The following is a 57,109-nucleotide window of genomic DNA, read 5'->3' on the forward strand; positions in this document are numbered from 1 at the left end:
AATGGAAAAGGTGCAAAAGAGAGCGACTAAGATTATTACTAGGCTGTGGCACCTTCCTTATGAGGAAAGGCTATGGCGTTTGGGCCTCTTCAGCCTAGAAAAGAGATTCCTGAGGGGGGACATGATTGAGACATACAAAATTATGCATGGGAAGGATAAAGTGGATAGAGAGATGCTCTTTACACTCTCACATAACACCAGAACCAGGGGACATCCACTAAAATTGAATATTGGGAGGGTTAGTACAGACAAAAGAAAATATTTGTTTACTCAGCGTGTGGATGGTCTGTGGAACTCCTTGCCACAGGATATGGTGACGGCATAGTTTCTGGAGGAAAAATCCATTACGGGTTACAAGCCATGATGTGTATGTGCAACCTCCTGATTTTAGAAATGGGCTACATCAGAATGCCAATGCAAGGGAGGGCACCAGGATGAGGTCTCTTGTTATCTGGTGTGCTCCCTGGGGCATTTGGTGGGCTGCTGTGAGATACAGGAAGCTGGACTAGATGGGCCTATGGCCTGATCCAGTGGGGCTGTTCTTATGTTCTTATCATGTTCCCACCGTTAAGTTTGGACTTCAAAATTTTTCTGACTCTCCTGATGTTATATTAATATTTAATAAAAACATATGCACTGTGAAAATATAATATAGAAGCATTATCGGAAACAGAGGCCAATATAATCCAATACATCAACTTTAGTCATGAGGCCATTTTATAAAAACTTGGTAAACTTGTTAATTCCTTGGAATTTTCATCTGACTGAGTGAATTGGAGCAAAACCTCCCCCTATCATATGTGTTCAGTTTTTGATGACAACACCATCAATATGTAACACCATCATGTAAGGATTATGTGCAATACTTGAAACTGTTCATTTATTTTTGGTTTTCAGATATCTTTAGAATAGTAATTCCTGTTCGGCAAGCACAGCAAACCTTGCCCAGATAAAGGGACATGAGATGTCTGGGGGCAATGGTGTGTCTGTGTGGGTGAGTTTGTATGTGTAGTGGAAAACACTGTGATCTAAAACTTTTGAAAGGCAGGATATGAATCTTTTAACTAACGCAACTTTTAACTAAAGAAAAGGTGGTAGAGATTCTTCTGATTATCTCCACCTAGGGCTGGCGTCAAGTGTCAGCAAGGCTGGATACCAGTAGAGGACTCATGTTGATTAGAGGACCCTAGAGTTGGGCTGGCTCCTGAGCCCTTGGCACTAGTGCTGGCAGAAGTACCAGTGCTGGCAGAATTGTTTTCAAAGTGGAACAAACACATTCCCACCTCCCCCTCCCATTTCTCTCCCTTCCCACTCCCAATGAGCCCTCTCTCATCCCTTCCCACCTCCCTTGCTGGCTTACCTGCTCTGGCAGATGGCCAGAGATCCAGTGATGCATGTGGGAAGGCTCCGGTCTTTCCGGAACATTCTGCCAGTGTGGCAGCCCAATAGGATTAGGCTGTAAATTTTGTACAGAGCATTGTTTGCGCAAAATTTGCCACAGTTCTCTGTTCTTTAACATAATTTGTGTCCTCCTGCCCGCACACATTTAATAACACATGTTGCATAATAACTATGCAACACATGTTGCATAGATAAAACACAGCAAAAATGCAATCTTGATACGATTGAGCACTTGGCTGTATCAGGATTCTTTATGCACAGTACTTACCAACAGGTTGGAGTGCATGTGATAATACAAACGATTACGTAGAGTGATTATACAGAAATAATCTTGATTCTGTTGTACGTGTGATCACATTAATACTGCTTCTTTGTAGAGAGTGACTGTACAATAAAACCCAGTTACTTTAGTCTTCAGGACTGTGAGAGGATTATCTTTAAAGACAGGGCAGAATGATGGACCTGCTTTTAGCCTAAGGTTTCATATCAAGAAGGATTTCAGCACATTTGTGGCTGTCTCTCACCACATAATCTTCAGGAGATTTCAGGCAACAGAGAAAAGCAATAACAACCTTAATTATACTGGGATTAAATAATTCAGCTAATCTTTCCATTCTCCAATTTACCTTTCTTTCAGACACCAATTCTCTTTTCACAGACTGTGATTCACATCCGTTACTCCAGCTATTTCAAAATACCTGTTACTTGGTACATAAGGTTTGCAGGATCAGGGCCGGCAGCACATTTTGGGCCTCGTTGAGCATGTGTTCAAGCTCACATCACTGGCAAAGCTCACAGCCTTGCCCACCATGTGCCACCTTTCCACTGAGGTGTTTGCTTCCCCCCCTCCATTGCCCAGTAAATGTCCTGTGGCTAACCAGGCAAGGATGGAGAGAGCATCACCCACAGCAATCCAGGCTCCTTCCTGACTCCAGCCAGTTTTTAAATTCTCAGATGTCCCATCCTTGATGCATTGGAAGGAGCCAGGTTATCTGGGAATTTTAAAATTATGAAAGCCCGGGAAAGAGGATGGATTGCTGCAGTCTGCTCCCTTCCCCATTGCTGGGGTGGGGGGAGAAGCAGCTGCCTTCACAGAAGAAGTAGTCAACCACCACAGTGGGGAGAGTTTTCCTTCGTGCTATCACTGAAGCTGAAGTACGAAAGAGAATTTCCCTTCCATCTTCTTCCAGAGCCAGGCAGCCAAGAAAAGAAAAGAGAATGCAACTTTGGCACAAAAGAGAACTCTTCTTTTCCAGTTTTTGGGTAAAAGAAGGGGGGGGGAAATGACACCCATGTGCCCACACATGTAAAGGGGACTTGAAGGCCCCCACCAAGCTGCTGCAGGCCTTGAGGAGGATTTACTCCCAAGTAAACACACATAAGATTGAGCTGTATGGTGTGTTTAAAATGTTTTCTCTCTTCAGTTTGGCAGGAATGGGACACTGGGAGACGTGCAACCACACCAAATGCAGCAGCCCTGAGTCTCCTCCATCATTCTCTCCTATGAATACGTTGTAAAACAGTACCGAAAAACGTAACATGACATCACTGTACTTCAGGTTTCCCTTGTGCCACTTCCCCAGTTGCCACTTGTAGGGGCAGGTAAAGCACGATGATGTCATGTCACGTGTTTTGTTGTACGAAACATTAATAGGGAAGCAAGAGGAGGAAGGAAGGGGGCTGTTCGCAGTAGTAGCAACCACACCATTCTCATAAGATTTAGTCTTGGTCCCAGTGAATGCAGTGGGACTTACTCCTGCATTAACATGCATAAGATTAGGGCTGCAGTCCTATCCACACTTTCCTAGGAGTAAGCCCCGTTGACTATAATGGGACTTACTTCTGAGTAGACATGCATAGGCTTGAGCTCTGAGTTGCATATTTTCTTTTAATTCTACTTCTCTTCATGTTATCGAACTGCTGAAGCGCATCGCCTGACCTGTACACATCAACACAGCTCATGATGACTCCTGGTCTCTGTTCTTCCCCACTACCACCACCACCACCACCACTGACACCTTGCTTGAACATCTCCGCTCCCCAGCACTTGCTGGTTTTACATGCTGGAGCTGAACTGAGGATTCTGCTTGCCAGCCTTGCATCATCTTTGCTGATGAGTCACTGTTACTGTTGCCTTTTTTTTGTCACTGTCTCACAGTTTACAGCGTATCTAATGAAAGGCTGGGTTACGTGATGGCAGAGAGGATTCTGAAAAAGTGGCTGGTTTATAAGAGTCCATAGATATCCATCAGCCCAATCCTGTCCGACCTCCCTCCACGCCGATGCAGTGGTGCCAGTGCTGGCTACACTGCATCCTATGGGGGAAGCTGTGGTGCTGGTGGGTTCCTCAAGGTAAGGAGACATTCATCTCCTTGCTCTGGAGTAAGACCCAGCAGCCACAATGGGGCAACTCGAACCTGGGCTAAATAGCTGGTGCAAGTCCACATTGCCTCATGTCGGCTTATCTGGCCCACGAAGGTGGGTATGATATGGTGTGCATTGCTGCCACAGATCCTGCCCCCTCCTAGGTCTGATCTGTCTGTCCCTGCCCCTGTCGCTGCCGTCCTCCATCCTATTACATCTCTTCCCGGCCCTTCCCCTTCCCCTGTGCTGCTCGGAGCAACCTTTATCTGCTCCAGTGCGCTCTCCATCTGGATCTGGCACTGGTGGGATGTCACAGCCTTCCCACTGGCCCCACTACTTTTGTGATGGCGTGCACCGGTGGAGCACTCATTCCACCAGTGCAGAGGCACAACAGGATTGTGCTGTGCAAGACCCAGTGTGTACATGTTTGCAGTACGTGTGTTTCAAGGCAGCTGAAGCACAAGTCAGCTTTCACATGGCTTATTATGACATGTCTGTGCTCCCGTTTAAATGGGCCATTTAAAAGCACAACTCATGTTTGTTTGGGAAATTGAAGTTACCTGGGGGAACCTCCTTCTCCAAACAAAAATGGCTGTCACTGGAGTGAACCGGCTGCAGAAGTGTTGTTTGCTGTTGTGGAAAGGGTAGCTTGCTGCTTCGCCCTGCATGTGTTTGTGTGAGACGTGCTCCAGCATATGTTTGCATGTGCTGTGCTGCAGCACATGTGCATCTTGTGACTGCGCGTGTGTTTGTGTTTGACATGCCCACTTTTATGCTTGTGCAATACATGCCACAGCATGCGTGGCATGTGTGGTATATGTGTTTGTGTAAGATGTGTGTCTGACATGTAGCCTTGCATGTGGCAAGCTGTAGCACATATTTGCTTGTCGCATGTTGTAGTGCTTGTATTATTACAATGTATGTAATATGATGTGCACATTTCTACGTAGCGTGTTGTGCATGCATATGCATGTGGCACGCTGCGGTGTGCTGTATCACATGTTTGAATGCCATAGCATTTGTGTGTATGTGACATGTTGCAATGCACTACTGGTTATTGCCGCAGGTATTTTTGAGTTGTGCTGTGCATTTATGGGTGATGTGTTGTGGCAGTGTTTGTGTATGCCATGGGTGTTTGCATGTAACGTGTGCATCTGCCATCTTGCAGTGCATTTGTGTGCTCTGACTTTTGTGTGTGGCAGCATTTCCATAAGCCATGCTGCTGTGAACTACATATATGTGTGGTTGGTCTGTGGCACATGTGCTTGTGGGTGGTGCCCTTCAGCTCGCATTCACCTGTGGTGTGCTGCTGTGCGCCATGGCATGAGCATGCATGTAATATGCGGCAGCGTATGCTGTTTGTGTACTGTGATGTATATTTGTGTATGACGTGTTGCAGAAGACATTTGCACATAAAGTGTGTGTATGGCATGTTGCAGTGTATGCTTAAGTGCTGTAGTGTTCATTGTGTGTGACAAATTGTGTGCATTTGCTCATTGTGGTGCATTTCTGCATGAGGAATACCAGTCCACATTTACACGATGCAACATAAGCAACACAAATGTGTGTGAGCGAGAGAGAGAGAGAGAGAGAGAGAGAGAGAGAGAGAGAGAAGAATGGCTATTACTTCACTTGGTGTGCGGCCTCTGGCTTATCACATTTGATCTCTTCTACCCTTCGGTCTGTGATACCAGTGAACCACATTCCAGGGTTTTGCAAGCCATTCTGTCTCAACTTTAGCCTCCCTGCTGCAGCTGGGCAAGAATGACCTACATTGTACATCTTCTAGTACACTTTTCGAACTACCGGATAAACTGCAATAAAATAAGAATACTCTTGGGCAACAACGATAGTCTGTGTTACAGACTAGATGCAAAGATTACTGAGACAACAAATGTTTCAGTAATCTTTCAACACCGTAAGATGTAGATAGCAAGTATTATAGAAACATGGCAAAGTTAAAAACCTGCCCCCCCCCCCCCCGCAGGTAGTTCAGTAAATATTCCTTTTCAAAGAGCAAAGAAATTTTCAAAAAAAAAAACCCTTGTCCAAAGAGAAGAATTAAAGTGCTTACCAATTCACTCACACACACCCCTCTCAGAAAAACCCTGAAATTGCAAGCTCAGGTGCCCACCTTAACTTCCATGCAATGTAGGTAGTACACATGTTATACAGTCTCACATATTGCGCTGGCTTACAACTTCAACTTCATGGTCCCACACTTTCCCTTGGTCTTTCAGCCTCTGTCCTCTTTAGGTGGAAAAATACTACAGCTCAGAGCAGTACAGAAGCATTGGCACGCTGACCTTTTGTTTTCCCTATAGGTTTTCATGTATTTTATTTCCCACATTTTTATACTACCCTTCCTCCAAGGAGCTTGGTCCTCTGAACAACCCTGTGAAGTAGGTGAGGCTGAGAGATAGTGACTGGCCCAAGGTCACCCCGCAAGCTTCATGGCTGAGCTAGGGTCTGAAGACCTGTATCTTCCAGGTCGATGCCTGATTCCTGAACCACTATGCTATCCTGGCTATCCTGGTTGGCAACCTTCAGTCTCGAAAGACTATGGTATAAGCCTACAGCAACCGGTATTCCCAGGCGGTCTCCCATCCAAGTACTAACCAGGCCTGACCCTGCTTAGCTTCTAAGATCAGACAAGATCAGGCATGTGCAGGGTAACAGTTGGAAGAATGAGGTATGTTAGTAGTGAGAGGGGAACAGGGTTGATAAATGAAGCATGTAAAGGGACACAAAACTGGGAGCAGAAAAACATTGGGGCACATGTGAGATGCACAAACGGAGGAGGAGGTGGGAGCCTCCCTGCAATTATGACTGAACATGAGTAGGATTGGCTTTTTCAACCGTCTCAAATGGATTAGTTAAGTCTTCAGAATTGGCCAGCAAAACAAAGTCTACAGGTCGGATGTTCTCTGACTGACTTTCTACTTGTGCCTCAGTCCAAATGAAGTTTGGACTTCAGTCTCAGTTCAAATGAAGTATTTCTTTACTCAGCGTGTGGTTGGTCTGTGGAACTCCTTGCCACAGGATGTGGTGATGGCGTCTGGCCTGGACGCCTTTAAAAGGGGATTGGACAAGTTTCTGGAGGAAAAATCCATTACGGGTTACAAGCCATAATAATAATATAATAATAATAAACTTTATTTCTATCCCGCCCTTCTCCCTAAAGGGACCCAGGGCGGCTTACAACATATTAAAAACAGATTAAAACATAATTTAACAAACAGATAAAAACATATTAAAAACACATTAACAGAAACCATAAAAACAGTAGTCAGATAAAAGTCAGAATAAAAAAGAGCATAAAACAGCAGTTCATAGAGGAATCAGGCCTGTAAAAAAACATCTAAAAGATGTATAAAAGATTTTAAAAAGGCCATGAAGTCAGAAGGCTCCTTTAAACAGCAGGGTCTTCAGGCCTCGCCAAAAAGTCTCAAGAGAGGGAGCCATTCTCAAGTCAAGGGGAAGGGAGTTCCATAACGCTGGTGCCACTACTGAGAAGGCCCTGTTTCTTGCCGCCGCCCCACGTACCTCCTTAGGCAGCGGCACTTGTAAAAAGGTGTATGTGCAACTTCCTGATTTTAGAAATGGGCTATGTCAGAATGCCAGATGCAAGGGAGGGCACCAGGATGAGATCTCTTGTTATCTGGTGTGCTCCCTGGGGCATTTGGTGGGCGGCTGTGAGATACAGGAAGCTGGACTAGATGGGCCTATGGCCTGATCCAGTGGGGCTGTTCTTATGTTCTTATGAAGGGCTAAGCACCCCATCCTCATGCACCTTTGTTCCAATCCTCATGTCCCTTCCAAATTGTTATTTTAAGGATAAAAAGGAAGCTCCAGTTCCATTTCTGGCTTCACAGATGATTTGACCCTGAGAGATAATTGCATTATGTTCTCCTCCCATGTTCAGCTTTCCTCCCCATTAATTGAAAGCCCTAGCTCATCTCCGAGGCCACTTCTGAAAAGGAATTCAGAATGACACATTTCCACCTCTATATTACATTAATTCCTTGGGTTGTTTACAGGCCTTTCAATAACCTACTACACAGCTGGATGAAAGGCAGTATTATTACTGCCTCTAATGAGGTTGTGGTTTTCTGTTTTGCTTTTTTTCCTGGTTGTTTTCCTGGTAGTTTAATCAGATAGTGTTGTGTTGGCTACATAGATCCTCTCAGTTTTGAATGGAATTTCAGTCAGTCAGTGGCAATCATACAATCAAGGCACTAAATGAGCATTTGGATCCCTAGCACTTAAAAAACAAACAAACCCTAATTCAATTTAAATTATCAGAAGTAACAAATTTCTACTTAGGCTTTTTCCTTTTTCCTATTGATTCACAATGGCCTGCCTCATATATTCATAGACTCCTTCCTTATAAAATGCCCTCGAGGCCTCCAAGCTTATTTTTCCTGGCTTGGATTCCCCTCCTCCACCAATAATCCTTCTCATCTAACTTCAGAGCCAAGGCATTGCATACTCACTGCACTCATGTGGGACCACAGGGAAGTAAGCAGCCCCTACATGTCTGTGCATAAGTGTGAGGATGATGTGTGTATTGTCCCACTGAGGGGTAGAGAGAAGTTTACTACACATTAAATGTAGACATGTGGTAAAATTTATCACCCTTCCCCATCACAATTTCTGTCACTCTCTTTAGTTTCCGGCAACTAATATAGCTAGACAAACATTCTTTTGCCTATTTGAAGCTATGGCTCCATTTTCTTGTTGCCTACCTTTACCTGGTGGTGCCAACCTCCTTACCTGCTAGCCTTCACTCCTCCCGCTCCTTAGATTGGAAAAAGAAGAGGGGGCCAGAGAAAACAGGGGAGAGAAGAAAGTGTTGAGCTAGAGCATCTGTAGTATAGAGCTCTCTATGGTGCTAGATAACAGGAATACCTCCAATACTCCATCACTCTCCTCTCCTCCACACTACCTCTTCCACTCCACCTCCTCTTCCAATTAAGGGAGGAGGAGCAGTGAAAGTAAGTGGGAAGATAGAGGCGGATGCCCCCAGACAATTTGCTGTCTGAGGCAACTGAACACTGACAGAAAGTTTTGTGTGTGTGTATACACAAATGTAATTTGTCTGCTAGTGTGCTGAAATACTATGCATTTTGAATGGCTTTCTGCATTTCTACACTTTAGAGCACCCACATCTAGTGCCACCTGCTGTTCTTGTCTGTCACTTATCTGGTGAGCTCAGTGCGTTTGTTTAAAACGCACAGATCACAGGCTGTTCACTGACATTGATCAGAATGAGGAAGCAGATCCATGAATGAAGATGAACAGAAAATATATGTGATGTTTAGCCAGTTATTTAAAAAAAATATGTATTGGTCTAAGCAGCAGTGTGGATCTTGATTGGCGTGAGGCATCACCAAGAAGCAAAATGTGTAATCTTTGATAATTTGCCAGACCTGCAAATAATTAACCAAAACCAAATTCTTCATCTCAGGAAACCAAAGAATGCATTGTGTTAGTCAAGTGCATTTGCATTGTTTTACATGCTCTGTAAATTGAATCATACTATCATCAAATGAATGACTCATCATTTTGGCCACAACACGAGCAAGCTCAGGGATGGCAAAATTGGGGAAGATTCAGTGGCACGGGGGCATAGAGCTGCCATTGCACGCACCACTAGCAGACTTACTAGAAAGCCTTTGTAAGACAATCTAATCTATTTTGATTCATCTCCACAATCTGATTCATATTTGTAATGCATTTTTTTTAACCCCTGGGCAAGTGGGTTGTCAGTTGAGCAACATCACTGGATACAAAACCCTCTCTACTCTCAAGAATGCCGTTTCCAGGTGCAGGGGTGGAATTGAGGCAGAACCACCCCATTGTAGTCCATGGAAAAGAACCCCAGTTGCCCTGCTCATTTACACCTGAGGAGGCTCTCCTTACACCCTAGAACAGTGGTTTTCAAACTCTCAGGGAGAGTTTGAACCGCAGTAAGACTTGGTGGGGGCGGGGAGGAGGCAGATAACGGGGCTGCAGGGACTGGGATGCACTCACCAGTCCCTGCAGCAGCCGTCCTGGGGTGCAGGGAGTCCTGCGCGAGCGTCTGCAGGGTTCCCCAGGTCATCAAAAGTGAAAGTGGAGTGATCGCGCTCCAAGAGGAAAAGACTTGAGCACCTGTATTTTTTCTGCTGTGAAGAAGCGGGGGGGGGGGGTGTAATTTTGGAAAAATCAGCTAGATGGGAAAGGCTTAAGATGTCCCTCACTCTGATGTCCATCTACTTTAAGCCATTTCTGCCCAACACAACAGGGACCAAATGTATTCACCTGTGGACCAGGCAAAAATGGGTTAAATTTCACTCTCTGTGGCTGCACAGAGTAAAGGAGAAAGGGGGAACTCTTTAAAAAAAGAATCCAAGGGCTGCGCATAACATACAATTCTGCCTTCAGTCTCAGCTTTGGATGACTCTAGTGGGAGAGGGAACGTTCATAGGTCAGCCACAGAGCATGCCTTTGCACTTTCCCAAACCATCAAAACAGTCGCGAGAAGAACGAGTGTGCAGGAGTAGCATGTGGCATTGAACACAGTATGACATCCAATGATACTTCTGCCCTAACTGGTCCTTTATGAAGAAGAAGGCCTTTGCCTCTCAGGATACCAGAGAACATCTATCCACACCCACACACTTTAGTGCTGCAGGAGAAATGTTTGGTTTCTTCATTATTGTGTCTTATACAGGACTCTTTGTCTGCAGTGTAAACCTTTGCCAAACGCCAAAAAGATACCTGCAGGGGCTTACCTGTGCTGCAAACTGGAAGGTAGAGTCTTATGAACAAAACAGAAGATTGAACTGAGGAGTCCATCTGAGTGATGGTGAAACGGAGGGGTCCATCTGAGTCAGTGAGCAGGTGAAAAATAAGGGGGCACACAAGTTGGAGACAACCATCTGGCATCCCATGTATGTTGCACAGATGCTGCCACTGGACTTTCCGTTATTACTGATCATGACCACCTCTTTTCCTGCTAGTTTTGAAATTCCAGGTAGACTACACAAAAAGTAAGCTTTAGTGGTCCATTATACATAGTTGTAGGGCTGTATTCGTTTTGGTGGATCTTAACTGTGCAAACATGGTTGACAGACTTTGCACATGCCTGCTTAGAACAAATGATGCCATATCCCATAGTTACAGGGTACTGATTCAGTACCAGTGTCATACAAGAGCAATTCAGTCTTTACACACATTTTTTTGGTAGCTTTTTTCTAATGCTGGTTATATACATTTGTGTAGGGCAGAGCAATTTTCTTGTATTCTTCTTGTGTGTGTCACACTTGCAAAGTCTGTTGCTGGACTGGATAGGTGGGAACAGGGAAAGGGAGGATGCTGCTTTTCCTGTTTCACATTCATTCCCCTGGAACTATCAATGGAGCAGATCTTCAACTGGTGGAAAAAGGCATAGCTTTGCTCATTCCAAAGTGCTATTCATTTAAAAAAGATCAATGGAGCATTATTGTTGTGGGTCTGTTTTTTAGAACACATGTAACATGTACACAAGGGGAGGGAAAATCAAATGATCAATCTGACAAACTCAAATTGCGTCCTCAGGGACTGTGCCATGGCCAATGGCACAGCTCAGTGGTTTAGCACAGATGGAAGGGGGAGGGGGTGATGTTGAAGGTGCAACAACAACTTTGTTGTGAGGATAATATAATTGCAGGGAGGGGCGGATCAAAAATAAAAAGCAGTTCAAAGTCACTTGCAGCCCAGTCCTATCCTTTTCCCCGCCATAGTATGCAACCATACCAAAACTGACTGTGCTGCATCTATTGGGGGGGGCAATCAGGAGGCTTGGGAGAGGCCCTTACCTCTCTCTAAGCTCCTTGATTGCCACTGGGTTTCCTCAGACTTGTGCCAGATCTTTAGCTGGTGCAAGTCTGAGGAGACAAAGGGGCTGTGTCGGGTGGCTCCGGAGGGATAGCATCTGGCACGAGTCACTTTCGCTGGCTGACACCCTCTCCCTTCTCTGACATGTCCTTGCCCTGCCCCCTGATCTGCCCCAAGCCTCCCACCCCCACATTGTTCTTCCCACCCTGCTTGTTCTTTGCCACCACCACCGTGCATGGGGTCTTCGCCACCATCTGCAGCAGTAGTAGATGCACATGTGGATCAGAGCATGTGGATCAGATTGAGCCATTAGCACAAATAAGCCGTTCCAAGGTCGGAAAAAAAGGAAAGATTGTAGTGAATTTTCATGGAAGGGAACATTCTGTACACCTTTGGCATGATGGCACCAGTCTTCTAAAGGGCCATTAAATGAATCTTGGTATTTATTTAAATATTTGGAGGGATGTGGGAAACAGGAACTGCATGTGGGGAAACAGGAGGTGCAAGTGTCTCAAACTTCCTGGTTCACATCTATCCTTCTCTGTAGTGTCCAAAGTAGAACTTTGAGTTTTGAGGACTGCAGGGGAGTGCTATTGCTTTGGAAACAGCAGAGCCCCCTGTGTGCCTGCTTCTGCAGCCCACAACCGTAGATCTTCTAACGCATTGTTACCAAAACGCTATCAGTCTCCAGTGTTTATCTAAACTGAGCCTGTAAAGATTGCCAAGAATTTCCCTAGAAGTGGGAGTATGAAATAGCAGCCTCCTATGGCAATTAATTCCATAGTTTTCTCTTGAGTACACAACAGCCTCACCAAACCAGTACTTGTAAGCTGGAATTCTTGGCAATTAGGGGATGTGCAGATATGCAGTTGTGTACAGGGTGGCAGCCAAAGGCCTGAGTCATCTCAGTCTTCTTATCAGACTGTGTTCTTTTGTGATAAGGACCCAAAGCCCTTCCCAAGGATTTTGCAGAGAACTGCTTTGTCCTCAGTGGATTTATAGATTACAGGAGATGAACAGGGCAAGGCTGCGGGGAAACAGAGTGATTCTAGCGATAACGAGTAGCATTAGGAAGAATAGATGGGAAAGTTGATGGGAAGAATCTGATGGTAATGTGATGCACAAGCTTATGGGCACAAGGAGCATGCATTGCACATGATGCTCTGACAACTGTGCAGACACAAGTACCACTCTGCCAGAGACTCACCAGAACGTCCGTGACATATGACTAAACATGACAGGCCCAGACGTGACACGGCTTTGGTGACTTGTACTGCCAACTCTCACATTAACATGGAAAGATGCTGGTAGACAAGGAGAGGAATGCTAAGGAGGAGAAGCAACAGAGGGCATTGTGGGACCCATAGTGTTTCCCCCTTCCTGATCAACTGAAACTCCTGTGCAACTGTTGGCACCAGAGTAAGACCATCATGAAAGCAAAGGATACACCTCCCCCAATTCCCCAAAGTGAAGGAGTGTGATGATGTGGATGTTGATAGGAAATGTAGGAGAAGTAAATACTAGGCTTGCTTGCCACTCAAAAGTAAAAAACCAAAACATGGTGCCATGGACCTCACTGGAGCCGTGGACCATGAACTGAGGGCTGGAGAATATGAGGCAGTGGAGAGGAAGAGTAGCAGGTCATTGCTCCTTTGACCAAGCAAGAATGGTGGGCCTGGGTACCCGGGTCTACATGGCCAGTCTGTAATAGGGGCTGAGAGTGTGACCCCCTGTTCCCTTCTGGGGGTTCCCTGTTCACTTCCCCAGCTGTCTGTCTGAATCTTTGCCCAAATTCAGACTGCTTCAGATTAAATCTCTAGGGCAGTGATTTTCAAGCTTTTTTTCATCTCACGGCACGCTAACAAGGCACACCATCGGTTTTCTGACACTTGGCACGGCATACCGTGCTGCCGGTAGGAGGCTCCCATCCCCCAATGACCCTACTACTAAATGACCCTCCTCCAAACTCCTGGGGTACACCTGCAAACAATTCATAGCACATCAATTGGCCGTGGCCCACAGGTTGAAAATCGCTGCTTTAGGGTATCACATTCCAGAGACAGAGAGACAAGAGTACTAGATGTTCAGGACCATTAAGCTCATACTGGGCTAGCATTTGTTGCCAGGTTTTCCAAAATCATAGCCATGGGTCCTTTGCCATCAGGACAGCTAAACTCATGATAGCAAGTTTTGCCTACCAATATAATTACAATCCTAACAAGATAAAAAGATGTGGGTTTGCCACCTCAGCTATTTGCTTAAGAATAGATATCCGAGGTGATGGACGGCGTAGCGTTAATGAAGAATGCTTCCGCTCCCATTCTACAGGGCAGGAAAACAACTGAGCCCAGGTCAAATGGCAAAAATGAAGCAGAGCTGTAAACAGGACCCAGATCTTCTAGCTTATCACATTCCAGAGCCTCTCCCTCTGTACCACACACTGTGTTTGCTATGTCACTACAATAGTTGGGAAAATATCTTGAGATCCAAATAACCCTGCATCCACCCATTTGGAGAGAAAATCCAGTGTAACGCCCTTGCAACACCCAGTACTTCTAGCTCCAAGGAAGAGAACAGGGCACATACATTAAGCAGGCACCCATAATGCTAACGCAGGGACCAGAAAAGCAGCATGAGGAGGGTTATGGTACAGACCTGGGTGCACCCTTCTTGCATTTGCAGTTTATTTTGGAGGGGAGAGGCCACTGCAGTCTTACAACATTGTTAGAGTAATCTGTACAGGTATGCAAAAAGAGCCATCATTAAGAGGGGCTCTGGAGCAAACCCATGCAAGCACTGCTGTCTTCACAGCAACACGAGTCCTCTTTCTTGATCCTTAAACTGTTAGTTAAACATGCAAGTAGTGTACAGATGTCACAGAAGGTGTGCCTTCTGGGTGCTTGTACTTTGCATTGTTTACCTGTTCTGATGAAGTGATAACCAGTAAGAAGTATTCTTATGAATTGATAACCGGTAAGGAGGTTCTGGGTTCATACCCCTTGGTCCCATTTAATAAGGGTGAGCAGAGATGTCTGTTCAAAAACATTTTCCCCCAAATCCTTCTTGACAACATACATTTAAGGTGCCAAAAATGTCAGAGACTAGATGGGGGTTGAAGTAAATGATCTTCAAGGCCCCTTTCTTGTCGGTGTTCGCCACCAATCCTGTTGCACTGCAAATGAAGTAGAACAGGGTGGCTGGCTTGGGACTGTAGCTTTTATTTCTGTAGGATATGAAATGTAAAATGGGGGAATGTAGTCTTCTTCAAACCCATTTTTCTTTCTTGCTTGCTCACTTATCTCTTCAAATCAGATGCCTTGCTCATTCACTTTGATTTTCCCATTTCCCTCTTGCATTAGTTATTTCACTGGTGCTTAGAAAAAGGAAGTGGGGGGAAATTAAAATTTCAGGGAAATAATACTTGCAAACTCCCCAGCTAATATTCTTTATGCATTTTCTGATTCTCAGATACCCAGTCTTGTTTCTAGAATCACACTAATAGAATGATGCTTCTGGAACATCATTAGTAATCTGCTCTTTGTCAAATTTTGCTTTCCGGACTTTCACCAAATGCACAGTTTTTCAGTTTCTGGTTGTGTTTTGTTTCTGTAATGATGAGTCTATATACATATGTGCTGATGTGCAATAGTAACCTGTAAAGAAAGATGTTGCAAATGGAAAATTGTAGTAAACGCACATGTGCCAATACCCAAAGTAATTCTAAGAATTGTTTGTGTAACACCAAAGGCAGAGGCCAGATTGGCAGAGAGGCCAGATTGCAGACAAGAGTCAACCCACAAAATAACAATGAATGGAATGTGGGGATTCCATTCACCCCAGTTTTCTGCTCTGCAGGGCAGGGAAATTGGGGGGGGGGGAACCCTACATATATTTTCCCTAAAATACATTTGAATGATTCACGTAGCTGTGTTCTCCTAATCGGCCTTTTCAGCCACACTAGATGTTGTTCCAGAACCACCATTCAGAGCGCGATACCATAGTCTTTCGAGACTGAAGGTTGCCAACATACTGTTCTCCTAAGGACACAATCCTAAGCCGGTCTACTCAGAAGTGAGTCCTATTGTGTTAAATGGAACTTACTCCCAGGAAAGTGATGTTAGGATTGCAGCCTTTTTCATTGGGTTCACTGGATTCATCTTTCCTTGCCACTTCTGTGCCTGACAGAGGAAAGCAGAAATATTTCAAAGACTCAAGCTTTCCATACGGCCAGATGGACAATGGAAAATGTAGAATGGAAAATGTTGGGGCTAATGTTTGGATCAAAGTAAGCCCTGCGAATCAGACTTTTCCTCCATAGGCAAGACAGAGAAATGTCTTCACAACTCTTCTGAAGAGTGTGATGATATGACAACCACACATATTCTTGTTTAACCAGATTCTTCCCCAGAACTCATTGGCATTGTAGTTCCCTTCCAGGGAAGAAAGGCTCCCTCCTATTGTGTAACCTGTCTCTGGTATGTTTACAGTACACCAGTGGGAGGTATGCTCCTAGGAGGGGAGTTTCTCTTCTAGACTCCTTGGAGAGTGTGATTAGCTCCTGTTTTCAAACTTTGCTAAACAGTTAATGATAGTTTGTGTGCTGCTTTTCTCTTTAGTTAGGGCATGCGCACCCATCTATTAAAAAGCACTTGCCTGTTGTTATTGCTGCCTTTGCCAGTTTATAGGTAAATGCACACATGGTTTCATTCTCTGCCATCTTACAATCTGCATAGGAGCTCCTCATTCCGAATTGGTGCCAAATTAAGCAGCATTGCAATGAGGAATCCACCGTGCAGGGAAGGCACCCTGTAATAGTCTTGGATGGCAGGCCGATGTGTTAACGTAACATGTTAGTGGCTTAGAGAACTCACCAGCATAATACGTGGCGATAACCATTAGCTCGGGTGGCTTTCAGACAGTTAGACAAGTTCGTGAAGCAGCCTATTAATGGTTATGAACCATGATAGCTAAATTGAACCTCCGGATTTAGTATATTGTACCACAAATACAAGAAACAGGTGCAGACGTTCACACACGTACCTGTCTACTGCATCTGATGCGGTGGGCTGCAGTCCATGAAAGCTTTGGCTGAAATAAATGTGTTTGTGTTTAAGGTGCCATAAGACATTTGTTGTGAGCAACCATGCAGCTGATAGACTACATTCAGGGCACAATCCTAGCTGGCCTCCGTACTGGCACAGCGCATGCTGAACCAGTGCTAGCTATCGCAAAAGTGCCTCAAAGCTCTTTGCCACAGCAGAGCAGTTGGTGCCAGTGGGAAGGCCTGCGCCAAGCCACGCACACTGGCAAAAGGAGCAGCACATGCTAGATGCTGTGAGTTCTTCTCTGGGGTACGAGCAGGGAGAGGGTGGGGAGGGTGTAATGGGGGTAGGGCAGATAGGGCCTGGGAGGGGTGCAGGATGAACAGTGCTGGTGCTTGCTGCATCTTATTCCCTTTCCCAGGCCTGTTTGGCCAACACAGGTCAACATGGACTTACACTAGCTATTGAACTCACGGTAGGTCTGAGTAGACCTATTGCACAGGCTGGGGCTTTCCCCAGGGAAGGGGATGAACTTTCCCTCTGCTAGATTCCCCTGTGGGATGCAGTGCAAGCCATACTGATGCCACTGCACCAGCTTGGGGGAATTTGTGCTGGAGTGGACTGCCCGACACTAGCAACCCAAGCCTAAGCACATCAACTCAGAACTATGTCCCACTGTCTTTAGTGCAGTTTATTCCACTGTGTATTGGACTGAAGCCATAGACTGAGGTGGAACAAACAGATGAACTGGGAGAAACCAGAGCGTAGGAACACTGGAAATAGTGTCATCTAGTCACAACTGCCATCACACACATATTTCACTGGCATAGTTGGAGGGGGTGCAAAGCACTAGGCTTTGCACAGCACCTCACCATGGTGTGCAAAAGGCCCATCCCCCTCCCCTTCAGGGCCATTCTGGGCCACTAGAGCAGGGGTGTCATACTTGTGTCATACCAAGGGCCGAATGGCATTCATGATGCTTGCGGAGGGCCAGAATAATAATAATAATAATAATAATAATAATAATAATAATAATAATAATAATAATAATAATAATAATACAGGTATTTATATACTGCCTTTCTTGGTCTTTATTCAAGACTTTATTCAAGGCGGTTTACATAGGCAGACTTATTAAATCCCCGCAGGGATTTTTACAATTAGAAAGAATGTTCTATCTTACAGGAACCACAACATTCAGGTGTTACTTTCTTGATCTGGTTTCACATTCTGGCCTCCATCCTCCCACACTCAGAGCAGATGGAATAGCTCGGCTTCAGCTTGTCATCTGCTTCAAGGTCGCACGGTGCCGGTGGCCTCGAACTGGCGACCTTTGGATGTTATCTTCAGGCAAATGGAGGCTCTACCCTCTAGACTAGACCTCCTGCCCAAGTGATGTTGTTAGGCAGGAATTGATGTCATCAAACAGGTCATAACCAAAAATTAGCACTTTTTCTCACTTAGGAATTTATTAACTTCAAATGACAGAAGAGAGGAGAGTTGGGCCAGATAAACACACTATCATATTTCAAGATAAGGAAGAGTCCAATTTTCATGGGGGCTGCCCTTTTAGCAGTTACACCTCAGCACTGCTCAGCAACTGAGAGCCTGAGGGCCGGATAAAAAGCTTCTGCGGGCCGCATCCCCTGTTTGACACCCCTGTACTAGAGCAAAAAGGTGAGGCACCGTGCAAAACTTAGTGGTTCGTACCTCCTCTAAATTACACATTTGAAGAGAAATTTTCACTTATGAGAATTTGGCACGTGTAGTTCAAGAAACTGGTTATTGGAAAGGTCTGCACATTAGACATTTGGGCAGCTCTCCTTCAAAATGGAGAGACCCCAAATTACTCCCCCCCCAGCCACAGTTACAAACACACCAGGCCACCAAGGAAGCAGAACACCTCCCCTTCTGCAGGATGCAAGGTAGCCGTAGACAGGCATCCTTCTCTTTTTCTTCTTTTATCCTTTCCTCTTTTTGAAATCCGTACTTTAAAAAACAAAAGGAAAGCAAAAAGTAATAGGAAGTATTCCCAGACTCTATAAATGATATCAAGAAAGGAAATGACTGGCTGTTTTCCAGGCTCAGTATCTAAAATCTACTATTCCCCCCCCCCATCTGCTTCCATAACACTCTGGGGTCACGTATCAGCCAGTTGTGTTTGGCTGTTTAACTCATGTTTCACTGCTGGGAATCTTGGCTTTTCTTTCAGGAGCAAAGTATTTGTTCTTGTGCATCCGGAGAAACCCTTGGAAATAGAGAAGCAGCCAGTCTTAGCGCTCCTGGACATGTTTTGTTTTGTCCACTTCCCACATAACAGATCTATCGTGTTTTTTTTTTACTTCTTGTAGGTCTTTGAGTAAATGTCTGTCAGGGATCTTTGAAAATTTTGAATTGTCATTGAATTTATACCAAAAATGAAGTTTCCAGGGGCCTTGGGGTTTCCTGCTCTGGTCATGTGAACAAGGAATTTCAAAGAAAGCAAAAAATCTGCATTAATGAGATTAGCAACATATCTCAAGGAGGTTCAACCACAGCCAGACCATCCATGATGGGAATGATGAAGATTGCATCAGGCAACAGATGGGGGAGTGGTAAACAGATGCCTGCTGCCTCCCTGCAGTCTGCCACCAACAGAGCTCTCCTCCTTACCTGCCCCTTCTTCTGTGCAGGATCTTTAATCAAAGTGGTTAAATGTGAAGCATGAGCTCCCCATTTGTTCTGGGTTTCCTGCCTCATTTAAAGAACCTGCACAAAAGGACCAGGTAAGGGAAAAGCGAGTTTTTGGGGTGGCAGCGACAGCAGCAGAAGCATGGAGGTTGGCACTATTGGGCTGCTGAGGCAACGTGATAGCTTCAGTTGGCCTTGAGATTGACAGATTGCCTCCTGGGAGCCATGGAAAGCAGGATGATGTAGTGGTTCTGCTGTCAGACTTATGCCTGGAAGATCCAGGTTCAAATCCTTGCTCAGCCATGAAGCCTCTGGAGTGACCTTGGGCCAGTCACTCTCTCTCAGTCTCACCTACCTCCACAGGGTAGTTGTGAGGACAGAAAGGAGGGAGGGAAGGAACCATGCACACCACCCCGAGCTCCTTGGAGAAAGGATAGTATAAAAATGTGATTGATTGATTGATTGATTGATTGATTGATTGATTGATTGATTGATATTTCTGATGCTGAGAGGGTGTTAGTGCTCCTCCATGAAAGGCAGGGTTTGGCAAAGGAACGTACTGTACGTGCTACATGAATTCATCCAAGTAGCAAAGAAGGTGGTCTATGGTTTCTGGACTGTTCCACTGTACACTTGAGTCTGCGACTTTAAAAACAGTGGATGTCTTGACACAGTAGAAGTAGAAAATGAATATGAAAATAGGTGGAGAAAGAAATAGATGGGATTCTGGCTCTGGAATGTGGAGCTGACACAAACCTTTACAATGTTGTTCAGTCTGTCATACGTCGGTACTTGTTGCGGTATGGAGCAACCTTTGGACAAGTGGATGAAATGACAAGTTTGTGCTGCTGAGGCAATGACAATTTATCAGCACAAACTAAACACTGACACATTCAGTGACCTCGTACATGACTGTATCTAAGAAACAGGCATTGTGCAAGGCAGTAAACAAATATGTGTATCCAAATTCAACTTAAAAACCTCTGTAAAATAATACGGTGTGAAATTACGTAACTTGGCACACATTCATTTTTTTAAAAAATAAGCAACCGTGGTTATTAAAAATCGGAGGCACAATCTAAATTTCCCCTCCCTGGGTAGAGGGGGAGGACATGGAGCCTATTTGGAGGACTATTTGGAGCCTATTTGGGTAGAGGGGGAGGACATGGAGCCTACCTCCCTGGGTAGAGGGGGAGGACATGGGAGCAAAAGGGGTACTGGGTGTAGAAATAGGAGGCTGGGAAGCAATAGGATTGACCAGCGCAGAAGATTCTCCCCCTTCACACACACATTATCCAGCTGTGATTCATGCCAGAGCTATGCACACACTGCTCTATTAGGTGGCTGTTAACCTCAGGTGTGGAAGGGGAGGGAGGAATTTCCTGTGTTGGCCAATCTCCTTCCTGTCCAGAGTTCTCCAACCACTCCTTCACTTCTGGCTTACTGTCTTCCACACCCTTTCCCTCTGTGTGGGAGGATTCCCTGGAATCTGGGTCATGTCTACAGTTATTACGCCGAATGCCTGGGAAAGTCTAGGACCAAAGATGGCAACACAGCAGCTAATCTGCGGGAAGCCGTGATGCCCTTGTAACTGTTCAGAGCTCTAATTGCTGTAAACCAAGCTAATAGTACAAAAGGGGAGGGGACTTCAGCACTTGTGGTTAATTTTTAAAAGGAGAGATGATGGATATTAAGGCTATCAGGATGCCACAATGTGTGACCAGGAACAAGAAGTCTTTACCAATGGAATACCAAAGGCCCAGTCAGTACAATTACCTTGTGAACATAAGCATGTAAGAAGAGCTCTTCTGGATCAGATCAAAAGTTCATCCGTTCCCACATCCTGTTTTCTAGAGAAACAGATGCCTCTGCAAAACCCACAAAGGAAGCAGGAAGGCAGAGGCCAAGAGTGGCCCAGCAAGGAGGCCAGCAAGCCTCTTGCTTCAGGTGGCAGTCTGAGAGAGTGCGCAAGCTGGCAGGAGATGCCCTGCATCCCATGCTCACCAGAGGTGTCTTTAGGGGGTGCAGACTGCACCAGGTGACACACTCCGGGGTGTGTGTGTGTGTGACACCACTACAGGTCAAAATTGTGACTATCTTGGTATTTTCAAATAATGTTATATAGCATTTGATAGAAAATGCAATGAAACAAACTGAGTTGAAATACCTGAATTCTGTCAAACGTTATGGCTACAAAACCAGAAAGCACTACTGCCTTAACTAACAAAAAGTGGGTTTCCTTAACTCAAAACTGACTAATGAGACGTGCAGTACAATCCTAAGTAGGACTTAGGCTGGCGCACATCCCTTGCACCAGCCTAGCAGGGTCGCAAATATGCCGTAAAAGTTTGCGCCTCCTCTAGAACAAGCCACGCTAGGCACGGAGGTGTGCTGGCACATGGAAGCTGCATCCAGCCTCCGTGGCACTTGTGAGGTGAGCCTGGCTGACGCAAGGCTCTGGGGTGAGCAGGGAAGGGGCAGGGAGGAGGCGGGAGGGAGCTGTTCCAGGGCAGCGGGAGGGTCCCAGACGGGTCCCAGACGGGCAGCAGGAAGCGGGTCTGGGACCTGGCCGTTATGCAGTGTGGAGCAGCTTCAAGCTGCTCTGCTCTGCTCTCCTCGGACTTGTGCTACCGCAGGAGGCAGCAGATGTTTGAGGAGACCCATGGGGCTGCAGTGGCTTACCCGGGAGTAAGGGGAAGAGTTCCCCCTTTCCTTTGGCTGAGCCAAAGGCACCCCATCTCACGCAGCATACAGTGCAAGCCTCCTGGCTTGCTTGTTCCAGAGCAAGATAGGATTGCACCCTGAGTGTTCCGAGAGCCAATGAGGTGTTATTATGACACAGCAGGGAACCAATAAGGTGTTAGTGTGAGTCGGCTCTCATTTCCATGCATTTTGAATAGGATCCGTACCCTACATGGTGTTTGTCAGGACTCAGTGTTCAAATGGGGGCTAGTATCCACCCCTCAGTGTGATTGCGGGTTCTCCCACCAAACCATGTACCACATTGTGTCAGGCTGCAAACTGAGGGCGTACACTGGCCCACAGTCAGACTTTTTCTTTGAAGGTAACTCTGTCCTTGAATGGCTGCATGAACTGGACACTGACATTTGATCTCGTCTAACTGATATATAAGTCCATGTATTATATGCCATATGCTAAATAAATAAATCCATGCATTAGAGCGAATACTAGAACTCTTACTCCATTGTGGGACAGCCCAATCCTGAGCTTCCTGGCTCCCAGAGGAGCAGTGGCACTAAAATGACTGCTGCTGCATCCTATGCACTCTGGCCAGCTGCTGGCATCTCCTTGGGGGAAGGGGATATTTGTCCCCTTCCCCCAGGGAAAGGTCCAAGACATGGGGAGGCCCAAGACATGTTTCTGGATCTGGCAGAACAGAGCTCTGCCGGTCCTGCCCCCCTCCCACCCCGCTCCCTTCCCCTGCCCCAGAATGCCTTCCCCCACCCCAACTAATTTCACCGATGCCCAGATCACATCCTTCATTCCGGGTGATGTTCAGCAGGCTCCAACTGGTGCTGAGCCAGTGCCAGCACTGATGTGGTGCTGAATGTCGTGGGTGTGCCGGCACAGTTAGCTCTGCGCTGGGCTCATCAATTTGGCCAGTGTCGTCAATTTGGCCAGTGGTTTTTTTGTTGATTTGTTGAGTGATCTGTACTGTAATATATTAAAATAAATGAATAAAGTGAATGGGGGTCACATTTAGTGATGCCATTACATTTAGGATGTGTGTATGCTATTGTAATTTATTCTATACCATCTGGTATGGGAGGAGGTCCATCATGAGGGTGATGCAATCACCTGTCGCACTGGGTGGCACAAACCTTAGTGACACCTCTGATGTGTACCCAACACCTCCCCAGGCTGCTGCCTGCCCAGCTGCTTCAACCACCTGCCCGATCTACATCTTGCGCTCTCAGAGAATGTGCGAGAGGAAGGCAGAGAGGGCTCTCCTCCTCCTCCAGTGCTACTGCCATCTCTTGTCAAGTAGTCAGTGGAGAGAATGCTGGGAGTGGAGAGGTTCTACCAAACCATATCACAGAAAGCAGTGACAGAACTGAAGCAGGAGGATGGAGATGGTAAGGTATGTGCTGATGTGTGCATGCACTGGTGCATGGTGGTGATGGTGGTGGTGGTGGAGATGGTGTTGGAGGGGGTGATGCAACATGTGCCAAAATGGCAAAAACCGTTTGGTGGGCAGAGGATTTTAGGGGTAGTCTTGGGTTGAGGATCTGCTTGAGTTGCCCCTGACTGAAACCCACCTCTACTGTTTTCCTTCAGAATCTGGTATTCAGAGGCAGAATCCCTTTGAACATGAAGTCTCCATGTATCTCTCACAACTACTGATATATTTCTCCTCCATGAGTTTGTCAAATCCCTCTTCAAAGCCATCTAATAAATTGACCAGAATCATATATCAGTGAATTCCATCAGTTATGTCTGATGGACATAAGTTATGTCTGATGCCCTCCTGATGGGCAGGAGGTCTGGTCTAGAGGGTAGAGCCTCCGTTTGCCTGAAGATAACATCTGCAGGTCGCCAGTTCAAGGCCACCGGCACTGTGCGACCTTGAAGCAGCTGACAAGCTGAGCCGAGTTATTCCATCTGCTCTGAGTGTGGGAGGATGGAGGCCAGAATGTTGCGACCAGATCAGAAAGAAACATCTGAATGTTGTGGTTTCTTGAAAAATAGAATCTCCTTTCAAACTGTAAAAATCCCTACGGGGATTTAATTAGCCTGCCTATGTAAACCGCCTTGAATAAAGTCCAAGGAGAAATCTGAGGACCAAGAAAGGCGGTATAGAAATACCTGTATGATGATGATGATGATGATGATGATGATGATGATGAAGATGATGATGATGTGTTGTGATGATACACTCTACACATACTCAGTGGCATTCTAATATAAGTAGCCATAAATTAGCCCTGCCATTTAGTTCCAGATTCAGGTCTTCACTCAGATTAAGATGTTTCCTTTGTACCTGTTGGTTTATGTGAATGTTTGCAAGTCCATTACCCATTGCCTAACAATACTTGACTTTAAAAGGAACTGAATCATGAAAGTGATAACTTGATAAAGATAAGAGGGAAATGTATTTCTGTCCTCTTAACACCCTGGATCATTCTGTGGCTATGACAACAGGTGTTGAGTTATGGTCCAAAAGGAGTCTTAAAAAATAAATAATAGGAACTGACGTAAAACAGAATATGTCTATTTCCTAAGAATCCTGGGCACTTCAAAGTGTATGACTCACCAAAAAAATTGTGTGCGTGCGTGTGTGTGAACTTTCTACCTTCTGCACCAGCTTGACTGCAACAAGAAACCCTCAGGGTCTGCTGTGAAACCTTGGAGAGTTGCAGAGGATTCTGGGATATAATCTTGGACATATGCTTGGTTCATGTGGCACCCTGGCCAGCTCTGTTTGATATCACCAGTGACCCTGTGAACAGAGAGCAACGTCTAGAACACACCCAACCTGCCTTTGCACCTGCAAATTGGGGAAGTTCACTATGGGCAGGCAAAAGAAAGAGGTTATCTTCCTCTTCTGGGGAAGCTTATTCACTGTATTGAATTTCCCACTGAGGAACCCCTGGTAAGTTTCCAAGAGGAGGAGAAGGTGTGGTCCAGAGGAATAAAGACATTTCCATCACTAAACCAAGCGTTCCTGGTTTACAGGAGCATCCAGGAGAGTTTTCTCATTTATGGGCACTTGGAAAACTTCCATGACTTTCTTCCACAGGAGGAAGCCACACACTTTGTTTTTATAGGCCTGTTACTTAGTTTTAAGGATCACACTTGGCTGTTTCATTATTGTTTGACATTGATTTCCTGCCAACAGTTTCTGCCCAGACACTCTCTTTGCTCTCTCTCCCCCCCCCCATCTGCAAGGAAAACAAAACCACACAATACAACACATAATACAGGTGTGCAAAGGGGCTGAGGACTGAGTGCTTGCCAAAGGGCTGCACCTACCACCTAACCTGATTTTGCTCTCAGATAACACTCTCCTTTTGTAGTGGAGCACAACCAATGTTGAGTCTCCTTGTACTTGCTATATTGTATTTGAGATCCGGCATCATCAAGCCTCTGGCATGCACGCCTCATCAGGGCTTTGTTGTTTCAGGGGCCTTGCACATTTTCTTCTGTTCTTCAGTTTCCTGCAAGCTCTTGTGCCCAGAAAGAACTGGGGACCATCCATGAGGGCGACTGAACAGTCACCTCAGGCAGCAAATGTGGTGGAGAGCTCATCTCTGTCCACCTACTTCCTCCATTGCTCCTCCTTCTCTGACTCCTGGATTGGAAAAAGAAGAAGGGGATGGAAAGGAAGAGGAAATGTGGAGGGGAGGAGGGGGTGGAGCTAGAGCATTGGAGAGTAGGAGGAGCAAATGTTGGTGTATCATCTGGTAAGTGGGACAGCATTTGTCAGTCTGCTGCATGTGTCAGGAGGACTTGAGCCAGCCCTGACTAGGGCTATCTTTAGTGATATGTGAGGCAAACTCAGCACAGCAGGAAATGCCAAAGCTTTTGCCAGAAGTGTGCAGAGTTCAGTACGTGTGCCTCTTTGATGCCTTGCCAAGGAGCCGTCACTGTCTACCTTGTAGGAGGTAGGGCCGGCAAGGCTCAAGAGTGGGCTGGGAAAGTTCTCTGTCTAATCATTCAGGCTACAGCAGTTACCATGGTGTTCAAAACAGTACACAGAAACTTTGCTTGAGATAACAGAATTGGCCTGGAGACATCCCCAGGCAAATTCCATGTTGCTGCAATGCCTCAAAGGCATTTCAAATAATCACCTAAGAGGCCATTTTCAGCCGGAAAACAGCATTAATGTAAAGGGTTGAACAACCTCTTTGTCTTGTCCTGGTTTTGATCCAAACACAGCCTGTGCAACAGCTACTCCAGACTTAAGCCTGTAACTACACAGTCAAGAACTCATTATCATGTGGTGTTTGACCCTAAGCTGGGGCAGGGATTTCTCAGAGCAAGGGGATACACACAGAGATTGGAGGGCAGGAGAGAGGGAGAATCTTGCATCCTCTGATTCTCCCCTACAAATGCCTCCTCCAGACATTCCCACAAGACACTTTCAGCTTTAGAACCTGAATGACGGAAAAAGAAGTCATAGATAGGGCATTACACAGCCACAGCATTTTCAGAAAAGAATCAGCAAACAGTGGGAGGATAAAGCAACTGTATACCAACTGATTCTCCACTGCAACTGTTCCCCTTTCCAGTATTAGCAGTGATTTTTAACCCCTTTCATCTCAGGGCACACTGGATGCACAGGGCACATAGGTGCTAAAATTGTCAAGGCACCCCATTGATTTTTCAATAATTGACAAGGCACAGCATGCTGCTGGTGGGGGGCTCACATCCCCCAATGGCTTTACTAATGAATAACCCTCCCCCAAATTCCCACAGCACACCTGCAGATCATTTGTGGCTCATCAATGTGCCATGGCACACTGGTTGAAAATTGCTGAGCATTTAGGGTTTTGCTGGACAAATCCAGACTTTTCTTCAGTTCTGCGATGAGTTACTAAACCAAGGAGAGCAATTTGGGAATGTGTTGACCGTCATTGGCATACTTTAGATTTCATTGAGAGTAGACTATCATCATCATCATCATCATCATCATCATCATCATCACCACCACCACCACGTGAGTTATTTGGGAGAACTTGGGACACATTCCTGAGATGTACATTCCAGAATGCCCCTGCAGGTTGGGATACTACTCCTAAAAGAGAAGTTTGCCATTGGCTCAGCAGCACTGAATAGGCTGCCTGCTGCTTTTGCCAGCAGCACAAAGAGCTCCTCTGTTCACAGCTTGTTGATCTCTGACACTCTGACAGTCAGTGTGGTGGAACAGATCAGGCATTGCATTTGAAGGTTCAGATCTTACAAAGTGATCCTGGAGAAATCCAAATCTCCCAGGCTAGCAATGGGGAGCCTAATGAAATCAAGACATGCTGCCACCTGCCCTAGGGGTATTAGAACAAAATTGAATGTATTAACCATAAAGACAGAAAGGAAAGGCTGTGAGCTAAAGAGTACCTAGCCACTCAGTGGGAATGACAACAGGGATGAATGATACCCAGTGGGAATTGATGGTCCAGTTCTAACTAAATCCCCTCAAGCCAGTACAGCAACACCAGTGCGGACTACACTCCATCCTCCATCCTCTGCCTCCTACATTCACATTCAGTGCATGTTTACTCAGGAGTAAAACTGATTGAGTTCCACAGGACTGTGGCTGCCATCCTAAACATACTTACTATGGAGGTAAGGTAAGTCCCACTGAACACATTGGGACTTACGTCTAAGTACTGTACTGTATAGGATTACTGTACTGAGTACTCTACTGTATAGGATTACACAGCACTCCTGAATCCACGCATGTAGTAGTATGAGGTGGTAAGGTCCTGAGCTTGTAGAAAACACTCTATCATGTCAGACTGCAAGTGAAACTATCCTGCATTTATGTAGTGCTTTGCGAGCATGCAAAGCAATTCACATGCAATTTTGCTTTGCAATCCTTATAACAGCTAGTGAGATATTGTTATCCCCATACCACAGCTGAAAGGGAGTGACTTGCCTAAGGCCACATAGTGACAGAAGCAAGATTCAAACCAGAGAAGTCTGGATGAATATACGTAGCTTAGGCTGCAGCCCTATTCAGGCTTTCCTGGGAGTAAGCCCCATTGAACAAAATGGAATATACTTCTGAGAAGACAGCCTAGGCTTATGCTATTATGCTCCATCAGCGTGTTTCACATATTTGGGTGCTCCGTGACAAGAAAAACAACAACCTGCAAGTAGAAAACTAGCATATCAGGGAGAGGACTGGGCTGGACCAGTTCTCCCTGATGGGCTGATTTTCTACTTGCAGAGAGCATAATTATGCAGAAGTGTTTTCAAAAACATGACCCCTCTGCCTGCAATATATGAAGAGGTGCCACCCAAAATACCACCCCTCAGTCCACCCCTGGCAGCTCCAGTGGTTCTCAAATTTTTAGCCCAGGACCCACTTTTTAAAATGAAAATCTGTTGGGATCCATTGTGATGCCATTAACCTGGAAGTGACATCATGGCCAGAAGGGACATCATCAGGCAGGAAAAATTTTTTAACCACCTGCAATCCTATCCACGCAATCCTATCCACGCTTACCCAAGAGTAAGCCCCACTGACTATCATTGTTAAAGGCATATACACTGTAGCCCAGTGATTTTAAACCCTTTTTGTCTTGTGGCACACTGACAAGGTTCTAAAATTGTCAAGGCACACACCATCAGTTTTTTGACAATTGACAAGGCACACCATGTGGGGGGCTCCCCCAATGACCCTACTAATAAGTGACCCTCTCCCAGACTGGGCACATCTGCAGACCATTCACGGTACACCCCTGTGCCATGGCACAGCGGTTGAAAATGGCTGCTGCAGCCTGTTCAAAGTACAGATCTCCCCAAATGCAAAGCCCAATTCTATGCCTGCCTACTCAGAAGTAAGTCCTATTATGCAAGGCGCTTACTCCCAGGAAAGTGTGCATAGGGTTGCAGCCCCAGTCTGGCATGGAGTCTAGCGGATGAAAAAGAAAACGATGACATGAATGGGGACCCGCCTGAAATTGGCTCGCGACCCTCCTAGTGGGTCCTGGCCCACAGCTTGAGAAACTGACCTAAAGTGTGCATCAGGGGCCTGCTTCTTGGTAACAGCGCCTGGAAATGGGGCAGTGGTGGGGCAGGGTGGCAAATGTTCGACGTGCCTGGCCTGAGCCCCTCCCCAAGCCTGGTGCTCTCGATCTGCTTCGACGAGCTGACCTCCTCTCTGGCTGCGGGAGGCTCCGGGGTGCGCGGCTGGAGCTGCCCCTCCCTGGCAGGAGCGGAGAGAGTCTGAGTGTGTCTCCAGGCTACCAATGCCGGGCGCTTCCCAGGAGAACGAGGGGCGGCGGCTGCCAGGCAGGGCGCAAGGTGCAGGGGCTGGGCGCGCAGCAGGTAGACGACCGGAGTGGGCCGCCTGCCAGACACACCCCAGTCCGCCTTCCCCGCAGTAAAACGATCCCTCTCTGCCCTCCAGCCCCAGCCGAGCGGATAAAAGGGGAGGAAGTGTCCGCCCGCCGTCTCAGAGGGACGCTTGATCGCCTGCACTCCGCTCTCTGTCTGCCTCCCGTCACTAGCACTGGCCAATACCCCCCCGCTCGCCCAGCCATGGCACAGTTGACCTACAGCTCCCGTTCCTCCGGCGGCCTCGGGGGGCTCGCCCAGTACCGAGTCAGCAGCATCTCCACCGCCCGCGGAGTGGGAGGGGGCTCCAGCATCAGGAGACCCGGGGGCTTCGGCAGCTCCAGCCTCTACAACCTGGGCTCCAACAAGAGGATGGCGGGAGGCAGCTCCTATAGTGTCCGCTCTTCCTATGGAGTCGGAGGGGGTCTCGGCGCTGGCTTTGGGGGAGGCTACGGGGGTCCTCTGCCCTCGCCGGGCATCCAAGAGGTCACCATCAACCAGAGCCTCCTGACCCCTATCAAATGGGAAATCGACCCCACCATCCAGAAGGTGCGCAAGGAGGAGAAGGAGCAGATCAAGACCCTCAACAACAAATTTGCAACCTTCATTGACAAGGTGAGAGAGGGTGACTTATCCTGACCAGGCTCTAACATCACCCAGCGTGCCTGTGGAACTCTTTGACACAGGATGTGGTGATGGCATCTGGCCTGGATGGACAGATTTCAAAGGGGATTGGACAGATTTCTGGAGGAAAGTCCATCACCGGCTACAAGCCATGATGGGTATGTGTAACCTCCTGATACCTCAGAATGCCAGGTGCAAGGGAGGGCACCAGGATGCAGGTCTCTTGTTATCTGGTGTGCTCCCTGGGGCATTTGGTGGGTCAATGTTAGATACAAGAAGTTGGACTAGATGGGCCTATGGCCTGATCCAGCGGGGCTCTTCTTCTGTTCTTATGACCTTAAGTCAACAGGATTTTGACTCCTTGCCTCTGTGGGCTGCAGCTGGATTGCTGGGAACTTTATGTGGGTTGTCCATGTGGCTTTCCTGGGTTTTATTTGAGGCAAGATCTGCTCTTCTTTCTCACAACTTTCTCTTTACACTTGGCAAGTAATAGCCAATGTGATCTAGTCCTTGCTTCCTAGATCAGTGGTTCTCAAACTTTTTAGCACCCGGACTCACTTTTTAAAATGGCACTCTGTTGGGACTCACTTAGGTTTACCAGATTTTTTTAAAAAAGAAGTTCTAGAAAGAAATTATATTTCATTCATTCATTCATTCATTCATTCATTCATTCATTTATAAGTAATAATGACCAGAAACATGACCCTCAAACATTATCTATATTTACACCTCTCTATATTTGAACATGCTTGCAGGAGCATGCAGGAAATGCAGGAGCTCAGCTCCTTGAAGGGCAGTTATCAGTTATCTTGCAAACTGTAGGAGCTGAGCTCTTTGCAGTGTAACTAGCAGCTACAATATCTGATTTTTCAATAGCCTCAAGGTTTGAGGCTATTAGTTATCCGAACTTCCCATCACCCTTTGGTGACCCACCAAAAATCAGGTCACAGCCCACTACTGGATTCTGTTCCACAGTTTGGGAACCACCGTCCTAAATGATATTCTTTATTAATTGATGAATAGAGGGCATGTCAATGTTGCTGAATTTGGTCAACTATCAGCTTATGTCAGGCTGTCAAGATGAAGCCTCTTCTGGACATGGAAAACCGCACTTAATTCTCCCATATTGTCAAGATAGTGGCCTGTGCAACACATACTGAGAAAATGGCAGAGATGGGGAAGAGATCCAAAACAATGCAGATTTACAATGGGTTCTTCATACATGCTCACGCTTCCAGGGTTCATTCTCTGATCCCAAATCAGTAAATGTACTGTGTGATATTATGTACAGACCGCCAAGACTGAGTAACTGTATATAGTCACATCACCCAACCATCCACATGAATGCAATCAATAGAATATTTGCTTCAACTTATGAGAGCCTGATCAGCCATGAGGTTAACAGGGTGGCCTTTGCAAAGTCATGCTCCATGAACCTAACTAGCTTCCCTTAAGGGTGATGCAAGGGGAAAATGCAGCCAAATGTTGTATTAACAGTCTTGAGCTGCTGGGGATAAGCTTCCCAAGACATCAAAATAAATGAGAGATGAGGGGTCCAAATGTTTTGCAAGGATGTGAACTCGAATCCAGGCTTGGGTTGTTCTCATGTAGCTTTGTATGTGGGTCTGATCTCCTTACAATGAAGGTAGGAGAGGACTGTGTTGTTGTAACCTGCATGTTTAGCATAGTTTTATGCAGAAAAAGTTTTGCTTCCCCATCCCCCACCAAGATAATCAGTTAATCTCTTTCGTCCCACACCCTCCAACATTCCTCAGAGATTCCATTCTTGGACATTTACTGCCCAATCAAACCCTTCCAGAGCAGAGGGTCATGCAGGGTCCTGATTACCTCCTGTCTTCATGGCGGGTCAATTTGGACTGGAAGGATGACAGGCTTTTGTTATTTGCTTGGGTTTTTTTTTCAGGTCCGATTCCTGGAGCAGCAAAACAAAATGCTAGAGACCAAATGGAGCCTCCTGCAGGATCAGAAGGTCACGCGGAGCAACATTGTGCCCCTCTTTGAGGCGTACATCAACAACCTGCGGAGGCAGCTCGACGGTCTGATGAATGACAAGGGACGCCTGGAGGGAGAGCTGAAGAACATGCAGGATCTTGTGGAGGATTTCAAGAACAAGTAATGTATTTATAACGGTTTTTTTTGCAGAGACTGGGAGATTCAGGTGGCATCGTTAGACACCATCTGAGCTTTTCCTTTGGGGAATTCTTACTCGAAATCAGGGAACTTGATTTCAGCTTGATATGGGCTAAGTCCCATTGACTTCAGTGGGGTTCAATTCCAGGTTAGTATACTCAGAATTACAAATGTGCCCTGGTGTTAGTCCTGCTAAGTTCCATCGGGATTTGCTCCCCATCAGGTGTGCACAGGACTTCAGCCTTGGCATGCCGTTCAGTGCTCAGATTTGCTCCCATCTTCCACTGCATGCAGGAAGTGCATCAGCATAGTGATTGCAGATTCAAATATAAGAGTGGAATCCAAGAAGGATGGTTAGCAGCAGAGTATTAGGGTGTTTTTGCCTGGTGTTCTTCAGAGGGTTCAGATGGGCATGGTTAGTGCTCTGTAGACCTGGCACAGTGCCTGAACTCAACTCTTTCTGCTCCTCTCCTGTCTGCATTGCACAAAGAATCTGTGAGTGCTGATGTGATCGTTCACACCTGGAGACAGTACAGTGTCACCTCGGGCAACCACACGCTGTGTTGTCCCTTGTTTTCCTGGGCTTGCTTCTCACTCTTCCAAGCATGACCTTGCAGTGTGGAAAGTGTCTATGTCAATCCACCATTTGCTTGACCAGTGTCAGAGATGGAAGGCTTATGGATCAATGCTGCAGGAAAGAAAACTTTAAATCTGAAAGGAAAGAGCCAGGGGGCTCTAAGAGCACTAGGATGGACTGAAAGCTGCCATCCCATCTTTCAGGGAACCGTGGTTCTGTGGAGGGGGAAGGGCTCCAAACTGCCCAATCCTAACTAAATTCCTCCGCACGGATGTAGTGTTGCTTGTGCGGGGTACGCTGCATCCCATGGGAGAATGTTGACTGCTGAAGGTCTCCTCAGGGTAAGCCCTAGCAGCCACAATGGATCCATTTGGACCTGCGCCAGTGATATTGCTGGCACAAGTCAATGTTGATTGTGTTGGCAAATCAGGCACAGGAAGGGGGATAGGAAACAGTGCACACGGGCACCACTGATTCCACACCTCCTGGTTCTGATCTGCCCATGCTTGCCCCTGTCTTTGCCCTCCCCGCCCCTTTCCTCCCCTTCCCTGCCCTCTCCCCACCCCTGCACGGGTCTTACCTGTTCCAGCGGGCATCCTTCTTCCTGTTGCCGCACACAGGAATGCACCGGCCTTCCCATCAGCACATGCAGCCTTTGCACCATCACAAGATGCTTTCCAATGCTTTTCTGACTGCACAAAGGCCTGGCATGCTGTCGAAATGCACATTCCACCAGCACGCCTCTTAGTTTGGATTGGGGCCTAAATGATCCCATTAAGCACCCTCATCATTCCTAGGACACCTTGGAGGAAGCCAAAACTATTGTATTGGTACAAAACCTGTATATGTTAGTAGCACAGATATACTCTAGATTCTCACATCCTCTTTCAATGTTTCTAAGAAATACGCATAAGGGAAACTTATGCATTGCTCCCCCCCCCCCCCGTGGGACATTGTGCATAGAAAAGTTAAAAACAGATGTTTGAGTTACCCACTTATTCTCTATCAGCGTTTGTCATAGCGCTGATCTGTAGAGATGACTCATTTTATGGACAAAGGAAAGAAGAAAAGGGGCACTTTACACAATGCCATTTCTGTCCACGTGAGCTGTCCTAAAGATAATAGACAATGCTGTCTAAATGCCTAAAGACAATACAATATTGTCCTTCAGTAGACAAATTTAATACATGCTTAGGGATAGGCCAGCTGCAGGTCCTTCAATGGTAGTTTTGAAAAGTGCCACGGTGTCCATAGGATCCACTGATAGCTATATCCATGATTGTCTAATTCATATGTTACTCTTTGTTTACAGAGATGCAAGACAAGCCAGGATGGTTAGGGCAGAGATTGCTTTTAGGTGCTCTCAAAATACTGTGGCCCCTAATCTAGTTGAGCTTTAAGCACTTAGTTCAGTAACACAAAGGGAATTCTTAAGTGGAAAGTATGAGGGAGCTATATAATAGTTGATGAGTTATTTAAAAAGAAGTCTTTTGTTAAACAAGGGTTTTGTTAAAAAGTAGGCTGCCAAAATGACTGTAGGGCTAATTCAGATATGCCAAGAGGGTATGTGGTGTCCTTTCTTGACTGTACCACTTCAGATTGCAGGCAGGGGATTGTGTGTTTGAATGCTGTCCCCACATAAGCATTCTTCTGTGCATGGAAGAGTATCACATGTTGGGAAGAAACCTTAGTTAAATCTCGCATCCTTGACATGCTAGCTTTCCTTTGGTAGGCAATGCAAGGAAGAATTTCAACAGGTGCACAGGGATGCGGGGCTGTGGAAAAAAAAGTGGTGTCTGCCAAACATTTCATGATGTAAAGAGAGCTATAATTAGTGCATCAGTACTAATAGTGAAAAGATAGTTGCTTTCTCTGCCCTTCCTAACACACTAACAGCTCAATTCTGTCACCTGTCACAGTTGTTAAATGTATTTACACTTATTTTTCGTGACTCTGGGCATCTTACAGAGGGTTGTATCCTAACAAGTGAATCCTAAGTGAAATTCATGAATAGTCATGCATCATGACTGCTGATGCAGCCATACTATGGAGGCATGTGTTGCATCCTATTGGGGGGTGGGAATTGGGAAGCCTGTGAGAGATAGAGAAACATACTTTTCCTTTACTTCTGTGTAGGCCCCCTGATGGCTTATGAGACTCCTTGGACCTATGCCAGCCATATAGGTAGTGTAAGTCCGTAGAGAGAATGAGAGCAGGGCAGGTTGGAAAGGGGTAGATAGAATTCAGTGTGCATGCTTGCTGCTGAGATCCACCCCTTCCAGCCCACTCCCCTCCCTTGATCCACCTAGAAATTCCCCTTCCTTGCCCATGAAATGCCCTCTGCCAACTTATCCACCCTAGCATGGTCTGCAGTCCACACCAGCGCAGCTCCAATGCTGCTGCTGCTGCTTTCCGGCAGCTATGCTCTCCATGCGCTATTGCAGGGTCTTTTACAACAGTGGGATGCTTAGATCAGCATTAATGATTAAAGATTAGAGTTGTGCCACCCAAAAGATGCTTAAGAGAATATTGTATTCTTTTTGAATATTGAATGTTGTAGTCTTTTCTGAGGGTTCAGTTGTGATCAAAAGATTATTTTGACCAGGGACTGTTTTTTTTGCTCAGTTCTCCCTTCGCCGTGTTCCTTGGTTCTATTGCATGAATCTTCCTGAATTGGTTGCGCTGTAACAGCGGTTGTAGTTCAGTGGTGAACACATGTATTGCACAAAGGGGATACCAGGTTCAACCCCTGGCCTCTCTAGTTAAAAGCTCTCAGACAGCAGAGGATGGGATGGAGGCTCATTCCTATTGAAGTAGATTGGCTAAAGGAACCTGCCAGAATAAGGCAGGTTAAGAACATAAGAACAGCCCCACTGGATCAGGCCATAGGCCCATCGAGTCCAGCTTTCTGTATCTCACAGCGGCCCACCAAATGCCCCAGGGAGCACACCTGATCACAAAAGACCTCATAGATTCAAGCACTTTTCTATAGTGTGCTTGCTCTCTCTTGGTGAGCAATTCTTAGTCTGATTTATTTATTTGCAGAGTCACATTCACAGCGTAGGATTGGACCCCTTCTGATTCTGTATTTATTTATTGCATTTTCATTCATTCTTCCCAAAGGGAGCTCAGGGCACCCTACATGATGTGCCCTCCCCATTTTCCTTTTAACAATCCTCTGGAACAGTTTAGGCTGAGAGTCAGTCTGACCCCAAGGTCACCCAGCACATTTCATGCCTGAGGGAAGGCTTGGATTCATGTCTTCCCCAGTACACACCAAGCACTTTCATGGCTCTACCACAATGGATGTTGCAGTCCTGGGGCTTGGGTGCTGTACTTTATCAGATCCAGTGATTTAAAGCTATAGTGAATGATGTTTCAGTGTTGCCTTTTTACTATGGACTTGTGAACCATTTTCTGTATGTGGACTGAATTAAAGCAGTGTACATGTGCACATACAAGCACATACCCTTTTCACTGAGATTAGCTCCACTGTGTAATCAAGTGAAAAAGTAAAATGCTTTCAAGTGGAAGGCCTTTTCTTTACTATCCTGGCAAAGGGCTGCCAAGAGGGGGAAAAAAATTGTATCGGCAGGGCTGCATTCTACAAAGGAACACACCTGCTGCTATGAAAAAGAGTGCCATAGAAACCAGGGAAGCAAAGGTTGCTCATTGATCTTGTTCAAGAGGCACCCTTGGTTGCCTGGGGAAAGTCTAACAGGGACCAGTTCTTTACCTGTCCCACCCCCACCCTCCGGCCACACCTGTAGCGTTTAAAAAAATATATGAGTTGACAAGCCAGCTCAGACAGGAACAGAAAGCAAACAGTGCCGATAAACCCCCAGGGTGTGTCCCTCCAAAGGGGAAAAGTCAATAGCTAGTAATCCTTCTGCAGGTGCAGCCAAACTGTGTGGAACGGGGAGGAGTGACCGTGAGTAGGGCCTGGCAGAGCTGCTTGGTGAGAGTTGCTGTACTGTTCATTGTTTTAATTGCACTCCAAAGCAGGCACATACAAAGGCTGTTTTTATAGCGACCCCAAGGACGCTACGGATTTATGCTGGATGAAAGTCATTCCCTTTTCCTCTGAGAATCTCGAGAACTGGAGTTTCAGGTGTGGGAAGGTTCAGGATTGCTAAGAGAGGGGGTTCTTAGCTGCAAAGTACAATTCTTAAGATTCTTGTGTGCGTTGGGGGAAGCCATGACATTTAGAGGTATCTGAGGCTGTAATCCTGTACACACATTCCTGGGAGTAAGTGTCACTGAATTTAATGGGACTTACTTTCAGACACACTTAGGATTGCACTATAAAACTGATTGATGTAGGCAGAGCACACTTGCTACAACATTTGAGCCTCTGTTGTAATTTCATGTTGTGGACAAGTGCTGCTTGTGGAAGAGAAGAGAAATGTCTGCTACAGCCAGAGCAGGAAGTGGTTGAAGATTAAGTGTGAACACAACCTTAGGTTTGTTTGTCTTCTCAGCAAGAATCAGATCGGCTGAGTGGTAGTGATTATTCTCTGTTGTGGTTGAAATGGCCAGCTGGTGGACTTAGAACTGGGAAACCGGTGGTTCAGGTTTCCACCTTCATCCTGCAGTGCCTGTGAGGCGCTCAAGACCACCAGCATTCCTGCTCAGGACCACCCTCCTGTTTCTCACACAGCAACCCTGTGAGGAAGGCTAGTCTACAAGATCAAGGCCTAAGGTCAATTAACTGCAAGACTAGGTGTCCCTACTTAGAAGTAAGCCCTGCTGAGTTTAATGGGGCTTGACTGTGTATAAGGTTGCTGTGTCAGTGAGCTTTATGACTGAGTAGGGATTCTAGTCCATGGCTGTAGCACGTGGTGTACTCTCGGTCTACAACAAAAATGTGTTACGTTTGCACTGAAAAAAATGGGGGAAAGCATACCCTTTTGCCATATTTTAGCACAGGTTTGTGAGCATGACAGAATGATTAAACACTATTCAGGATTAATTAATCAGTGGTAAGGGATCTTGAACATGTGTCCTAGATCTCTGTGGTCTGATTCACACATGATGTTGTATTGTCAACTCTTGATGGACAAAATTCTGTTGCCTGGGTTTTGTATAGAGCCTTGTGTTCCAGAAGAAAGAACTCTTACTGATTATTGCAATCAATCAAACATGCTTCATTACTGTAGAGCAGAACACAGTGGGATTAGAAACTAAAAGAAATAAGAAACAGAAGTCTAAGGTTGGAGTCAAGATCCATCCCATACACTGCTTCAATTTGGCAGAGTTAACAAGTAGGATCTAGGAAGTTCAGGGTGGAGACCATGCACCTAGGGAAGCACCAGCAGTGTCAGAAGACATAGCCAAGTGGCAAGAAGATGCTCATCGTGCTTGCTGTTGAATATTCTTACGAGTCCTCTGCCACCAATACACCCATGCAGGATGAATGCCAGGACTAGGTAGATCACCAGTGGCGTCACTGGGTTGGTGTCACCCAGTGTGCCAATGGTGTCACCCCATGGCCCCGCCCCTTCCAGTCTCACTCTGGCCTCATCCTCTCACAGCAACGGGGCTGGATTTCCAGACCAGCTGTTTGCTATGGCCTTCCTGGGCCAATTGCCAGCTGCAGGGTCTCTGGACTGACCGACTTGCTGTGGATAAGCTGTTTGCTGCAGCGCTCCCAGGCCACCCACCTGCCACAGACACCAAGATTGGACTCCAAGGCAATTAAAATCATTGCCTGCAATGGCACTTTAATTACAGGCCTTGGAACGCTTTTTTAGCCTGATAAATGATGTTGGCAGGCTCTCCCTTTCCAGTGACACAGTGTCACATTCTTGGTTCTCATACAGCTTCCAATCAACTCCAGTCCTCAGATTCTTCTAAATAGGGTAGTTGGCTAATTACACAGGTCAACACACATTTTGCTTCTTTAAACGTTACACCAATTCCTGGGTATATTTGGGGTGCTGATTCCAAAAGTGGCATCCGTTTTGCCCTATCATGTCTAGTTTTCGAGACACGGCATAGCCTCTTTAGTGAATGGTTCAAGCAGCTTCCTCATGAGGAAGCCTACGCCATGGCTTCCTCATGAGGAAGCTGCTTGAACCATTCACTAATGAGGCTATACTACATCTCCAAAACTAGACATGTTAGGGCAAAATGGATGCCACTTTTGGAATCGGCACCCCAAATTCATATCAAACCACTATAAGGTTTGGGAAAACCTTTTCTGACCCTCAGTTTTGTAGGCCTGTGTTACTTTTCATCCATTTTGAATGTATGCATCGTTGCATTTGCATTGTGGATTTTTGAGTAGTTTTATTTCTTGATTAGATTGCTGGTGATGAGGAACTGAGACTTCTGCATACAGCTCTGGTATTTAATAATAATAAATATCAATAAGGTGCTGGTATTGACCTTTAAAGCCCTATACTGCTCTGGGCCACGGTATCTTAGAGATCGCCTACTCCCGTACAATCCGGCTCGTCCTCTTAGGTCATCAGAGAAGGCCTTTTTACAAGTGCCGCCACCTAGGGAGGTACGTGGGGCGGCGGCAAGAAATAGGGCCTTCTCAGTAGTGGCACCAACGCTATGGAACTCCCTTCCCCTTGACTTAAGAATGGCTCCCTCTCTTGAGACCTTTCGGCGAGGCCTGAAGACCCTTCTGTTTAAATAAGCCTTCTGAGTTCTCGGCCTTTTTAACATCTTTTTAACATCTATTAATTAATTTTTTACAGGCCTGATTCTTTTATGACTTGCTGCTGCTCTATGCTCTTTTTACCTATTTTTTTATTCTGACTGCTGTTTTTTATGATGTGTTAATATGTTTTTATTTGTTTTTTAAATTATGTTTTTAATCTGTTGTAAGCCGTCTTGAGTCCCTTCGGCGAGAAAGGCGGGGTAAAAATAAAGTTATTATTATTATTAAGTTATTAATAATAATAATAATAATACAGGTATTTATATACCGCTTTTCTTGGTCTTTATTCAAGACTTTATTCCAGGCGGTTTACATAGGCAGGCTTATTTAAATGCCCATAGGGATTTTTACAATTGAAAGAAGGCTCTATCTTTCAAGAGCCACAACAATTCAGATGTTTCGTTCTGATCTGGCCTCCATCCTGGCCTCCATCCTCCCACGCTCAGAACAGATGGAGTAGCTCGGCTCAGCTTGTCAGCTGCTTCAAGGTTGCACGGTGCCGGTGGCCTCGAACTGGCGACCTTGTGGATGTTATCTTCAGGCAAATGGAGGCTCTACCCTCTAGACCAGACCTCCTGCAGAATAATATTTCTGCAATTATTTTCACCTCACTGAAATGTTGCATCTGTACTCAGGACACTTATATGCAAAAGAGGAAAGCTAATTTTCATGAAGGTCAAATATTTGGGGCTATTGCTCTCCACTGCTTTTCCATTCAAAAAGGGGACTAGATTGCTACTGCACATGGCACTACCTATTGCAAATCCTTCCCCATTTTGTAAAATAATAATGAATTACCTTGCATGAAAAAGTATCATTTTTCATAAATCTGCAATGACGAAATGGATTTGTGTATTCAGGACCATACCTGCAATGATGAATATGTCATATGTGAGCAAACAAGCAGGATATCAACAGAGCAAATAGAGGCTCACCTTGATCTTGGCTTCCAATCTGAACTGTGACAAAGGTGCATTCAGAATTTGAAGTACTGGACAGAGTATTGTATTCATATAATGTGTTGGAAGCAGTCAGTGCCTAGCTGATGTACATTTTGATTTTAAAATATTTTGCCATGACTTAATAATCAGCTTCAAAAAACTTAGAATCTGGTATGAAACATTTTCACAGGTAAATTTATTTTTCTGCCAGTGGGGGGAAAAATGAAGTTGATTGTCTGATACTAAAATGAAACCAATCTAATGCTGCCGATCTCCCTTGGAACAGACTTTCACCTCTGGGTTATGTGCTGAGATCTTCTCACTAACCTGTGAGTAAATTGAAACAAACAATTCCATTCTCTCTCCCCCAACAGATATGAAGATGAAATCAACAAGCGCACAACTGCGGAAAATGACTTTGTGGTCCTCAAGAAGGTGAAAAGTCGTAACTGTTTTTCAATCGACACTATTTACAAAATCCTTGACAATCCAGCATGCTTTGCCTCCCAGAACCCTCCTGGCCAGGCATTTGGATGTGAATTCATTCTTACACTCGGGATCGGGCAGCCCTATCCTAACCTGAGCTGGAAGAATAGGCTGGCTGGCCTGCACTGTATGCATCGCTGGATAGGAGGTGACTGTGGCACAACTTGGGGCAAGAGGATATTTTTCCCTTTACCCTGAGCACTGCCCTAGGCACCGCAGTGGGGTTACTCAGATCTGCACCAGACCTGATCAGCCCAGAGTTAGGCTGGGCTGCTTGGGAGGGGGGTTAGGATCTGGCCTAATTGCCAGAGACCGGTCCCACCCCCCTCCCAGTCCCACCCTGCCTACTGGTCCACCCACTGCCCACCCTCCCCCCACCTTCCCTAAACCCCCTCGCTGGCAGCCTGTTGCTGGCACAAACTCACTTCTGCCACTGCTTGCTCCAGCAACAGGAGCTTGGTGCATATCTTTGCGCCAACTTCCCTGACTTGAAAGGAGGCACAGATGTGCCTTACAGCATGTTTGAGACACTCCAAGACTGGCCTACGGGACTTATGCTGGCCCAGTGCAATTTCAGGATTGCGCCACTAGTGTTGTAAGTCTTTTCAGCAGCATCTCTGAGGCATTGGGTGCTCAACAGCCATGTCAATGTTGTGTAAAAGTTGGTCAAAAAGTAGACAGAGATAAGATTTTAAACAGAAGGCTGACATTTATAAACATTGTCTTTGAAGTTTCGTTCTGAGATGTGGCCCAGATTATGAGGCAAGGCTGTAGGCAAGGCCAAAGTGTGCATGACTGTTCATCCATGTTAAAAACAACAACATAGTGCACTTAGAAAATTAGGTGTCTGAGAGAAGGGTTTTTCACCTAGCTTTAATCCTGCTTTTTTTGTGGCCAAGGATTTTTTTCTCATGGAGAAGCATTTGACCATGTGATCCCCACCTGCCGTGCAAAAGTGGTACAATATGGTCCAGGACTAACTTGACCATCTTATCTGCTGTTTGTGTGAACTGTAACAAAACTCAGTAAAGTTTCTGATACATTAGGAAAATCCTACTACATCTACTTTTTAGGGAGCAGTTGGTGGGTGGAAGGAGTTGGAAAATCAGAAGATTGTCTTTTTTTTTAACATTACTAAGAGCAATATTTTTGGAGGGAGGGGGACATACTTTATAAAAATAATACTATTTTCAAATAGTTTGAAAATATATTTTGAATGTCTGCTGGAGGAATGGTGCTCTACACTTTTGAAAATTGGTTATATTAAAAAGAGGTATCTAAAATAATTTCGGATGCATTTAATTCCAGTGGATACTATACATACTTCCTTGTTGTTTGGGTGGGAACCCAAAGCAACTTTGCCATTGTGTGGATATGGCCGTTCTCTTCCTTTGTTTGCAAATCAAATAGACAGGGCAGTAAGGGAGAAGGATTAAAGTCATGCAGATAGAATAAGTGACTTATCCAAGGTCAACCAGGCCAGCAGCAGTGCTATGAACAGAAAAGGGAATTGAAATCCAGAAGTGGTCGCATCTGTTTTCATACTGAAGATGATTGACTGTTGGAGATGGGGCTCTCCATCAGTTGCAAATCTCCTTTCTTCTCCCCTGAAATCTTACTCAATTCTCTGATTCTGTGTTTAGGATGTTGATGCTTCCTACATGAACAAGGTGGAACTGGAGGCCAAGGTGGATGCACTGACTGACGAGATAAACTTTCTGAGGCAACTTTACGAAGCAGTAAGTGACTAATTTTATGCCACCTCTGCTATGGGAGAGGTGTTAACTGCAGAGTATGATGTGAGATGTTTTACCTCCTCGTCATAGTGAGTATAGTAGTTGAAATGCTTGAATACAGAATTTAGAATATATGATTCCAGTGTCTATCAGAACAAATGTATTGGCTGAGATATCATGAACATGTACATATAAACTGCTGACATATTACTCTTATGGGTCCAGCTTGCAGTGATATCATGGGAAAGCAGCAGCAGATTAAATAATCCTTAATGTGCCCTTTTAAAGAATATAGAATGCAGAAGGGAGAAGGGAAGAAGGAGGGGTGGTCAAAGGGCATCTTGCAATCCAAGCTGGAAGGGAGGAGAGAATGGATAAAGGACTGCTTCTGCGCAGGGAGGGGAAGAGCTGATCAAGGCTAAGGCTATTCATGAGAAAACATATTGCTAAACAAATAGTGAAGATAAACGTTCACAGATTATGGCTTTCAGCACCTGAGAACCCACGCTGTGCCCTTAATTTCCCAGGTATAAGGTCATAAAATAGATAAGAGATAAATTATACTGTGTGAATTACCATTGCATCTTTACTGAGAATAGTGTCACAGATTAGCATGTTGAAATTATAGTTTTGCTCACCAAGGTTAATGCTGCCCTGGAGGGCAAATATAGGGAGACACCAATTATATTTGTTTGTCACCTTCAAGAAGTGCTGAAAGAGTGGGGAAACAGCTCTAATGATGGCTCGCTCAGTGCATAGCCATGGTTAATGCAGCCACAGTTTGCAAACCCCTTTCAAATAACATTCACACCCTGGCTTGCAGCCAGTCTTTATCCATGATGCAATTGTTCCAATGCTTAATGCATTGGATGGTTTAAGGTCATGAATCTTCTCCTTCATTAGAGACTTCAAAAATTATTTGAGATGAATAATAAAAATATGACTGGCACCTGAAATTTGAAAAAAGCAAAATCTTCCTTGTGAGAATTTTCAAGGGAAGCCAAACACATTTCTATCAGTCAAATGTTGTTTCTTGAGAGGTTTCTGAACATCCTGAAGATTAGAACTGAAATTTCACACAGGAATTTGGAGTGAACTTTGGAGTGCCATCCCAAAATCTGAGAATTTTCAAAGGAAGCCAAACTACTCTTTTTTTTTAAATGATAAGTGAAATTTATCAGCAAAGTTCTGCATGCCCGTACGGAAAACTGACTTTCAGACTTGGATATAACTCTGATCTGGTTGAGGCCCTATTTCATAATGTATTTAGTACCATGATTAATTTATCTTACCCACCCTCTGATTAGATATGTCACTTGCATAGGGGCTGCATGCAAAAATAAGCTGAGAATGAGGATAAAAAGGCTTTTGGGAGAACCAGTACTTTGCTCAAAATAAGAGTAGGAGAGAGTGAGGAAGTTTCACTAGAAAATGTAATTCCCGTGTATGTTGCTTCAAAAAATGGAAGGCCAAACTTGTAAAGCTGCTGAATGTAAATGATGATTGTTCTGTGTGCTGAAAGCAATGCGCGCTGAAGGTATATAATTCTAACAGTTTGCATTTACTTTTCATTTTAGTCACTCATAGACTCCTCTGGGCCATTTGCCAAGTTTGGCCTTGGCACTGTAAAGTGTGCAAACACCTCCCTGCCTATCTGAGGTTTTATAGTGAAAACCCTAAGCCCTCACTTAGCAAATCCGGTTGGTTGTCTCATGTGATCCTTGTGTTCCATCGATGAGAATCAAAGGGCGTTGACAAACCCTGCTGGGTTAATGATTTAATATTGATTTTCTTGTCGGCAGACTGATCCCAGTATTGCATGAATTGGCAAGTAGTCTAGCTGGAAGCTACCCACTGTTCATTGACATTAAAAACCATTTCTGCCCAATGTTGCATATACGCAACAGGGACCAAATATGTACACCTGTGGTCCTGTGCCAGGGCTTCATCAGAACATAATCCTGATTATTCTCAGTACTGGATAAATCTCTGAGCTGATTAGTAAGGTTTACTTACATGTTGTAACTGCTGTTTTGAGGCCACTTGAAAATATTGAACGTGAGCAGCTATGTTACAGCGTTGTGAGTTTCACATATGCATGAATCACCTCCAGGATCAAGCAATTTTGCCATGGTGCTGCAAATATCAAGCACAGAACATTTATATTGACTTAAATATATTGACATAATGAAATTGGCTTTGTGGCATAGAGTTATAGTCCGAGTGGGAGCGCTTCAGTTTTTGGCCCATGGAAATGTTATCCTATAATGTGGAAGTCCTCAATCATTTGAGCTAAAGCTCCACCTGCAGTTAAGAGAAAGCCTCGCCCACAGAAGCCCCTCTTTGCATTTGTTTCGCGAAGAAATGCAGAAAGAATTATTCAGTAATCATGCATTCATCCATTGTTTTTAAAAATCAATGGAATTTTGTAACTAGAAGGGGTGCTAAGCACTAAGTTTTGCACAGTGCCTCATTGCATCGTGCAAGCAGCCCCTCTCCTTTGGAGTCATTCCAGGCCACTAGAGCAAAATGGAGGAGACACCTCCATTTTGCTCTAGTGGTCTAAAGTGGCTTTAAAGGGGAAGAGCCAGGGCCTATGAGAGGAATTTTATCAGGGGGTACAAAGTTTCTTCTGGGCCCCTTCCCAAACGGGGAGGGGGCAATGGGGGCAGGCAGAATTGGGGGGGGGGGCAAAATAAGGCAGGGAAAGGGTACTGACAGCCACCAGTAGTCTTTAGAGTCCAGGTCTACTAGGCTTCTTGATGCAGAGTCCAGGTCTACCTGATCATGCAGCATTGGCATAAGAACATAAGAAGAGCTCTGCTGGAACAGGCCATAGGCCCATCTAGTCCAGCTTCCTGTATCTCACAGCGGCCCACCAAATGCCCCAGGGAGCACACCAGATAACAAGAGACCTGCATCCTGGTGCCCTCCCTTGCATCTGACATAGCCCATTTCTAAAATCAGGATAAAGCAGCTAATTAAAGTAATATGGAAAACCAAACACACTCCTAAGTCTTGCTAAAATCTTGGAAATATAGATAATTGATTGCAGAAAATTAGCATCACTGTATTTAGGCTCACAGTGGGATGAACCAAAATGAACTTCTGCAGCAGCAGTAGCCCCGCACCCGAGTCTCTGAGCTCCTATACACTCCTTCAAGGTTATGGGATCCACAAGCCGGAAAGCTACTGTAGCAAGTCGGTTTCCTCCCAGATTTGACACTGTGTTAAGAATGTCATGGATGCTTTCCTGGTCCCGGTGTGTATTGCTTGCAGCAGCAGTTAACACTGCATGCACATGGTTGTGCCCCAGCATCATGCGCTGGCAGCAAGTTCAGGTGAGATAGGAAAATGTCAGATCCCAGGAAATTTCTGGGCCCCCTCCTTTGTCTCCTGGGCACCCTTTCTGACCCTGGGCCCGGGTACAAATTACCCCCTTTACCCCCCCTCTCCCAAGCCCTGGGAAGGGCTGCTTGCACGCTTCAGGGAAGCGCCATGCAGAACGTAGTGCTTTGCACCCCCTCTAGCTATGCTACTGATGAAATTGGAGATGAGTGCTCATCATCTTTGCTTTCCCAATATTGACTTTAGGGAATTTTTTTTAATGAGTGAGGGCTCTTGAAAAGATACAAGTGATGGGGTCTTTGTATCTTTTTACCCCCATCTTATTTGGCCCCATATTCCTCCACAACTGGATCAGGCAGATTCTGACTAGATGCCACTCTGTTCTAGCAGGTTTGGGGCAGTAATAGTGTGCAAGGTGAGATTTCATATGAGCTGGGGACATTCTCAGGTTGCACTTCCCTTGCATGTTCAGAGACCTCTGATGTAGTGTGACGAGGTAGTGTGGTTGGTGATGTCACCTGTCCTTATCTTTGTCTGCTAAGCATTTATTTTCTGGTTCTACCTTTGGATCATTTTGTATTTTTTTTTAATTTGGTCGTTGGACATTAGGTTAATACTTGGCTGGGTCAGCAAAAGCTAAGGCTCATCCCAGCCCTTACTGTACCTCTCAAACGGTTTTGTTACATCCCTTATGGACTTGAGCTGAAGGAAAGGCACGGTGTGAAGAGGAGTAGTTCATGCTAAATCTCTGTTCAATTTTCTAGCAACTGCGTGAGCTGCAGGCACAGGTCTCTGACACATCTGTTGTCTTGCAAATGGACAACAACCGAAACTTGGATTTGGACAGCATCATTGCTGAGGTCAAAGCTCAATATGAGGAGATTGCCAATAAGAGCAGGATTGAGGCAGAAAACTGGTACCAAACTAAGGTGAGTAATGGTGAATAAGATATAAAAAGATATAGTCCTTTATAATGACTTGGTGGCCAATTATTGTCATTCCCAATGAGGTCTCCTGGCATTTCAGAATTTTACAACCCAATCCTATTGGGCTAAGCCACCAGTAGAAAAGTAAAATGCTACACTCAGATATTTCCTTGCAGTGACATCAAAAACCCACATGCTAACCCAGTGGCATAGGTAAGGAGGTGCAAGGGGTAGCAGTTTCACTGGGCAACAAGCTTTAGGGGGGCAACAAACTGAGCTTGACACTAGTGGCCAAAATTGTGAAAAAAATGGTGTGTATGAATAATACCATCATCATTGGAAAGGTAATTTAGTGAGGAATGCAATGCAACAAACCCCACTGGAATATCTGTATTCTATCAAAAGTTATGGCCAATTAACCAGAAAATGAAAACACAACTGCCCTAAAAAGTGGATTTCTGTAACTCAAAACTGATCTATGAGACTGATTGTTCTGAGAGCCAATGAGATGTTATTATGGTACAGCATAGAACCAATAAGGTGTTAATATGAGTCAACCCTCATTTCCATGTATCATAATACAGTGACCCCTGCTAACTGGGTAAAGAGGCACTTTTTCAAGTAGTGTTCCTCTTATGTTTAGCAGGGGGAGAATTACCGTCCCTCTTCACCCCAGCACAGTGTCTCTAACCAATAAGGGGCACACTTTGTATTTATTTACTTAATTAATTTAAAAAAAAATTTGTTGTGGAGGGGGCTACAAAACCTTCTTTGACCCCAGGTAGTAGATAGATGCCTTAGCTATGCCACTGGCTGGGGGGAAGCAGCAGAGCAAGTGGGTGGAGAGCTTCTGGGGGGAGGCATGTTTTCCCTTGATTTTCATTTTTTAAAAACCCAGGTTGTGACATCACTTCTGGGGCATCATTTTGAGCTTGGCACCAGGCTACACAATCATTAGCTATGCCACTGTGCTAACCCTGATGCTAGGTGGTCCTGTTTCCTACATCAGGGGTTCTGTGGGAGGGAAGTTAGGAGGTCTTGCTCATAGTTTGAAGATCCTTCCTTTACACACATCTTGCATGCACTTCAATCGCAACTTTTCCCTGAATCTCACTTTATTAATCTCAGTTTGAGGCCTTGCAAGTGACTGCTGGGAAGCATGGAGATGACCTTCGGAGCACCAAGAATGAGATTACTGAGATAAACCGCACAATCCAGAGGCTGCAGGCTGAGATTGAGAATGTGAAAAATCAGGTAAGTAGGAAGGAACTGTTCTCGATGTCACCATGATGCGAAGTGCATGCAGCGCACTTTATGTCTGTGGCAAAAGGCAATGCACCTTTTGCAAGGTGCAGCAAGCAGTGGGCGGCTATGCCAGCACAATGGTGGCCACCGTGGGAGCTCCAGTGCTGGTAAATTGGTCCAGGGAGAGAGTGTATCAAGACCAGGAAGGGGACAGTATCAGTGGCACCACTGATATCCTTTCCCAGCCTCAATCCACCTTCCTGGGTCAACTTGGACTTGTGCCTACAAAGTAGCTGGCACAGATCTGAGTATACCCACTGGGGCAGCAGAGGGAACAAATGTTCCCTCATCTTAGGAACACCTCTGAGACATGAAACTCCCAAGGGATGCAAAGTGCATTGGTCTAGTTGCATTGGTGGGGAAACTTTAGTTGGATTGGGCTACCCAACAGAGACTTTAACTACTACACCACACAAATTTCCAGTTTTATTTGCCAAATTGCTAGTTGCTATTTACATGATTTATGGGCATGAATTTATCTAATCCATTTTTACTGCCACATGCTCTTGTCCATCGCTATGTTGTTTGACAGTGACGTCCAAAAGTCTTCAGTCTGAGACTCTATTCCAAAACTGACTGGAGAGAAGGACTTTTTGCATAAGAGCCGGGCGATGGAATCAATGAGCTGGCATTCCAATTGCCATCTCTGCCTGCTTCCGTTTGTGAGCCTCATCCATGCAACATGCATTGTGCTTTCAACTTTGGGGAGAGAGTAATTTAGCTCTGGAAAACTGCATAACAGCATGAGAGACGGGTTTAGACACCCTCTCCCCCAATGGCACTGTTTTGATCAAACTTGAAGCCCTTGTGGCTGCTTTCAAGTTAAACACACACACAATACACATGGGAGTTCAGATCATGGATCTCCATCATGTCTGCCTTGGCCCTGAGGAACTATAGCATTAATTCCAGAACAATAATTTTGGGCTTCTTGTTTTTACCCCTCTCTGTCTGCTAGCAAACTCTGGCAGTTTGCTGAATTGAATGCCATGTAAAAACTAATTGTACCGATGGATGCCTTCAAGGACTGGATATTTCAGGATGAATAACCAGAGCTTGAACAAAAGACGAAGGGAGATAAGCTATTGTGAATCACTCCCTGCAGTATTTGTTTGGCTTTGGGGCAGGGAGGCTACAGCAAACATCCACACTGAAGCAAATAGTAGGATCTGAGGCAACTCACCTCTGAATAATGAATGGGAGTTTGGAAGCCAACTGCTCAGCAATACGCCCTTCAGACATGATGTTTGCATTGTGCGGTTACAACTCACTACAGGAGAGTATTTTACTGATAGCAGAGAGATGGGAGCACAAGCAATAGGTACTTATTGACATGTATGGCAAATGGCTGTAATCTTTGTCCCTTATAAGCAGCTGCTGTAGTAAGCATTTGCAGCGTAGGTGGAGTGCAAAGGACAGAAGACTTTTTGTTCTTTCCCTCCAGTAGTAGTTGCTGCTTGCTGCCTGTGACTGCTTTATACTAAGTCAACCATAAGCTCCAGCCCAGTACAGTCATTCAAGCTGGTGGGGTTTATATAATGGAAGCCCATTCCTCATGCATTCCATAGGTTGTCAGTTCTGGCTTTCTAACTAGGACTATAATCCGTCAATTTCGATATCTTTTATTTTCAGGATCCATTTATTCCATGGTGGTAGTTGAAGCGTTCCTTCCAGTGTCAGACTAGAAGGATCTGTGCTGTCACTAACACATTGATATGTAACAGGCTTATCCTTCCCTTGAATTTGCAAATTGATCTTGTTAAATAGAAAACACTCAGACAATATACCTAACTGTGAAGGGTATAATTAATGTTTGTCTGGGGCTTGAACTTGGATGTACTAGAGATATTATCAAGTGCTGGATGAGTGACCACTGCACTACGTATGTGGCCTCCTTAATTAGATTCTTGGACATCCTGGGGATTTAGACCAGCTCCCCCATTTATTTTAATGGTACTCTTCCATTGTTGGTCTTTGGCACAGAGAAGGATGGGATGTGCCACAGTATAAGGTCAATTCCAGTTCCAATTCTGGTGGTGACTTCTCCCTGACATGCTCATTTTCTGTGTAGGAATTCTCTTTCTCCAAAGTTAGAGAGATGGATAGGCAGAACTTCTGAGCAATTCTCTATCCTGTCTTTCCAGCGTGATAAGCTGGAAGCAGCCATTACTGAGGCAGAAGAACGTGGGGAAATGGCTGTCAGAGATGCCAGAGCAAAACTAGAGGAACTGGAGGCGGCCCTCAACAAAGCCAAGCAAGATATGGCCCGCCAGTTGAGGGAGTACCAGGAGCTGATGAATGTCAAGCTGGCCCTGGACATTGAGATTGCCACCTACAGGAAGCTGTTGGAAGGAGAGGAGAGCCGGTGAGTGCCAGAGGCCATCTTTAGAATTTTAATGTGCCTTTACTAGAGCAGCAGTGTTTGTTTAGTTGATTAGATTAATTGCTTTAAAAACGTTTGCAGTTCAATCCTCTATATGCTTACTCAGATTAGTAATGAGCATGTTGACATCACTGGGGCTTACTCTTAAGTAAGCATGCCTAGGATTGCAACTGAAAAGGTGCCCTAATCAAGCAGTAGATTTTTTTAAAAGAATATTATTTTCAATACAATTTCTTATTTTTAAAATGCAGAAATAAGGCTTCATTTTAGAAGAGACATTCCCTTTTTGTTTCATGAAGGAGGGAACGCCTCCTCCAAGATTATGCAAATGTAATTGCTCAGAAAATCAACTATAGTTCATACAGTTAATCAACTAAGGCCCCAATCCAAATTTAAGAACATAAGAACAGCCCCACTGGATCAGGCCATAGGCCCATCTAGTCCAGCTTCCTGTATCTCACAGCGGCCCACCAAATGCCCCAGGGAGCACACCAGATAACAAGAGACCTGCATCCTGGTGCCCTCCCTTGCATCTGACATAGCCCATTTCTAAAATCAGGAGGTTGCGCATACACATCACGGCTTGTAACCCGTAATGGAGTTTTCCTCCAGGAACTTGTCCAATCCCCTTTTAAAGGCATCCAGGCCAGACACCATCACCACATCCTGTGGCAAGGAGTTCCACAGACCAACCACACTCTGAGTAAAGAAACTTGCACTTGGGCTGACGTAAGTCCCTTGCGCTGGTCCAGGAGTATCACAAAAGTGCCAAAAAGCACTTTTGCCCCACTCACGGGAGATAGGCCAGCGCACAGATGTGTGCCGGCCTCCCTGCACTGCTGTGGGCCCCAGGAGGACAGTGAGTTATGTTGGCCGAGCTCGGCTGGTGCAGGGGTCTGGGGGGGCATGGGGAGGGCAGGGAAGGAGTGGGAGGGAGGTGTTTTGGGGTGGGGGGAAGGCAGGCAGTGGGTGGGACTATGGGCAGGCGGGGAGTGGGAGGTGGGGCCAGGACCCAGCAGTTATGCTGGGTCCTGACCCCATTCCCTGGCAGCCCAGGGCAATCTTGGGCTGCTCAGATTTGTACCACCTCATCAGGTGGCGCAGATCTGAGTAGACCCATTGGAGTTGCTGTAGCCTGACATGGGGTAAGGGGAAATATTTCCCCTTGACCCAGACTGGCCTGCAGTCAGCCCCAAACTTGCACTGGATACAGCGCAGGCCCACTGGCCTACCTGTTTCCAGCGTGAGTTAGGATTGCAATCTGATTGTTTAGTCAGGTGACATCCTTGCTTTTTACTCCCTATACTTTCCCATCTCACATTATCACCAACTGACAGTGATGTAAGAAGGAAAAAAGAATTATCCAGCAAACATTTGTAGCTCTACCGTTCTTTATTTAACCCATTTTTGCCCAGCCCACAGGTGTACCATTTGGTCCCTGTTGCATATATGCAACATTGGGCAGAAATGGTTTAACTATACCTATTTTGGTGTTACCATCTCCCAGCTGTACTGCAAGGCACCAGGGCCACATTGGATTGTGCTGCTAGTCTTATGCCTCCATATCTGGATATAACCACTAGTTTTCAGTGCTGTCAGCTGAGCTTCCATTCCTTAGAACAGACTGGAGAAGCCATTTCTAAGCAGGACAGACTTGATTCTTTCTTAGCCAGAATTCTTGTGGACTGTCTGGGCTGGCCAGTGCTGAAGACAAGACACTGAGGGCTAATAGAACTAATGATCCAGCACTGTGGTTTCATATCATCCAAGATCTGATACACATGTATTCATTATTGGCAAAGCCCTTCAAGGCACACGGCTGTCTCCTCTGAATGTTTTATATTGACTATAATGTCTTTTGTGCTCCCTCTTTGTCAGCATGATAGCTAAAATCCTCTGTGGTTTTTGTTAAGAGAAACAAGAGCTAACTTGGGTCCTTTTTCTGTTTTCTTGGCAGGCTGTCTGGTGATGGAGTTACTAACATGAACATCTGTGAGTCTACTTTATTTTTCTCATATTGCCCCTCTATTATCACAGCTCTAGAAATGCAGCAACAGTTAAAATCTGTTCAGCACAACCCTTTGTAGCCCAGAATTCGTACATACTCCCCGGCAAGCCTCCATTGCCCCAATGGGTCACCTGGAATCTGCGCCAGCCAAGGAGAGTAAGGGAGAGGGAAAGAGAAAGGAACAGGTATAGGATCCTGCCTCTTCCCTTGCAAACAAAGCATCTGAAGTTGTCACATTTAAAGTGACCTCACTCCTTCTTTATCCTGGCCATTGAATGCCACCTAAAGAGCTCTTTTGCAAAATATATGGGCTTGGATTTCAATAGCTGGCTAAAAAAGGGAGTTCCACAATGGTGGAGCAATCTTTGCATGCAGAAAGTCCCAGCTTCAATCCCTTGCATCTCCAGGTAAGGTGAGGAAAAATCCCCATTTGAAATCCTGGACAGTCATTGCCAATCAGAATAGTTATCACTGACATAGGCCAAAAGACTGACTCAGAATAAGGCAGCCACATATGTCAGAATCGTTTGTATCATGTAGTACCATCACTAGGGTTGGTGTCACTCAGTGTGATAACTCATGGTGTCACACACCCTCCCCCCCATGGACCTTAATACTTGATGTTATGGGGTGGGGCTTGGGTGCCTGGCCCACTGGCTGCTTTAAAGGAGCATCCAGGATGCCAGGTCTACTGGCTGGGTAGACCTAAGCTCTGCAGCCTCCAACCAGGAGGCCAGGTCTACCAGGCAGATAGACTTGGACTCCAGAGCTTTTGGTATCACTATTCCCCCCCAATGGTTTCACCTTGTCTGATCCACACTCCTTGCACCCACCTAGTGACACCACAGTGTCCCTGGTTGCTGCTGCTCTTCCTGCATTAACAACAACAGTATTTATATACTGCTTTTCAACAAAAAGTTCACAAAGCCGTTTACAGAGAAAATCAAATATCTAATGGCTCCCTGTTCCAAAAGGGCTCACAATCTAAAAAGATGCAACACCAGCAGACAGCCACTAGAAAAGACACTGCTGGGGTGAGGTGGGCCAGTTAGCTGCATAGGTGGGTCATTAGTTGCATAGGTGATCCATCAGACAATCAGGGACCATGCAGGAAATGGAATGATGTCACAAAACTACCTAGCCAGTCATATTTGATGAGATGAAGGTGTCTCTTTGGGTGAGTGAACTGAGAGTGAAAGCAGGAGAGATCCATATAAACGGATAGGCAAACAATTTTGCAAAGCCTTGCCGAAAAAATCAGGAAAAAAGGCTTAGCCCTTGATATTTCATTCCCATTCCTTATTTTGCAAAGAACCATCTCTTGGTGATGTTGGAATGGGGTTAAGCTACTCTGGTATCACAGATCAATGCTGTCTTTTCTTTTGTGCTGTAGCTGTGGTCAACACCAGTGCTGGTGGTAGTGCGGGAGGCTACGGCTACGGAAGCGGAATCAGCTTGGGAGGTGGAATGGGCACCGGAGGCCTTGCCTTTACCTCTGGTGGTGGTGGTGGCAGCAGCCTGAAATCGACATACAGCGTGACAACAAGCTCATCCAGGAGAAGCTTCAGGAACTAAGCTCGGAAAGCCAAGGTCATCACGGCCCGAATGAAAGAAATTGCATGTTCGTTTTCTGCCCTCATTCCTCACAACACAGAAGGGGAAATAAAAGGTTCATTGTCTCCCCTAATAGCCAACTGGCTGCCAAATCCAACACTGATGAATGAAATCTTGATACTATAGTTGAAAAATACATGATCCTCCATCACAAGTAGCCTATGCTGTAGTGCTGCACCATTCGGATCAGTGGAAGCTTTGCTGTTGATTTCACTGACAACCTGTGAAGTCCTGAAGGTGACATTCTAAACCTTGTGTGGAAATTTCACATTGGCTGTTTTCATTCCAGAAATTGGCTCTGTCCTCCCCCACTCCTGATTTTTCTAACAAGAAAAAAAATGCAGATCTCAAGGTTAAAACTGGAGCAATTTTGTTTTCCATTCTGTGTTTGAAAACAATTCTGTGTTGTGATCTCTTTCCCTTCTATTTACATTATAACCACATAAGCCCAATTAACATGATGCATTGTTTGACATAGTGCTGCATTTATCCCATTTTTTAAAAAAATTATCATGGAACTGAAAAGACATTTTTAGTTCTGAAGGTATTATATTATAAGCTTTTGATGTGAGGCTGTGGTGGGAAGGGGGAATCAATGAACTTCTTCAGAAACAAACCTGCTCACACTCAGGCAATAGGAGAACAGGCAATTTTTTGTTATCTGCCCTTCTGTCTCTAGCCTTCTGATCCCCCTGAAATTCTACTCCCAAGGATTGGGGAACTCTCAAGAGCAAGATGCTATAAGGTGTGGAGAGGTAATGGAGAATTGCCAAAAAATTTTCAGCCTTCTCTGCTTCCCCCCCACCATGAAGAAGCACAGACAGAAGAGAGTGTTTGGATGCACCCATTAGGATTTGTGGGTTTCAGATGTGATGTAGCAGAGAAAACAGTGGAAACTTCTGTTTCTGAAATTCAAGAAAGGTTCATTCACACAGTAGGTTGTGGACAAGGCTTCATGCGTACAGAAGCCTTTAACTGTCTGTAGCAACCATTTGACAGCTACTGCAAGCAGCTATGGTCAGCTCCCCTACAGTGCTGTCACCACTACTCACTCTCTTACACTTTGATAGTACCTGACTTCTTTTGGCAAAGGGAAACATGGATGTTGCATTGAAGGGGAGTCACAGCAGCTTTCTTGCTCCTCTGTTAGGAAAAAGCTAGACATTTTCGGAATAGGCAAGCGATAGCGCTGAAAGGGGGCTCACTAAGGATGCCTGATATAGCTGTCAGAGGCAAAACCTGCTATAGGCACAGCACTTGTGAAGCCTTGTTCATAAGTTCCTTGTAAACTACCTCTTATAGAACTGAAACGAAGGAAAGATGCAACATGCAGGCCCAAAGCCATTAATTTACGTTATAACTTTCTGGGGACACAAATCTGAGAAAAACAAATGAGTGAATCCACAGATTTTATGATGGATTTTTGAAAACTGGATCTGAAAAGTTCACTACCTCCGCATGCTAAATATTTTCAGGTCTCTTTATCATGATAGGGATGAGCAGTTCCCTCAGTTCTGTATTAAGCCATGATCCTGTAATTTTCCTTATGGTGTGGATTCTGCTCTGCTTGTCTTCTAGAAAATTTGGAATATTGATAAGATCCTTTATCCAAGAAAAAAGATTCTTAGATATTCCACTGAGATCTGTATATCTCAATGGAATAAATGAAATAATTTAATAAAAGTGGAACAATGTAAGTGGAATAATTATTTAAAAGCATTTAAAAGCCAGGTTCCTGAATTTTTAAAAATCTTTTCTTGCCTTTTTCTTAGGCATGCAGCAGCACAGCATAACATAACCATTAAAAGTGCAATAAAAAATTAGCCTGCTATTGTGACCCAATTTTCAATTAATTATTTTTTTAAATCTATAGGACCACACCAGTATAGATTTAACAACAACAACAAAACCCTTCAAAGCAATATCTCTGCGGGGAAAATACTCATTCATGCGTCATCAAAAAAAAAAGACACATTTTAATGTTCTTATATTTTTTAATTTCTTTGTTTTTCCATTTTTCTTCCTTCTGTGGAAGCAGAAAGATAAAGAAAACGTTTCAAAACAATTAAAATTATGATGATCTTGTTAAAAAATGTTATTTGATCAAAGATTTGGTTTTGACAAGACTTGAGCTTGTGAACTTTTGTGCTGATAACTTGTTTTTGAACAGGAGCACTGGTACGTTCCCTGTCGGAAGATAAATAACAAACTGGGTTTGGCTTTCTTTTGGGCCAGAGAGGTTATTTCTGAAGAGGTTTCATTAAAAAAGAATACTTTGCATTGCTGCTTTCTTTGAGGAAGAGAAAGTACTAATAAAGTTGTCTTTCTTTCTACAGGTTTACTCCTGTGCACAGTGGAAGCAACAACAACAGACCCATAAATAAGCATTTTTGCTGGAAGATGAAAAAAGTTTTCATTTTTTATTTTTACCGCTTGTTAGTGTGCTTGTTCTGACGACAGATCTTTGGAAACACCGTCCACGCCCACCCAAATTCCAACATGATGAATTTGGCTTCAGTGAAATTGTGTCAGAGTCCAGGGAGAAATTGGGCAGAGGAGGATTTTGTAAGCATCCCTGTGATGTCACTGCAGTTAGCTTGGTTCTCAGATTCTAACAGGACCAGAAATGTTATGTTTTCTTTTACAGAGGGCATGGGGCTGGGGATTTATTCTATCCTCCTGCTTGAGTTTTCATGAATAAACCTGCATCGTAACATTCATTAATTTCCATTTTGAAAAATCAAAAGGAGGGGAAAAGGAGAACCCCACACGTTTTATTTCAAGTTTCACCTTGAGCTCTGCAGTTTCTCAAGTGTCTCCTCACCTTTCTCCCAAGGCTCACTCCAACCATTCAGCCTAGACAGCATCCTTCTTTTATTGTGGATGGGCTAAAGCTAATAGTGTGATGATCACACACTAGTTGCATCTGGCTTGCACCATCAAGTCCTCCTTCCCTGTTGCGTTGCAAAGAATG

General features: G+C 45.2%; 1 protein-coding gene across 1 annotated transcript; it reads left to right on the plus strand.

The window, feature by feature from the left end:
- Nucleotides 1–29,214: 29,214 nt before the first annotated feature.
- Nucleotides 29,215–56,855, plus strand: KRT7 (keratin 7). Its single transcript, XM_066617506.1, has 10 exons — nt 29,215–29,978; nt 31,912–32,120; nt 40,704–40,764; nt 42,459–42,554; nt 46,664–46,828; nt 47,954–48,079; nt 50,275–50,495; nt 52,471–52,505; nt 53,915–54,111; nt 56,472–56,855. The coding sequence occupies exons 1-9, from the start codon at nt 29,568–29,570 to the stop codon at nt 54,094–54,096; spliced, it is 1,506 nt and encodes a 501-aa protein (XP_066473603.1). The 5' UTR covers nt 29,215–29,567; the 3' UTR covers nt 54,097–54,111; nt 56,472–56,855.
- Nucleotides 56,856–57,109: the final 254 nt, after the last annotated feature.

The sequence above is a fragment of the Tiliqua scincoides genome, chromosome 2 (genome assembly GCF_035046505.1).
Source record: "Tiliqua scincoides isolate rTilSci1 chromosome 2, rTilSci1.hap2, whole genome shotgun sequence".
Classification (NCBI taxonomy): domain Eukaryota; kingdom Metazoa; phylum Chordata; class Lepidosauria; order Squamata; family Scincidae; genus Tiliqua; species Tiliqua scincoides.

Coding starts and splice junctions, on each gene's coding strand:
- KRT7 (XM_066617506.1), top strand. CDS start 29,568: ATGGCACAGTTGACCTACAGCTCCCGTTCCTCCGGCGGCCTCGGGGGG. Junction 29,979..31,911: donor TTGCAACCTTCATTGACAAG/GTGAGAGAGGGT, acceptor TTTTTTTTTCAG/GTCCGATTCCTGGAGCAGCA. Junction 52,506..53,914: donor AGTTACTAACATGAACATCT/GTGAGTCTACTT, acceptor TTTGTGCTGTAG/CTGTGGTCAACACCAGTGCT.